Source organism: Marmota flaviventris, chromosome 2, assembly GCF_047511675.1.
Source record: "Marmota flaviventris isolate mMarFla1 chromosome 2, mMarFla1.hap1, whole genome shotgun sequence".
Taxonomy (NCBI): domain Eukaryota; kingdom Metazoa; phylum Chordata; class Mammalia; order Rodentia; family Sciuridae; genus Marmota; species Marmota flaviventris.
In genome coordinates, this window is record NC_092499.1 from 183,770,747 (window position 1) to 183,833,333 (window position 62,587).

The 62,587-nt window shown below is 45.0% G+C and overlaps 2 protein-coding genes across 4 annotated transcripts; both read left to right on the forward strand.

The window, feature by feature from the left end:
• Positions 1–4,219: 4,219 nt before the first annotated feature.
• Positions 4,220–7,987, forward strand: Slc32a1 (solute carrier family 32 member 1). The gene is made up of 2 exons (XM_027945375.3): positions 4,220–4,612; positions 6,800–7,987. The coding sequence occupies exons 1-2, from the start codon at positions 4,220–4,222 to the stop codon at positions 7,985–7,987; spliced, it is 1,581 nt and encodes a 526-aa protein (XP_027801176.1).
• Positions 7,988–16,652: 8,665 nt separating this feature from the next.
• Positions 16,653–38,578, forward strand: Actr5 (actin related protein 5). 3 transcript variants are annotated; one of them, XR_011706766.1, is made up of 11 exons: positions 16,653–17,040; positions 18,324–18,553; positions 20,645–20,814; positions 24,589–24,806; positions 25,950–26,132; positions 32,174–32,290; positions 32,834–32,900; positions 32,992–33,112; positions 34,408–34,540; positions 37,383–37,667; positions 37,894–37,980. XR_011706766.1 is itself a non-coding variant. In XM_071608920.1 (10 exons), exons 1-10 carry the CDS (start codon positions 16,666–16,668, stop codon positions 38,134–38,136), a joined length of 1,857 nt encoding a protein of 618 aa, XP_071465021.1. In that variant the 5' UTR covers positions 16,653–16,665; the 3' UTR covers positions 38,137–38,578. The 3 variants fall into 3 exon arrangements, 2 of the variants coding, with proteins under 2 accessions (XP_071465021.1, XP_027801117.2); XM_071608920.1 differs by lacking the exon at positions 37,383–37,667 and having other exon boundaries at positions 37,894–38,578; XM_027945316.3 differs by lacking the exons at positions 32,834–32,900; positions 37,383–37,667 and having other exon boundaries at positions 32,973–33,112; positions 37,894–38,578.
• Positions 38,579–62,587: the final 24,009 nt, after the last annotated feature.

Consider the following 62,587-nt stretch of genomic DNA (forward strand, 5'->3'; position numbering starts at 1 on the left):
CTCTTTTGTTCCCGCTGGCTGGTGGCTCTGCCTGGCATGGTCTGCTCGCCTCTCACTTGTTCCTTTCTCCCTGCCTCTTTCCCCCTTTGTTCTCTCCTCTTTTCCCCTTCAGCAATCACATGGGGCTCTTCCTGACTATTGGCCTCAGCGTGAGTCCCTGTGTGCCTGCATGTTTTCTTGTGACTGGGAGCCAGTCAGCGTGTGATTCTCCATCTGTGTATTTGTCCTTGTGTATCTAAGTCTGTGATCTGGGTGACTCTGTCCACACAAACGGATCGGCTGGTGACTGTCCTGGTTTCTTTGAGTGGTGAGCAGTCTTGGTACAAATCTTGCATGTGGTCTGTGGTCCAGCCTGTCCTTGTCCTGTGTGTGTCCCTCGGTCAATCTATGTAAGACTACCAATATATCAGAATCTGTATGCTGGTGTTCAAGTCTTTGTGCATCTGTCACTCGGCTTGTCATTCTCTCTGTGTGAGTGTATGTGTGTGCTGTTTCAATCAGAGGACCAGACTGTGTAGATTCCTCTTGTGGGGAAGGGTGCCCCGAGAGAAGCTATGTAGGAGAATTTTTCGGCTGGTGACTTCTCCAGGGCACAGTCCAGCTCACTACCAGCTAGGTAAGTCATCCTGTTCCTCTCCTGAACCACCTGCCCTCTGCCCTACCCAAGACCTCCATTCCCTTCTCTCCAGGTCAACTCAGGACTGGAAAGGGCAGGGACAGAGACAGCCAGGGCAAAAGTGAGGAGCATCACATTTCAACTCACTCAGATTCTCAGACCCTATCACAGGCTTTTCCTTGTACACTCACCCCGCCCCATGAGAAATGGCAATTGGATAAAGTAGCAACAATAATAAAAGAAGTAATTGCTACCATGTATTGGGCACTTAGCACATGCTAAACACTTTATATACAAGATCTCCTTGAATTTTCTCAATAATTGTGAGGCTGATATTATTATTTTCACACTTTTGGGATGAGAAAATGAGGATAAGAGAAGTTAAGTAGTCAATGTCACAGAACCAGTATGTGATAGAGCAGAAATTTCCCATAAGGGAGGGGGCTACTTGGGAGCTTGCCATGGGCACCTTCAGCCTGGGAAAAGGCACTTATTGCAAACAGCAGGAAAATAGAGAAGTTCCTTCCCCAGTTGATGACAGCTAATTGCAGCCAGAGGAACTGAAATCTGATTTTGAATTTCATTTCTTTGGACAGAGAGGTGGCCAAGGACCACACAATCAGGAAGAGAGGGTGGAAAGACGAGATGAGGTTGTGGAGGGGAAGACCCACTGGGGGGAAGGTCAAGATTCCTGAGTTCTCACCAGGCTTTAACCTGAATTCTCTGTGACCTTGAGGAGGACACTTCATGGTGTGGATGTAGATTTTCTTATATGTAAAATTAGGATGAAACGGAGGCTCTGTTGGGATGTTTTAAGCCTAGAAGAAAAGATAATTGATCTGAGTGCTCTCTGAGCTTCCTCCCAGCTCAAGAACTGATGAGTGTAGGCAGAATAGAGTCACATGCACAGTGAGGGTGTGAAAAAGTGCACTGGGTGGATAAATAAAGGATCCCACTTCTCACTGATGAAGGAAACTCAGAGCCTACCTTTGGCCCTACAGCAATGACCATTGTAAGGGGAAAGGAGAGAGAGAGGGTGAGCACTTTGGAGGCACTTGTCAAAGAAAGCATCAGGGGCTGAATTTATGGCTCAGTGTCAGAGCACCTGCTTAGCACATGTGAGGCACTGGGTTCCACCCTCAGCACTACATAAAAAAAAATAAAATAAAATAAAAATAAACAAATGAAATCAAGGTATATAAAAAAAGAAAGCATCAATGACCATTTTAAGTTCTGGGTCTGTACAGGGTGGGGAGAAGTAGTAGAAAATATTACGAAGGAATCTCAGCCCAGATCATGTCATGTGGATTAAAAGAATTCCACCAGGAATTAGGGCGGGGGTGGAGGGTGATAGGAGGTAGAGATCTTTGGCTACAGGAACCTGAAGGACAAAGGCTCTCCTGCATCCAGGGGTTGGGGTAGAGGTAGGTAGGGTCTATATAGGGAAAATCTCTGGGCTGGAGAATCTGTTCTATTTCACAGCCTCATAGGAGGAAGGGATCTCTGTGTTTCAGTAGGAAGACTCTCTGTCCTGTCTTTGCTTTGAGTCCTATCATAAGTAGGAGGGTCTGGTCAACTAGGAGAGGTTGCCTGATCAGAGTGGTTGGAGGTGGGGGAAAAATCTTCAGTCTAGGGGCAGGGTTTCTGTCAAGCAGGAGGTGAGAGTTTTGCAGAGCTCCTGGGAATGTTTTAAGGGATTGATGAGGGGCATCTCTACCAAGTGTGATGGAGGTTCCCTATCAGGAGAGGGGAATTGGAGACTGTGAGGCCCTTGGGATAAGGGTGGGCTGGAAAGCCTCTCTTGTCCTGGCAGCTCCAACTCACTGGTCAAAGCCCTCAGGCCGCCCTACTTGTGCGCTGAGGTGAGCTAATTCAGAAATACTGCAGGGGAAGGGACTGGAGTTCCCAGGGAGAAAGGGCCTCTGGAGAGGGAAGACTGGGGGCCCCTTCCTCTTTCCTTTCCTCCAGCTTCTCCCTTTACCGGCCCAGTCATTTCTCCTCCATCTAGGCTGGGATTACCAGGTGGATCCCTGTGGTTTACGGTTTAGGAGGAGTCTGAAGCCCAGCCGGGACGTACCAGGAGTGAACCCACACACACACAAAGCAGCCGACCCCCACTACCAAGGGACTCACATGCACAAACACCAGCAATCTCATTCGGGAACGCATATACACAAATAATTTAGCACACAAGCTCCTCACGCATACAGACTCCAATGCGCACGAAAACGCACACACGGAATACACACGGTTTCGGAATCTCACCGCAGAGTTCACACAGATCCAATCCACTGCAGTATCTGATAGAGTATGTGTCTTTGTCTCTGGGTCTTTCTTGTACAAACACGCACCCCACTCAACAGAAGCGGCCCACGCTCTGACAGCCCGGGTGGCTGGGGTCTGAGCAGATGCGGAGCGCACTTCGTGCCTCTGCGCGCAGGGCCCGCAGTGCCGCGAGCCCTTTCCTCTGTGCCAGACACCCGCTGCGCCGCTCTCAGCAGGGGCATTCGAAGACCCTCATAGTTACTGAGAGCTGTCCTCTGAGTCCTGCCTTCTTCCAGGTCCCCTAAACGAGAGGAGGGGAAAAAGCGAACCTTTCGCCTCCATTCTGCACACACTTGGAGAGTGGTTAGTAGCGAATAATCTGCCGAATGGCTTCCATCGCGGAGTCCCTGGACGGGAAGAGACAATTCAGGTGACCGAACCCAGGCTGAGCATCCTTGAGAGCAAGCGATCCATGCCCATCACTTCTGCCTTGAAAAGGCATTAGTGGCCAGGTTTAAGTGCGACTGTGCCAGGGAGACACACCGATGCCCGGACGGTCCGCTCAGTCAGAGACCAGTAACTGTCCTGCTGGTGTTCTGGGTGCCCAGATCAGTTCTAAGCGAGGATCTGGGGGCGCCCAGCTCCTGGACTCAAGACGGTTGGTCCGGGGGCGGAGGGACCGGGAGAATCTGTCCACCCTGAACCCCTCCCTCCCTGCGGCGGCTGGGTGGGAAGGGCCAGGATCGGAGCTTAGCACCTCCTCCAGAAATGCAGCACTTCGGCCCCCACCCCTCCTTCCATGCTCCCTTTCGCGGGCTCCCTCCCGCGCCTTCCCAAGGGCGCCTTTCTGTCCCCAACTCACTTCTAAATCCCTTCGTGCCTCCAGTCCCTTCTCCTTGACCCTCTCCTCACGCCCCCTACCTCGGGGTGTTTCCCCTTGCCAACCTCCACCCCCGCACCGCCTGACTCCGAGGGGCGGGAGCGCATTGGGCTGCGCACGGGTGGGGGCGCCGCGCCAGCCTCGCGTAGCTGCTCTGACGCCGCTGCCGCCGCCGCCGCCGCCCTCCACAGCCCAGCCTGCGCCCGGCAGCAGCTCCGCAGTGCACTAGCCGCCGCCGCCGCCGCCGCCGCTCGGCCAGTTCTGCTGCTAGCCTGCAGGGTCTGGCCCCGAGAGAGCCTCAAACGGCAGCTGAGAGGGTCATGAGCCAGAGCGCCCCGGGGCGCAGTGGGGAGAGCAAGAACAGATAGCGGCCTCGCGCCCCCTGGCCCTCGCGGTCTTGACGCGCGCCCACCGCGTTCCCGTCCCTTCTGTCTTTTCCTCCCGGCCCGGCCGCCGCCATGGCCACTCTGCTCCGCAGCAAGCTGTCCAATGTGGCCACATCCGTGTCCAACAAGTCCCAGGCCAAGGTGAGTGGCATGTTTGCCAGGATGGGTTTTCAGGCGGCCACGGACGAGGAGGCCGTGGGCTTCGCGCACTGCGACGACCTAGACTTTGAGCACCGTCAAGGCCTGCAGATGGACATCCTGAAAACCGAAGGCGAGCCCTGTGGGGACGAGGGCGCCGAACCGCCCGTCGAGGGAGACATCCATTACCAACGCGGCGGCGGCGCTCCGCTCCCGCCCTCAGGCTCTAAGGACCAGGCAGTAGGGGCTGGTGGAGAGTTCGGGGGTCATGACAAGCCCAAGATCACGGCGTGGGAAGCGGGCTGGAACGTGACCAACGCCATTCAGGTGAGCGCGGGATTCCCATCTGCGCCTGCCCGCATCCCACTCCCACCCACCTCTGAGTATCAGGCTCTGCTCCCACACAAATCCTGCGGTGATCTAGCTTGCGATACCTTCTCCAGTGCCCGAGAACCTATCTCCCTTTCCCCTAGTCCTCCTAGCCTTGCGCAGAGATGTACGCCCTTAGATGATGTCTCCCACCCTGATTCGCACCCCTTCCCACCGCTTCAGCTGCAGGACAGCTTTGGCTGATGTGGGAGACACATCGAGAGACCAAAGGAAACAGGGGTGGGGGTGGGGGTGGGGTCGGGGAGGGATGAGGTAGAAAGAAAATCAGGATTGGAGGGAAGAGTATTATTGCTTTGGACTCCGGAATGGATTCACAGCTTCATTTTCGGGATGAAAAGAGAGGGGGAAATAGCTGAGCTGGGAGTCTCCTTTTCTGACACACGCCATAAAGATTGCGCGCGATACATAGCCCCTCTCCCCACGAACGAAAGCGCACGCGACACGCATCTATTTATAGATCACAGGACTATCCCAAATAGACCTGCGTACATCTCTACACCCTCCCACACACGGAAGCACATACCTTTACATAGCAACCATACACACATTCGTACAAACATAACACGTGCACACGCCAGCACACGTTCATGCAGACAGGACCCAGTCTACTCCCTCAGTGACAGCCCTATTGGAGACATTAGAGGCAAACACCTAGGAACGCACACAAGTATGCCCACAAGCATATATGGCCCGCGTCACTCCACGCTGCCGGGATGCACATTCACTAGCCCCTCTCGGCCGAAATCCCGGCTGCACCATAAAAGAAGTGGTCAGCCCCTTCGGGCGACCCTAGCGAAGCCTCCTCCAGAGCTTTAGAACAGGCCCTGTCACTCGGCTGCCTACCTGGTCCTCCTACTCTAACCCCTCATCCCCATTCCCCACCAGGTGGCGCTAGTCTCCCTTGAGAGGTTAGGAGTCCTCACAACGACCCCGGGAACTGGCAGGGGCTGGCAGGTCCCTACTTCAGGGACTGAGGAGGCCTCAGTTCCAAGAGCGTCTGGGCTCTGTGGCTTGGCCCCGTGGCGTCCCCGGAGCGAACCTTCGTTGCATTGCAGAACATAGGTTTCCCAGGGGCGAAAGTCCTCTGCTCCCAGTCACAGGCTCAGCGGGACTTCTGGGTGGCCCGAACTGAAGCGCCTCCCTCTCCAAAGCCGGTGGACACAGCTTTGACAGAATAGGGACAGGCTGGGGGGCGGCGCCCGCATTGGTGGTCGCCGGGCGCCCATGCCTTCCTCCGGGGCGTCTTTCAAGGGCCCGTTAGATAAGCCTGGAGAGAGGCCAGGATTGTAGGCTGGAGGTGCGCAGGCCTCCGGGACCCCAGATTTCGTTAGCTGTTCTTCTCCAGGTGGATTCTAAACTACTTCCTCAGCCTGGTTCACCCCACCTCATGGATTCTGGTTCTAGACCCCCAGATTGATTTGGCTTTCCCACTGCGCCCAAGCTTTTAGGGCAGCCAGGCTCCCTGTCCTGCTCTACTACTTCCATTTAGTTCCCCCTGCCCAACCGGCTGCGCTTTGTCCTAAGACTCCCTATTTCCAATCCCACCTCCTTCCTCCCCCAAACACGGACACCTTCTATTTTTGCTTCCCTGTGGCTTCGCCACACTTCCAGTCCCTCTTCATCTGTGCCCCCATATCTTTTCCCACTGCTGCTTTGTTTCCTTCTCTGCTTTGGTCTTCCGTAGACATCCCACTTCCCTGGTTAGCCTGCACCCCATTCCAGCCCCACCTTAAATCCTGTGCTCAGGCCCAGCTTTCTACCTTTTTTAACCTTTTCTCTGACTATGCTCCTTCCAGATTCTGAACTCCTCTTGGCTCTGACCGGTCCCCTGTCCATCCTCAGAACCATACCCATTATCTCTACATTCCTCCTAGCCATTAGTCCATCTTTTCTTCTCGGTTCCATCCTTAAACACCTCCCTGTCCATTTGGATTCAACACCCAGGCTCACCATTAGGCCCCCTTACACCCCGGCGCTGCTCTACCCTCAGTCTCTCAGCAGTTTAGGCATAATTTTCATTCTCCTTAGCGCCCCCCTGCGACAGCTTTAAGCCCACACCCCCAGGGCCCCTCTTCCGAGGCTGACTGTTGAGCATCGGGGTCTGGTTGCCTCTCCATTCCACAGGGCATGTTCGTGCTGGGCCTACCCTACGCCATCCTACACGGCGGTTACCTGGGGTTGTTCCTCATCATCTTCGCCGCGGTGGTGTGCTGTTACACCGGCAAGATCCTCATCGCTTGCCTGTACGAGGAAAACGAGGACGGCGAGGTTGTGCGAGTGCGGGACTCCTACGTGGCCATAGCCAACGCATGCTGTGCGCCGCGCTTCCCCACACTCGGCGGCCGCGTGGTCAACGTGGCGCAGATCATTGAGCTGGTGATGACTTGCATCCTTTATGTGGTGGTGAGCGGCAACCTCATGTACAACAGCTTCCCGGGGCTGCCCGTGTCGCAGAAGTCCTGGTCCATCATTGCCACAGCCGTGCTGCTGCCCTGCGCTTTCCTGAAGAACCTCAAGGCTGTATCCAAATTCAGTCTACTGTGCACTCTGGCCCACTTCGTCATCAATATCCTGGTCATAGCTTATTGCCTATCGCGAGCGCGTGACTGGGCCTGGGAGAAGGTCAAGTTCTACATTGATGTCAAGAAGTTTCCCATCTCCATCGGCATCATCGTGTTCAGCTACACGTCGCAGATTTTCCTGCCTTCGCTCGAGGGCAACATGCAGCAGCCCAGCGAGTTTCACTGCATGATGAACTGGACGCACATCGCCGCCTGCGTGCTCAAGGGCCTCTTCGCGCTGGTCGCCTACCTCACCTGGGCCGACGAGACCAAGGAGGTCATTACGGATAACCTGCCCGGCTCCATCCGCGCTGTGGTCAACATCTTTCTGGTGGCCAAGGCGCTCTTGTCCTACCCGCTGCCCTTCTTCGCTGCTGTCGAGGTGCTGGAGAAGTCGCTCTTCCAAGAAGGCAGCCGTGCCTTCTTCCCCGCCTGCTACGGAGGCGACGGGCGCCTCAAGTCTTGGGGGCTGACGCTGCGCTGCGCGCTTGTCGTCTTCACTCTGCTCATGGCCATCTATGTGCCACACTTCGCTCTGCTCATGGGCCTCACTGGCAGCCTCACGGGCGCCGGCCTCTGCTTCCTGCTGCCCAGCCTCTTCCACCTGCGCCTGCTCTGGCGCAAGCTGCTGTGGCACCAAGTCTTCTTCGACGTCGCCATCTTCGTCATCGGTGGCATCTGCAGTGTGTCTGGCTTCGTGCATTCCCTCGAGGGCCTCATCGAGGCCTACCGAACCAACGCGGAGGACTAGGGCGCGAGAGTGATCGCGGCGCTCCCGCCCCGCCCCCAACCTACTCCCACCAGCCCCGTGCGCCGTGCCGCCGCGCTTGGGAAGCCAAGCTTTAAACATCTCTGGTTCCTAGTTTCTGATTATTCGGGGATGGGGGGTGGGAGGGGATAGGGATCCACGATCCATCGCGTCTGCGTTTCTGTTGTCCTTTCTTTTCCACAACACCCTGGATTGGGGGAAGGCGGGGCGCATTTGTGGGCAGGTTTTCTGTTTCAGCGGAGGGGCCCCGACACTTTAGTTCCTATTACTGAGAGGGGTGGGAAGGGGTGCAGCTCGCAGGCGCAGAAACTTGACCTTGGGGGGGACATTTCATAGCCATCCAGTGCTCAGAATCTACAGCGTCCAGCCATTTCCAGCGAGAGCGCTTCCCATTCCCGAGACATTTCAACATTGCAGCCAGAAAGGCTGGACCGGGAAATTCATTTCGGGTGGGCGATTTCCTTCGGCGCAGCGGGGAGAAGCCGCGGCGGGGCCGGTTTGCCTCCGGTTTTCAGGAATCCAAACCCATCTTGTGCAATTTATCAGGTCGTGGAACTGTTCTACTGTGCGTGTGGTGTGCTCGTGGTGAATAAGATGAAATGTATATCAGAAAAAAAAAATCTATCTCTAATTTAGAGTGCGGTGCATAATTATATCCGCAAATAAAGAAGAAACAAAGGCCCGTGCGGCCGCGTGTTAGTTCAGCTCGTTCTCATCAGCCGGGATCCCGCGCGGTGGGTAGCGGAGTAACCTGCTCCGAGAGTGGGGAAGCAGCTCTGGTTCAAAAGCCTCGGGTTCAGGGAGCTCTGAGGTTGGTTCACGCTTAAAGGAAATTCTCTAGGTGTCGCGCCGGGGCGGGAGGGCGGGGAGTGGAGGTGGAGCGTGCTGTGGTGGCGCCCTCAGCGGTTTGTTCCCACAGGACTGATCCAACAGAGAATTCGATGGGCGCTCTCAACCTCCAATCGAGAGAGAGAGAGAGAGAGAGAGAGAGAGAGAGAGAGAGAGAGAGAGAGAGAGAAAGAAAAGAGGTGGTTGAAGAGGTGGTTGGTGTGTGTCTGTGCGCGCGTGCGTGCTTGTATGGACAAAATACTTACAAATTTATTCAAAATGTATAGACAGCCCACTAGGGCTGGGCTATGCTGGCTGCCCTAGGAAACTGAACTAGCTCTGTCCTGTATTTTGTAGTCTTTTGGCCAGAGCCAAGAAATAAAGAAATCCAGAAATTCACAAGTAGGTTGCAGACACGTAGAGAGCTATAAAGGAGTAGGTTGTGTATTTCCCCAGACCCCCAGGGCCAAGCATCAAATTGGCCTTGCAGGCATCTCTTACCCAGAAGCACCTTGCCCCAAGTCCAAGATCCAATCATTTAGAGTCAACAGTCTTAGTCAGTTTTCCTTATCTTGTGCAGCCTGAGAATGGGTTTGTCTGAATTACTCAAAGGATCCAGTGCTTTTTAGTGTGGATCCTACTCCACGAACAGCACCTGCATTGCCTTTAGGAGCCCATGGTGGGGGACTATTGGGAAGGGTTCAAGATCAGACCTTCCTGATGGGATCTGGGAGTGCAGGATCCATGGAATGTACCAGGGTCCTCTCCATGAGAGAAGTCACCTCAGAGGCCGGGTTGGGGGCAATTTTTCCAGATGCAGTCTGTGCATGGGAAAGAACCCAGAGAATGCATGAATGCCTGAATAGGATGTTTGTTTCTACCTATAACAGGAAAGGGGAGAGGATTGAATGCATATGAACAGAGAGGCTGTACCTTTGTCTTATAAGAGCCACAATCTGTGTTTGTGTGTATGTGTGTGTGTGTCTGTGTATATGCAGACCATTAAGTGTGGGAGTGCTCTGTGATGCACCTGAGACAGAGGTGACCTTACACCACTCTGGTTCTGTAGCCACAGAACCAGAGTGGGGGTGGGGGGTAGGGAGTAGGACCCAGTGCCTTCAGCATTGGTGGTTCTGACTCTTTAGAACAGGTCATAGAGAGCTCCACTATTATTGCCTGTACCCCATGGTCACTATTCTTGTGCATTTGGATTCCAGGACAATCCGTCCTTAGTTTTATATCCCCCACGACCACTGATGTCTCCAGAGCTGGGGAGGAGGTAACTCATTTTTTGTTCCCATGCTCCCTCTCTCTGCTTCTCAGCGAGTCTGCGGATATTTGATGCGCTCTGAGTCAGAGCTCAGCAGTCTGTAGCCTTCAGAAAAAGCCTGACATCTACAGCAGAAGGCAATGTGTGAGCATCACACTGCACCAGCTCTGTCCTTCCTGTCTTGAAAAGGACAAATGAGACACCAGGCAGGCTAGACAATGGCTGCCATATCTGGGACTCGCCTTGATCCTCTCCACTGGGTCCTGGTGGCTCCTGTCTTTGTGCTCAGCTTGCAGGAGCCCAGGTCCCCAAGGGCAAATCACTGATGGTGGCAGGGGTGGGGAGAATCAGTTTCCCTGATGCCCCAAAGGGAACCTTGCACCCTGTTCTGTTGGACACCATCCCCAGACTCATATCCAGGATACTGGGAGAAATGGGGAGCAGGGGTAGATGAAAATTATCTCTGCACCCCTCGCCCCCTCCCAAAGTGCATGCATAGAAGGGCAAAAGAAGAAGTCCTAATTTACCCTCAGCTACAGAGCTCGCTGAAGGCATCTGAGTCACAGGGAGCAAATACGCCTGACAAGGCTCATCCCTAGGTTGAATTGAGAGGAGGAATTGGTATCAACCCCCCTCAAAGTTCCCATCAGTTCTTACAGTTCATGCTGCCTCTACTTGCTGCAGACCCTAATAGCTGTCCCTGCCTGCTGTGGAGATGTGTTGGTGTACCTGCCTGGCCCAGAACCACCAAGACCCTTGTCCACAAGAAGAACCCTGAAGTCTCAGCCAGGCAATCCGCAGACCAAGACGTCCCTGCCTCGCCCTCCAGTGATGAGAGTGAAAACTACAGACCCTCAAAGAGGGTTCTTTACAATTTGGCTAAATCAATCAGTCCTTCCTTCCTTCCTTTTTAATTTCTTTCCCTTCCTTCCTTCCTTCCTCCCTCCTTTCTTCCTTATTTTTTACTTGGGATTGAACCAAGGGGCTCTTTACCTCTGAGCTACCCCCACACTATCCCCCCCACCCCGTTTTCAGAAAAGGATCTCACTAAGTTGCTGAGGCTGGTCTTGAACTTTCGATCCACCTGCCTCAGCCTCCCAAATTCCTGGGATTACAGGCATGTGTCACTGAGCCCAGGTGAGTAAACTCAAGTACACACCAGTGTCCTAAATGCTTCTTACCTCCTCCACTTTATTTCTAGTGCCTTATTTCAGCATATTTTAAAAGTGGGCGTTTGGTCATTGTTTTCTCAAACATGGAAAGATGCTATATTATGGAACATGTTTTGTGATCTGACATGCCCTGTCCCTTGGAGAGAGGGAGGAAGGAGTCCTAGTGACCATTCAGAATGCAGACAGGATCCAGTCCAGTCCTTGTTACTGGGGGGAAGACTTCGGAGGGGCAGATACCTGGAGGACTCAGCTCTGTGAGTAGAGCGTAGGGGAAACACAAACCTGGACATGCAGGCCCCAGATGGAGCAGGTTTGACATCAGGGATCCAGTCTTGGGTGTCTTTTCCACCACTCTTTTATTTTTTCCTTTTCAAATTACACAAAATTTCTAACATACAGAAATGGTGGAAGAGTTTTATACTGAACATAGATATGCCCACCACCTGGACTGAATGATTAACATTTTTACAACACAAAATCTATCCATTTATCTATCCAAAACCCTATCTTTTAAAAAATGCTCTCCAGGGTTACAGACATCAATATATCTCCCTCCCAATTTCATGGGATAAAATTGCAGAACCAGAAACAGTGACATTCTAAATAGCACAGGGTCAGTTGATTGCAGGACTAAGTTGAACCTCACTGGACCCTGAGGCAAAAGGAAATATCAGCAGTAACCAGATTGTCTTTATTTCAATTTTTGGTTTTTGTTCCTCGTAGTATTTTGAACATTGTGGTTCCTTTTTTTAAACTTACCTTAAAATACTATTTATCTTGCTTACTGATTTTTTTTTATATGCTCTTAAATTTTGCTCCTGAGGCAAATTCTTCATTTGGCCTCATGCTAGTCCTAGCCGTGGGTTGAAGCTGGACATGAAAGATGAGCTCTGTTCCATAGAATTTGGTTGGGTCTTTTAAAAAATCAGATGTAAGTGATTCCACTGTGATGCTGTGGGCACCTCCTCTGCCAGCTGTGAGCTCCAGCAGGGGGCATACAAGGGCAGAGGCTCAGAGGATGATTGGCAGTTCTGTGGTTATGCCCCTAAACGTATGGGGCAGAGGGAAGTTCTTGAAGGGGCTGCTGATCTCCCAGACCCTGTGACCCATTTCACTCTCTGGGGCTTTGTCAGTTTACCTGGGATCTCAGCTGGAGCAAAGACCCTGGCCTGGGCTGCTGTGTAGCAACCTAGTGGTATGACTATTACAGGTGACTTGCACAAACAAGTGACAAGCCTCCTAAGAGAAAATGATTCTAAGAGACAATAGAGAAGACAGGCTGGGAGTGGGACAATTCTAAAATCCATGTGGCACCTGAAACTCATCTAGATATTTGCTCTAGAAAATGGAGTTATGGCTAGCCTTCAGAAGAGGGGTTCTCTGAGGCAAAACATAAATCTGCTCAGTAAAAATGTCTGTAATACCCTGGGTGCCGAGTCATCTTCTCTTCAAGTCAAACATAAAAGGGGAGAAAAGCTTCCTGTCCTTATCTACAAGGATATATGAGAAATTATGGGATCTTGAAGTGCTGGTACATTCATGGAAGGACTCAGTGAGAGAAGATAGAGGAACCTCAAAAGTCAGTGAAAAGACTAGTCCCTGAACACATCTGGGAGGTCTCCTGGGACCAAGAAAAACCAAAAGAGTTTTTAGCAGGAAAAGAAATAGCTGAAGGCCTGTGAGAGCTCCTAAGGAAGCAAGCAGAAGCAAAAGTCGGGGAAATTTGAATCAACCATTATATCGTCCCACCTGCAGGCAAAAGTCCAAGTATAAAGGTAATGTGAGCTTCTCATGGAAGGTGGTAGAAGTGAAAAATAACCAAGGTGTGGAATAAACTACTACTTGTGGGTTTAGTAATACCGGAGAATAGGTAACCTGGAAGGCACTTTGCTACTGGTATCTAAAAATGATGGAACAAATATGACATCTTTTTTTTTTCTCTCTTGGTATCAGGGATTGAACCCAGGGGTGCTTAACCACTGAGCCACATCCTCAGCCCATTTTTATTTTGAGACAGAATCTCTCTAAATTGCTTAAGGCATTGCTAAGTAGCTGAGGCTGGCCTTGAACTTTCGATCCTCCTGTCTCACCTCCTGAGCTGCTGAGATTACAAGTGTGTGCCACTGTGTCCAACCTAATATGAAATCCTTTAAAATGTAGGGCTAAGCTTTAAAAAGGGGGTGGGGGAAGGAGGAAATGCTTACATGAAAACAACCAAGAGAGAACTGAAAAACAGAGTGAAATTCACACGAGTGCGTGCCTAGAGTGGCTGATGTCATCAAGAACCTGGAAGTTTCACCTTAATATCTATGGGAGACAGCGATGAGATTTTGACGAGTCAGATCCATACCTCAAATATTCTAGCTAAGGCCTCCTAGGAACCATTTGCTTATGGAGAGGATGACTGAAAACAATCTCTCTAAGGCACAGGAAGATGGCTGGGATGTTTGTTGTCTTTTGTGAAAAAGAACAGTTCCCAGGAGAACTAATAATCATGACCTTCTACCTAACATTGACTTACAATTCAAATTTAACTTTCTTCCTAGTTTAGAAGTGCCAAGCCAGGGAATAATATAAGTTTCTGGCTGTCAATACTTCTAAGATATCTGAAAGAAGCATATATATTAATTCTTTGGTGTATAAAGGTATAAAGTGTCCTTACCCCAAATCACATGGGGTTCTGACAGAAAATATAAGAGGAATCTATCACCAAAAAGCGAGTTAGCAGACAAAAGCAAAGCAAAAACACAATATTACCCTTCCAAACTCTTCAGATAATAGAATACTTTGACTGAGACGATGAAAAATATCTTTAAAATTATTCAGACATAAAAATTGAAACAAGAAAAGATCAAGATTCACACACACAAAACCCCAAGCAGATCTGAAAAACAGCTTCCATAATTAAAAATTGTAATAACCAAAATTTAAAAATCAATAAATAACACTGAAGAGAGGGATAATTAGAAGATATATCTGAATAAATATCAGCATGAGTAGGGATATGTAACTCTACAGGAACCATGGAAAAGAGATAAGAGAAATTCAAAATAGAGAAGGCATAACATATATCTAGTAGGAGTTCCAGAGAGAGAAAAAAAGGAAAGAGGAAAGATAAGACACAAACCATTGATCCGAAGGACATAACAAAATTGAAATCAGGATAAAAAGAGATAAAGATTGATATTCAGACACAGTGTGGGTAAATTTCAATAAATTAAAAGATTTAAAGACAACCGAGAGAGAGAGAGAGAGAGAGGGGGGAAAAGAGCAAAAAAAAAAAAAAAAAAAGAAATTTAGAGAGCTGGACATGGTGGTGCAAGCCTACAATCCCAGTGGCTCCTGAGGCTGAGGTAGGAGGATGGAGAATTCAAAGCCAGCCTCAACAATGGTGAGGCACTAAACACCTTATTGAGACCATGTCTCTAAATAAAATACAAAAAAGGACTGGGGATGTGGCTCAGTGGTTGAGTGCCCTGAGTGCAATCCCTGATACTAAAAATAAAAAAAAAAAAGAGGTACTAAGCAACTCAGTGAGGCCCTGACTCTAAATAAAATAGAAAAAAGGGCTGGGGATGTGGCTTAGTGGTTGAGCATCCCCGGGTTCAATCCCTGGTACCACAAATAAAAAGCAAGATTGAATAGAAAACAGAGATAGAATTATCAGGAATTGAAGGCATCTACATCACTCGACTTGCTGTATTAAGCAGGAACTACTGACTGCCTAGCATGATGGAAGAAAACAGATTCATGAAATTTCAGGATCCTGGAAGCAAAGGGAACATCTAGTGGCTTCCAGAGAAAGAAAATGTTTACATGAAAGGTCAAAGGTCAATTTCACATTTCTCAGCAACGTTGAAAACTAAGGAAAAAATGGAAAGTGCTTTCAATTCTAAAGGAAAATGACTTCCACACCAGAATTCAGCCATACCTTCAACATTATTACCACTGGGTTAGAAGACACTTAAAGACATTCAAGGTCTCAAAAAGTTATCCTTAATACTCTCCCTTATATTCATTCCATAGACTATTGTAGAGTCTACTCCAAAGCAAGAGAGTACACCAAGAAAAAGCACTCAGGAGACAGGAGAGGGGACCACAACACACAAGTAAAAAAAAAATCCTGAGATGATGGAAAAGCAAGACCACAGGATGAGAGCTGTGCTACAGGCACTGGGTAGCTGGCCTAATTGGAAGCAGAAACTGATACCGCATTTTATGAGTTAAATAATTGAGGGATATTTAGACATCTGTTTGAGGGTTTGCGCGGGTTCCATTAGAAAGTACAGTCATGCATCACTTCATGATAGCGATCTATTCTGAGAAACGCACTGTTAGGTGACTTCATCTTGCAAATATCAGAGTGTATTCATACAATTAAGAGGGCTCCAATGTATGCATGACTGTGTGTGAAATAAAGGGCAACTCCTAATATAATGAAAAACTGTACAGAAACTTTAACAGCGATTCTTGAGAAAGGTTCAGGGTCTTCTATCTTGCTCAGAGTGTCTATTCAGAACTTTCTTGTATAATCAACTTGACTTTGTCCCTCAAAACTGAGTGTTCCAGAGCTGGTACATTTAGGGTAGCTGCTCTGATTCTTATTATCTCCTTAGCTAGTGAAGAAGAAAATGAAAGGAGAGTGTGCCCAACGCTTTTAGGGCTAAAAGTGGGAGTGGACCACATCAACTCCACTCACACCCCTATTGGCTAGAACCTGGTGACATTATAAAGTTTTTTTGTTTTTGTATTGTATTGCAACATACACATGCTGAGAAATGCAGCAATCATAAGTGAACCGCTTGAAAATTTTTCACGAAGTGAGCTCATCTGCATTGCGAGCTCTTGTCCCATAAACATTGTCAATACTCCAGAGTTTGAGCTTCCTAGACAGCTTGAGGGAATAGTCACAGGGAAAGGGTCTCCTTTAAGCAAGTTGCAGGGCTAGGGAAAGGTAAGCACTCGAAGGCGGACCCCAAGATGATAAGGAGCTTCTCCTGGCCAAGGGGGCGTGACTAGTCAAAAGCCAAAAAAAAAAAGGCAGTCTAGAGGCCGGAAAGGGCGGAGCCTGGCGGCACTACGCGCTGGAGGCGGGGCTTCCTGGCCTGCAGCCCCGCTTAGAACGAAGGGGCGTGGTCTCTTATGGGCTGGGGACAAGGTTAACCAACGTCAGGATTCGTGGCCAGAATGGGCTTGGCCTAGCGGCCCCGAAAGCTTATAACCTTGATCACCAAGGGCGAGTTAGGGAGAGAGACTGGCCTGGCTTCGAGAGAGGTGGTTGTTCTGAAGCCCTCTCGGGCGCAAGCCGTACGGCCTTACGTAGGGGGCGGGGCTTCGCGGCGGCGGCAGGGCGAACGCTGCGTCGAGGGGCGGGGACGGCGCGCTCTAAGATGGCGGCCAACGTGTTCCCGTTCCGCGACGCCCGAGCCGCGCCGGATCCGGTGCTGGAGGTCGGACCCGTGGCACACGGGCCGCTGCCCCTACCGCTGGTGCTGGACAATGGGTCGTTCCAGGCCCGTGCCGGCTGGGCGTGCCCCGGGCCGGATCCGGGCCCCGAGCCGCGCCTACAGTTCCGCGCGGTGTGCGCCCGCGGGCGCGGCGGGGCGCGAGGCGGAGCGGGCCCGCAGGTGGGCAACGCGCTGGGCAGCCTGGAGCCGCTCCGCTGGATGCTGCGCTCGCCCTTCGACCGCAACGTGCCCGTCAACCTGGAGCTGCAGGAGCTGCTGCTGGACTACAGCTTCCAGCACCTGGGCGTCTCCTCACAGGTGCAAGCGGGGTGGGCTGGGCGTGAGGGAGGGATGAGGTCTTGTGGGCTCACGCAGCTTTTCAGGAGGGAGTCGGGCTTCCAGTGGCTCTGATTATCTTCTGCTTAGTCGATCATGCTAAGTACTTAAAATGTGTGTGCCCTGCTTTAGGGTAGTGATCGAACAATGCCTTTTCTTTTCTTTTCCCATAGAATATACGTTAGGGCATATATGCTCGTGTCTGATTTATTTATGAATACGTACTGTGCACCAGCCCTGTGTCAGGCATTTTATTTTAGGCGTTTGGAATTCAACTGTGAACATCGCACAAAACTTTTAGTGCCAATGGAGCTAGTGTGGAAAAATACTAGTATGAAAAGACAGACGTCAGTGCTGTGATAGAAGAAGATGAGGAGGTTACATTTTTTTCAATGTGTGGTTGGAGTAGGGACTCTTGGGGAAAGTATGTCTGAGCAAGGACTTGAAGGAGATAATTGAGGGAGCATGCCCTGTGAATATATGAAGGAAAAGTATCCCAGTTAGAGAGAATAGACAGTGAAAAGGCACTGAGTCGGAGTATGGTATAATCCTAATCGCAGGACGGCCGGAGTGAGGGGGCAAGTACCTGGAATAGGTACAACCAGGAAGAGGATGTCAGAGAAGTAGTGTGGGGACAAATTGCACACCTTATAGGTTTTTCCTCTCAGTGAATTGGGGAGCAGTTGCAAGGCATTAAGCAGAGGAGGGACACAATTTTTATCTAAAAAGGATCACTATAGCTGACGCAGAATGGACTGTCATGGAAACGGGGAGACCCCTTAGGAGACTTGGAATAAAGCAGATGAGGGATGGTGACAACTTAGATAAGTAGCAGGGGATGTGAAAAGAACCAGTTGGATAGAGGTATTTTGGATATAATCATTTAGTCAACATTATTTACTGACAGTTTGGATGAGTTTTCACTTAATAACCTTAAGTTTCATATTTTCCAAAACTACTTCCAGTAGAGGCAAGAGATACACACACACACACACACACATATATTTAAGTTGGACACAATACCTTTATTTATTTACTTTTATGTGGTGCTGAGGAGCGAACCCAGAACCTTGCACATGCCAGACATTTTACTACTGAGCCACAACCCCAGCCCAAGATTTTTTTTTTTTAATATTTGTTTCTGGTCAGGTTTTTGATTAGGGATCAAAAGTGAATTCTGCCCTGCACTAAGATTTTTTTTTTTTTTAATGTTTTAAAGAGTATTATGTTATCACTCATTTTTTTCCCCTTTTCTTTCAAACTAGGGTTGTGTGGATCATCCCATAGTTTTGACAGAAGCTGTGTGCAATCCTCTATATTCACGCCAAATGATGTCTGAACTCCTTTTTGAGTGCTACAGGATCCCCAAGGTTGCCTATGGAATAGACAGCCTCTTCAGCTTCTACCACAATAAGCCAAAGAACTCAGTTTCCTGTGGGCTCATCATTTCATCTGGATACCAGTGTACACATATTTTACCCATCTTAGAAGGAAGGTGGGTTGTGACTTTTGAGTGGTATTTTAAGAAGCATTCAGGGACCAAGGATGACTCAATGGTAGGGAGCTATGCCTAGCATGTATGAGGCCCTGGGTTTGATCCTCAGCTTTCCCCTGCCCAAAGCAGCTTTCAGTAAACATTTAGTGTTTACTGTAAAGTTGGAGTGGAAAGAGCATGTACTAGACTCTAGTCTATAAACTGAGCTGGGCTTAGCTCTGACCTACATCATTGTATGACCACGTCACTTTGCCTGACCTTTGTGACCTCCTGGAAGGAGTTGGAGGAGATGGTCTCTTAGGTCTAAACATAGTTCTAGAATTTTATAATTCTAATGGGAAGATAGTTAACATAGTATCTGTAGATAATAGGCACTCAATAAAAATGTTTTGAATAAATTATTTGAAAAAATTTTAATTAGACTAACTTTGTGTTATGTAGATACTTTTTAATTTAGACTTAAAAATTTTAAACTCTTTGATCACTACTCATACCTTTCTGTTCGGTTATAGTACCTGATAGAGGCATTTATTAAAAATTTCTGAGTTGAATAAAAGACAAAGATAGTTTGTCTATTCCCACTTGATAGTTTGGCTTTCTTTCACTGTCCTATAAGAGATTAGGCCAGCTTTATGCTTCTCACATTGCGTAAGGAGTTGACACTATAGGGAAAGAGCCTTGGCCTTGGAGTTGAATGCCCGGGTTTGCAACCCTGCTAAGATAAGGTACTTAACATCTTTGTTTCCTCACATGTGAAATTGGAAAAAAAATAACTTTCTAGGCTTGATGAAATGAGTGATATGGGTGGTGGTACTTTATAAATTGTAAAGCAGTCTGAATATTTAAGGCAAACAAATGCCATTGAGTTTATTGAGACCTATAGTGAGACTCTCAAAGTTTCCATGAAAATCTGTAAAACCAGAAGTTAGGCATTATCAAACTTCTCCAAAGTATGGAATTCTATAGTTTATATAAGCAGAATATGCAAAAATTAAAGAAACCATGTATATTCTATTGAGAGAAAATTATTTTATCTGAGAACTAAGGAATTTTCAGATTGGTGCATGGCCTGTTTTGTGCTGCCATCTCCTGGTGAAGTATGATTGAACAGCAGTGTTTGGATATGCAGCAAATTCCCAATGCTCTGCTACTCTCCTTACATTAGGAGCCTAAAGTTGTTGTGTGAGGTGGTACACACCTGTAACATCCCAACTTGGGAGGCTGAGGCAGGAGGATCCCGGGTTTCAGGCCAGCTTAGCAACCCTGTCTCCCCCCAAAAAGGGTTGGGGATGTTGCTCAGTGATAGAGTGCCCCTGGTGTTCAATCCCCAGTACTGCATGAACCTTTGGTTCATGTAAAAGAGATCTGGCCCTTAGAAGATGCCAGTGCCAGTAAGCGTATAGGTGATTTGTTATTTACTCTAATTGCATTAGTAGAAGTGGATTTTGTAGGGGAGGAGTTCTGGAAGGGCTTGTTAAAATATAGATTCCCAGGCCCACCCAAGAACGAATGGGCCTGGGAATCAGCATGTTTAACATTTTCCTAGCTAATTCTAGGATATGGTTCTAGGACCATAGTTTGGGAAATACATGATGAGTCACATAAAGGTCTGATTTTGGAGAGTGTGTTTTTTCTCTTAAACCTGTTTCCTTGTGAGACTGGCCAGAAATTAGATGGCCAGGTGTCTGGATGTGGAAATTTCTGTGTTGGTTAAGAGGTTGGACTAAGAGGACTTGAGTCTCTTGCAGTTGTAGGGGTTTTGTTTTTTTGGTATCAAGGATTAAACCCATGGGCACTAAACCACTGAGCCATATCCCCAGCCTTTTTTATCTTATGTAGAAACAGGGTTTTGCTGAGTTGCTTAGGATCTTGGTAAGTTGCTGCAGCTGGCTTTGAACTTTCTCTCCTCTTGTCTCACCCTCCTGAGCCACTGGGATTACAGGTGTGTGCCACCGTGCCCAGCAGCTGTAAAGTTTTATGCCACCCCCACTTTTCGTCCGTTTCTTTGTCTTCATTAAATTATTCTATTTCCAAGATAGTTCATAGTCTCTTCTCTGTGTTGCCAAAAAATATATATTTTCTTGATTGTAGGCTAGATGCCAAAAACTGCAAACGCATCAATCTTGGAGGAAGCCAGGCAGCAGGTTACCTCCAGCGACTCCTCCAACTGAAGTATCCGGGGCACCTGGCGGCCATCACTCTCAGCCGCATGGAGGAGATCCTGCATGAGCACAGCTACATTGCTGAGGACTACGGGGAAGGTAAAGGAGAGGACTTTGCCCGCTGCAGCTTTTGGATGTTGGTGACCTTTGGAGTGTTCTAAGCTATTAAGATTCTTGCTTTCTTATGTTTTTACTCTTTATTTCTTTTAGCACCCCCTTTTTCTTTTGGTATTCACTTTCTAATTTTTTTTTTTTTTTTTGGCACTGGGTATTAAACACAGGGGCTCTTTACCACTGAACTACATCCACAGCCCTTTTTATTTTTTGAGACAAGGTCTTGCTAAGTTGCTGGGGCTGGCCCTAGTTTGTGAACCTCCCACCTCAGCCTTCCAATTCAGTGGGATTACAGGCATGTACCACCACACCTAGTGTGTGGATGGGTTTTCTCTTTGACATTAAAGATCTTTTCTTCAGTTGACTACTACTACTAAGCTCCAGAAGGGCAAACACTGTCTTTAAAAGAAAACTAATTTTGGTGAAAACCACATAACGTAAAATTTACTATCTTAATCATTTTTAAGTGTAGAGTACAGTAGTGGCTAAGGGCTGTGTCTTCAAGTACCTGTTATTCCTGGGATAAAAGAAATTAGAGAAATACATATAAAAAGAAAGAATCTGTGGGGCTAGGGCTGTAGCTCAATGGTAGAGTGTCTGTTTATCATGTGAGGCCCTGGGTTCAGTCCCAAGCAGCATAAACGCAGTCTGACAAAGAATTTGGGAGCACCCTCAGGCCAGAGAGGTGCTTGTCAGATGACACAGCTCTCTCTGCTTTTCCTTCTTTGTTCTCAAGGTGTTCTGGTATCAGCTTGTTTTGTAATTGACTTTTTTGGGGGGGTGTGTTCTGTGCATTTAACACATCTATAGATCCACTATCACAATTGTGTATACTTTTATCCCAAGAAACTCGCTCGGGCTTTCTCTTTATAAGTCATATTCTGTCCCCATCCCAAGCAGTTGCTCATCTGTTCTTTGTTAATGTAATTTTCATCTGTTCCAAAATGTTATATAAATAGGATATGTAACTTTTTGAAACTTTCATTCAGTGTTATGCCATTGAGATTCATCCAAATTGTTGAGGATCTCAGTGGTTCTTTCCTTTGTATTGTGGAACTGTAGTGTATTATATGGAGGCACTACAGTTTGTTTATCCATTCATCATGAATAGTCATTTGGGTTGTTTCCAGTTTTTGGTGGTTGTGGCTGGAGCTACTGTACATACTAATGTACGGGTACATGGTAAATGTATGTTTAACTTTAGAAGATTCAAAGCTGTTGAATTGTTTCTGCTTTAGACTGTTGATGTGGGGGATTATAATGATTGTGTTTGAATATGGAACATTCTTGTTTTTTTGGACAAACCTTCTTGTTCGTGTGTATTACTCTTTTTGTGTATGTATAGTTGAACTTGATTTGCTACTATTTTGTGAGGGATTTTTTGGTGTCTGTTTCATGGGGGACATTGGTATATGGTTTCTTGTGCTATTTTGGTGTTAAGGTGATGACTGGCCTTGTTCAGTGAGTTGAAAAGTGCTCTGCCTCTTACTACTCTCTGGAAAGATGGTGTAAATAATTGATGTTATGTTTTTTTCTTTAAATGTTTGGTAGACTTCTCTAGGAGAACCATTGAGTCTAAGGATTTCGTTTTACAAAGGCATTTAACTATGAATTCAATTTCTTTAATAGACACAGGACTATTTAGGTAACCTCATTGGTTTCTTCTATTTTTTTTTTTTCTGCTTGATTCATTTTCCTCTTCTTCTTGAAACTTAAGATTGTTATGAGAATGTTCTTTTGAAAACAACCACCACCAAAACAAAAAAGCCTAGCATTTAATTCTGCAGTTTTCCCTCACAGCACTGCTTTTTACCTGTTTCCCAGAAATTTTGATATATTTTCATTTTTATTGAATTATAATGTTTTCCAGTTTTCTTCAAGACTACTTCTTTAAGCAATTGATTAAATTTCTTTAAGCAATTGATTGCTTTATATACAGCATTTGGAGATTTTCCTATTATTTTTCTATGATTTATTTCTAGCTTAATTCTGTTATGATCAAAGTTCTTTGTCTAATATAGGTTAAATTTGCTTGTTTGATAACCCAGGGTCTGGTCAACTTTGGCAGAAGTTACTTTTTTGGGGGCGGGGGTGGTACTGGAAATTGAACCCAGGGGCATTAATCACCATATCCCCAACCCAATTTTTTTTTTTTTTTTTAGTTGTAGATGGACGCAATACCTTTATTATGTGTATTTTTATGTAGTGCTGAGGATTGAACCCAGTGCCTCACATGTGCTAGGTGAGCACTCTACCACTGAGCTACAACCCCAGCCCTTCTTTATAATTTTTTATTTTGAGACAGGGTCTTGTTAAGTTGCTGAGGCTGGCTTTGCATTTGGGATCCTCCTGCCTCAGCCTTCTGAGCTGCTGGGATCATAGACGAGTGCCACAAAGCCCAGCTGGCATAAGTTCCTGAAAAGGATATGCATTCTGGAGAGTGTCCTGTGCTGTCACTTAGCTTCCGTTGGTTGAGGTGTTGCTCTGTTTTTCTGTATCTCTGTTTACTTCCCATTTATTAACTCTACAGATAATAGAGAAAAATGAATTGAAATCTCTGGGTGTACTTGTGGGTATTCCTTTTTCTCCCTTCAGTTCTGTCAAGTTTTGTTTTCAGGTATTTTACTCTTTTTTGGTAGGTGCATATTTAACAAACTTCTTGCCAAATTGACCTTTTATCATTATGTATTGTCCTTCTTTATCCTTGGCAATTGTGTTTGAAGTCTGCTTGAGCATTAATAAAGCCACGCCAGCTTTCTTTTGATTAGGGCTTGCATGGCACGTCTTTTTGTCCTTTAACTTTTAACCTATCAATATTGCTGTATTCAAAATAAAGTTTTTAGTAGTTAGGTCATTTTTTAAAAGTCCATTATAGCCAAGCACAGTGGTGCTTGCCTGTAATCCCAGCAGTTAGGGAGGCTGAGACAGAAGGATTTTGAGTTCATGGCCAACTGCAAGTTAGCCAGTCCCTATCTCAAAATAAGAAGGGTTCGGATGTAGCTTAGTGGTATAGCACCCTGGGTTCAATCCCAGTACCAAAAAGAAAAAAATCTTTGTGTCAGATTTTTTACAATTTTTTTACAATTTATTATTCATATTTGGATTTAGGTTCACCATTTTATATTTTTAATATTGTTCTTCCCTCAATTTATTATTTGTTTCTCTCTCTTGCCTTTTAGGTTATTTGAACATTTTTAAATTCCATTTTAACTTTTCTGTTTTTTTTTCCTTTTTTACTGTATCTGTGTTTTTTTTTTTAAGCAGTTTTTTGAGATTATTGTAAATTTAACTTTTCATGGCCTATTTAGAATTGATATTTGAAATGGAATGTAGAAATGTTAACACTAGATCATTGGTGCTGTCTTACACGTGTCCATCTGTATATGCTGGAAGCCCATCAGACAGTGATGTGATTTTTTTACTTTCAATTATCAAACCTAATTTAAAGAACTCAGGAGGAGATTAGTGTGTTGGGTTTAACCAGATTTTCATAATTTCCATCGCTGTTCTTTCATTCCTGATGTTCTAGGCTTCCTTCTGGTACGATTTCTATTTGAACAACATCACTTAGCAGTTTTTTTAGAACAGGTCTGCTGGCAATATGTCCACATTTTATTGCAGCATGTAATTGATTGAGTGGATTCAGAGATTGGCTGGATGGTGTTTTCTCCGTCTTAACCTGCATCCGAAATCCTTGTGTTTTGATTTTTGTGTTGTTAGTGTTTCCATTTCATGACTTCTAAAATTCTTTTTTTAAAGAATTGCAAAAGTGGCAGTGCCCTGATTATTATGAGAACAATGTCCACAAGATGCAGCTTCCATTTTCCAGCAAGCTCCTGGGCAGCACTCTGACCGCTGAGGAGAAGCAGGAGAGGCGGCAGCAGCAGCTACGGCGGCTGCAGGAGCTCAATGCCCGACGGCGAGAGGAGAAGCTGCAGCTGGATCAGGAGCGACTGGACCGACTACTCTATGTTCAGGTGACAGCAGATGCTGGGATGGGTCTCTGGCCTCACTTAAGAAGGTGGTCCCAAGGAATTTTCTCCTCTGAATTTTTCCTTAGCCATAAGTATGTTGATTAAGCTTGACATGATGATACACGCCTGTAATTTCAGTGACTTGGAAGGCTGAGGTAGGAGGATTACAAGTTTGAGGTCAACCTCAGCAATTTAATGAGGCCCCAAGCGACTTAGTGAGACCCTCAGAATTTAAAAAATAAAATTTAAAAAATAAGTAAAAAGGGCTGGAGATGTGGCTCAGTGGCTAAGTACCTCAGGGGTACAATCACCAGTATTTAAAATAAAAGAAATTGATTATTGTAAGTCACTCTTGGGGTTAAGGAGGAGCCCAAGGGGATCATTAGAACTGAGATCATTAATACAGAGTCTAGTATGGCAATAGGTGTTTCTGAAAGAGTTGTTGACACCAGCTTCATTGATTTTTTTTTTTTTTTGGCCTTATAATCTCCTTTAGTTAGTTAGTTAGTTTGTTTATTTTGGTACCGGAGATTAAACCCAAGGATGTTCTATCACTGAGCTACATCATCAGCTCTTTTTTGTATTTTTTATTTTGAGACAGGGTCTTGCTGATTTGCCCAGGTTGGCCTTAAACTTGTAATCCTCCTACCTCAGACTCCCAAGTCACTGGGATTACAGGCATGTGCCACTGTGCCCAGATAATTTGTTTTTTAACTTTTTAAGTGTAGTATGTATGATGCAATGTGCTCAGATCCTAAGTATGCATCTTGTTGAATTTTCTTGAAGTGATATGTGCCATGTATTTGCCCTCAAGTCAAGAAATAGCATCACCATCCTCCCTCATATCTCCTCTTCACCAATAACTACCCCGTAAAGATGACAACATTTCTGACGTCTGTCACTATAGATTAGTTTAGTCTAGCCAGGCTTTGATCCTAGTCCAGAACAGCAGGGGAGGAGGGCAGCCATCTGAACCTTTTTTGGGGGAGCTGGAAGTGTAAGTCTGTGGAAGGCAGGCTAGGGGGACCTTGGGAACCTCCTCCTGCTGCAGTTCTTTCTACTTTCTACTTTCTTTGGCTTTTAAGCTACTTCTCTTTCCTTCCTTTTTGTGATTGCACTATGTGTATATGACTGTTCTGGTTTCAGGAACTTCTAGAGGATGGACAGATGGATCAGTTTCACAAAGCTCTGATAGAGCTGAACATGGACTCCCCAGAAGAGCTGCAGTCCTACATACAGAAGCTCAGTGCAGCAGTGGAGCAAGCGAAACAGAAAATCCTTCAAGCAGAAGTCAACCTCGAGGTGGATGTGGTGGACAGCAAGCCAGAGGTGACTGAAGGTCTTGAGAGGGAGACCCAGTGGGGTCATTTAGAGAGAGCAGCCCTCCTGAGAGGGAGGAATGCCTTAAGGCTGGTATCAAAGGCGTTGTGACTAGGTGTTGGGGGGGAGAGAGCAGCTGGATGAGGTGCATGGATGGAGGTAACCATGGCAGATTTGTACCAGTGAAGTTCTGACCAGAGGGATCTCACCCCACGACGGGCAACAGAATGTGAACTACGAAGAACATTCACACCAGTTCTGTGTTGCTCCTTGAGCCTGAACCTATTTCTTTGTCATTTAACAGTACATCATGGTTGATTATTCATTTACCTCTTTCCATCTTGATGTCAACTGAGAATAGGGCTCATGCTTTATACACAGTTTATGGATTGTTTTTAAAAAGGTTATAGGCTGACACATCTTTTATTTATTTATTTATTTATTTAATGTGGTGCTAAGGATCGAACCCAGCACCTCACGCATGCTAGGCGAGTGCTTTACCTCAACCCCAGCCCAAGTTTATGGATTTTTTTTTTACAATAACTGGCAGATGTGCTGGATAAAACATTTACAGGTTGATTTAAATATATTTTTAGTTGTAGATGGACACAATGCCTTTATTTTATTCATTTATTTTTATGTGGTGCTGAGGATCAAACTCAGTGTCTCGCATGTGCTAAGCTATAACCCCAGCCAAGATCATTTTTTAATTAGATACTAAAGACTAACTCCTCTGAATAAGCTCTTTAATTTCCTTTTGCTCCTTTCTGTTCTCTGCCAGTGGACTGTTAATAGTAGGTGTTAGTGTGACCACAAGGGCAGGTAGAAGAACTGAGCTGAGGACCTGGGTAGCCCAGACCTGATACCTTGGGGCCTACATAGTGAAGGAACAGATAGCCTATATCAGTTCAGCCCAGCAGTCACTGGCCGGGTCTCCTGTCTGTAGAACTGGAACAGAGTACTATTAAGTATATACAATATAACTGAATTTGTCATCCCTAGAATTCCAAAACAAAGGAACTTACTTATTGTCTTATGACATGTTTGAGCAGGATTAACGAGAGTAGCTGTTGTTTTTTTGTTTTTAAATCAATCAGCTTTTTAAAAACTCTTGATTACTTGTGTTTTTAGAAACAGTACTGAAGAAAGATCTGAGTCAATGCCATTTGATGCCCTGTGTGGTGTGGTGCTCATCAGTGAGGTCACAGCCAACTTTGGCTCAGCAGGAAGCTTACTTTACTATAGTTTCTGCTCTTGGACTTGCATTCTCCCTCTGTTGATAGGCTGCAACTGAGGACTGAGCCAGCCGTGAGCATGCTTGCTTTATAGAGCACATCCTGAGCTAGGCTTCCTGGATCCCCCTCTCTGGTCACTACGATCTAGGGAAGGAAGGGCTTTGGCCTCATTCCTCCACCCGGATCAGCTTCTCTTGAATCACTGTGCCTTTTTGTGGCTTCCCCCAGATTTGACCTGTGGTTTAATGCAACCCAGATCCATGTTGTCTCTGTTAAGTGTTCATCCATATTTAGTCTTCCTCATGCTCAGCATATCAGTGGGACATAAGTGTCTTTTTATTAGAGAGGTGCCACAAAGCCACATGCAGGTGAGGAGTTTCAGATTTAAAAAGTTAAAAACGAACAGCTGTGAAAATGTGATTCCTGAGCAGTTGGGGGAACTGGGTTTTCCTTTTCTTTATTCCTTTTTCTGCATTTGTTACACGCTGTGATTCAGGTGCTCCTCTGTTCATTCACAGGTTCTTCCTATGTGCCCTATATACCTTTGTTCTGTGCTCTGGGGACACACATCAGAATGCTTTGGACTTGGGGAGATTTTGAAATGTTGTATTTCGAAAGAGCCTTCTCTATATAACAGATTTACTGAATTGCTGACACTGAAGCTTTAATGGTCAGTCAGCATTTATTGAGGGTGATTGTTAGTGACTAGAGTCAATTACAGTCAAATTCATGGGATAAATTTAGCTATGATTGGTTAACAAGTTCTACCTTCAAGAAAGTATTTTCCGACAATATAATTCACTTTGAATGAAGTGAATAGGTGGTGGATTGAAGTTCCTGTGAAACTCCACTTATGCAGTAATGGCTTTATATAACTGGGAATTTAAAACTTACACTGTTTCCCAACATCCATTTTTCCTACAGACCAATATGTTCTAGTTGTTTGTATTCTGAAACTATTCCTGTGAGAATGTTGTAAGGAGCAGGCTTTGTTAGCATTCTTAACGCAGTAGTTAAAGTAAAAGATGCTTACTTTTCTCAGCCACAGGCACAGCATTGGGGGGGGTGTGTGTGTGCAGATTTAGAATGTCATCATTTGTTGGAAAACACAGTGGGGCCAATACAGAAAGTTCTCTGGCTTTACTAGCAGGATCAGAGTTGGTCCCTGTTGTTCCGCTGCTCAAGAAAATTCCAGGAAACCCTGCTGCTGCTTCTGAAATCCCTGGCAGACTATTAATCTATCTGGTTCCAAAGGAACAGTTGTGTTAGCCCTCCTGAAATACATAGTACATGTTGAGACCCTGGAGAATCTGAGCGGGGGGTGTAGTCAGCCAACAGGACTCTCCTCTGTGGGGTGCATGTTTGCATTGAAATTACTAGCTTGGTTCCTCTCTGAATTGTATGAATTAGCATAAAGAAATTTTTTAAACCACTTTTAGTGAAGCTAATAAGTTTTATTTGTAAGGTGACGTGCTTTGAATGTAGCTGGAAAAAGGTAAATGATGCTGTTTTTCTTGTAACTGAAGAAGTCTTTTGAAACCCAAAATTTTATAGTCTTTGTTCTGGGGGAATTTGAAGGTGGGCGCTACCACCTAGTGTATGCCAGGCATCAGGAATGCAGAGGTGATTAAGATAAGGTTCCTAAAAAGACAAAAAATATAAGGTTTCTGCCCTTCTGAGTGCCTCAAAGGAAGGGCAGAGAGCCCAGAACAGAGAGCTTTCCAGGACTCAGCTGAGGAGAATACTCTGCTGGGAGGGAGAGAAGAGTGCTGGGAATGCCAGCTCTCTGTTTGAGACAAAACCTGCAGAGAATAGGGAAATCAGAGAGGTTCGTAGAGTTTTAAGATCACAGATGGTCAGCCTGACCTCAGATGGAAGATGGTACCTTTATCCTTTGGTGGAAGGATGAAAGGACAAGAAAAAAGAAAAGGAGGTCAAATGGAGAATAAGTAGGAAGTTCAGTTTTTAAAGCAACAAAAAGGATCTGCTAATAATCTCAGGACTGATACTAGGAAGGGGACTGAAGAGGAGAGTGTTGGAAGGGTCTGGGACAATGGCTGTGAGCACTGCACCAGGAAGCTGGGAGGTAAAGGAGGGTTCCTAGTGGCTGTCTAGGGCTTTCTGTATTCCTGCACCACTGAAGCATGGCTCACTTATCTGTTGCTTTAAACTTAATAGTGTAATACAACTACCATTCATTTGTCCTCGCGGGTTTAATGGGTCAGGGATTCTGGAAGAGTAGATCAGATCTGCTCTGTGATGCCTGGGCTGGGAAGACATGAAAAATTGGGGATAGAGTCACCTGGAGGGTTTTTCACTTAACTGTCTAGCATCTGGCCTGGGGCAACTCCCAAGACAGGGTTCAGAAAAGACTGTTGACCCCAACTCCAGACAGGGCCTCTTGCAGCGAGGGGTGACTGGCTTCCAAGAAGAAGCTTCCATGAGATGTGTTCATGGTGCACACACTTCAGGGAGTGAAGGTGGAAGGAAGCTGCATGCATTCATCACTTCCTGTCATGACTGTGCTGGAGAAGTCACTTGACATTATTTGCATCAGTTTCTGTTGGAGTCCTCCTGAACTCCTGCTGAGACTACCTCTTTTTTGTCGGGGAGGGTCCCCTTTATGGGGCATGGGGAGTAGAGTGGAACCCCCCAGTACTTGCTACTATTGTGGGGGAGGTCTCAAGTTTTGTCTGTCATTATTTTAGATACACAGCATTTGTGTATCTCCATTCTACTAATGCAACTGAATTGTTGAAGGGGCCAGATGAGTGCTTAAAAGAAAGGAAAGAAGGATTTTTCTGAACAGGAGCTTGTTCTTTATATCGTACTGCTTCCTGGTTCCTGGGTGCCTCAAATGGAAGAGAACTTGGGTGATCCACTTTTGATCTTTGTGGGATCCCCTGTGTCTTTTCTCAGAGCTGGGTTAATGCTCCAGAGTAGGCATAGGCACTCCCAGGGCTTGCTCAGCATCTTACAGATTACAAACTATGTAGTCAAATGGAATGTTCCTCTTGCTTGGGCAAAGGAGCATGTCATTTAGGTCAGCTAGACTTGCTGGGCAGGTGAGACTTCTTGCTCATCTCTTTTTTTATTATCCACTCTGGCCTCAAGCTAGGTCTTTTCCTATTCCTAAAGCCTTAGTTGATTTCCTTACACTCAAGACTCCTGATTTATAGAATTTCAGCTGAAGGCAGAACAAAGCTTTGGAGCTGAGCCGTTCTCTCCCCTACCATGTTTCCACCACTTATGTGAGTTAATTCTGCCTGAGCCACAGCTTCCTGACCCATGAGCTGACCCATGACCTCCTTCACTGAGACCCCAGAGGCTTTGTCCATAACCTACCTCCTGTCCTCCCTGAATTACCTCTTTGTAAACTAGGTTTCTCATCTGGTCCTTTGGTCTCCAATGAAGTACTATTTTTCCTTTGTAGGATTTACACTCAAGCCTGGGAAATGCCCCTTATACATGGTCAAATCATTTAAATTGAACAGAATCAGGAACACATTGTTGTGCATTTTGTTTGCCACATATGCCGTGTGATTTTGGGCGTGTGAGTGTGGGGGGCGAGTATTGAGGGACATTGCCAATTTGCTAGTCTACATTTGCAATATATGTGCACAGGACGTAGAGGATTATGTTTAAGTTCTCTGAATTGTGTTGGTAATTCACATATTCCATAGATTCTGAGAAAAAGGAGGGACTTGGAACACAAATTAAGTGTGGAATCTTCTTTCAGGCTCTTGTGGCTGTTGGTTACTGGGTTTGCTAGAGCCCTCCCCAGACACCACCTTGTAAGTCAGCCTGCTCTGCACCCACCAACATCGATAGAGCATTTTTCTCTGGGATGCAACAAGATATTTCTTCCTCTAATTTCTATCCTTTGAGGTTAGAGGAGGAAGACTTACCTGCCTTTCACATGGCAGAATGACAGATGACTGAAGACATCTTGTGGGACCACTACCTCCACCTTTTCTCCAGGTTAAAATGAAAACAAAAGTTCCGTGACCCCTCCTTTGGGAATGGTGTCAGCACACCCAGGCCCCACTCAAGTCATTGTCATTGAAGAGAAAAGCTTGTGCTGCAGGACTTCACAAATAGGAAGGAAGCCTTTGCTCACATCTCCAGTCCAGAGGGACCTGCCGTTAAGGGACTAATTGTTAAGCCCATTAATGTCAGCACATGTATTTATTAATTTGAGCCAGACCTTGTGCATGCTGGTGATCCTAGTGACTTAGGAGGTTGAGGCAGGAGGTTCACAAGTTTTAAGGCCAACCTCAAGCAACTTACTGATACTCTGTCTCAGAATTTAAAAATTGAGAAAAAGGGCTGGGGATGTAACTCAGTGGTAGAGCACTTGCCTAGCTTGTGCACAGCTCCATAGTACCATAGATAGATAGATAGATAGATTGATTACCTTTTGTTGGTAGCCTAGCTGCTTTGGAGGGCACCCCTTATCACACTGTGCTGCCCCATAGCTGTGTGTATGATGGTGTGACTGATGCAAGCAGCATATCTTCAGGGGCGTCAGCCTGAAGCTGGTGCTATTAGAAAGCTTCAGAGAAGGCAGGAGACAAGGCTTGTATAAGTAGGAGAGGCAGACAATGAAAGCAAAGCCCATTGTTGGCTTTGCAATTTGTTCATGTGTATTCTTTTGTTCAAATAGCGTAGAAAAATGTTCATAGTTTTGACATAGGCTTTTGGAACATTGGGCAAGATTCTAGTTCTTTTTTGTGACAGTGAACTCATAGAATGGGCTTGCTGGAGATATTGGTTCTGATTTGTTTTGTTTGTGCTGTTCTGTTTCATCCTCAGACCCCTGACCTGGAGCCACTGGAGCCATCTCTAGAAGATGTGGAAAGCATGAATGATTTTGAGCCCTTGTTTTCAGAGGAAGCACCAGAAGTGGAGAAACCTGTCACCACTGTCCAGGTTTGACACCTGCCTCCATGTCCTTGTGTACACTGAAACTGTTGACACAAAGGCCAGTTTGCTTCTTAGTGATACATGTATTTTGAAGTCCCAATTTTTCTTTTTAGAGAAGGGGACATCGGTGCTTACCACATCAGTCAGGGTTTTTTTCCCCCCAGCACTGACTGAGGTTCCAGCACCAGTCTGTGAGAAAGGATAGGCCAGTAACTGGAGGTCTGGAAACTGGCTTTTGATGGTTTCATCTACATTTAAGCCAGTGTTGGAATAGTGGATCCTCTTTAGGGTGTACATTTCTGTCATTACAGTGACACCTGGATAAACTGGCTCATCTGAGGCCCCCCGGGAGGGAGTGTTCTTTTTGTGCAGGGACTGAAACACATAAGCAGGCCCTGGGTGGAGCTGTGGTTTTCTCTGCTAGGCCTTTCATGCCACCCTCCCTTCACTGCCATGCTCCCTGCAACTCAGGGACCATGGCACAGTGCAGTGTGTAGGAATTGTAGTTCAGAGGTTGAAAGAAAGTAGAAAACTGGACCTTCATGTCAGGAGAGTTGGAGAGCCGCTGCTGTGCCATGCACAGAGGACAGAAACTACACTGGAATAAGAGGTACAGGTGAGGAAACTGGCAACTGGGACGGTTGTCATCATGGCCTAAAAATCTTTCTTAAACCTTGGGTTTTTAAAGCCCGTGTTTAACTTGGCAGCATATCATCAGCTGTTTGTTGGGACAGAAAGAATCCGGGCTCCAGAAATTATTTTCCAGCCCTCGCTCATAGGAGAAGAGCAGGCGGGAATAGCGGAGACGCTTCAGTACATTCTGGACAGGTAAGATGGTGACACTTGTTTTCTTGAGCCATTTTCTTTCTTTTCTTTTTTTTTTTTTCAATTATCATTTATTTATTTTTATGTGGTGTTAAAGACCGAACCCAGTGCCTCACACGTGCTAGGCAAGCACTCTGCCACTGAGCTACAGCCGTAGCCCTCCTTGGGTTTTGAGTTGGAGAGATGGTGGTTGAGCCCTGGGAAATGCGCTTGTTCTTGGTGTTGTTCACTTGCTGTGCTGTCACTAGGCCTGTGACTGGCCTGTCACATGCCTGTGCCTGCGTGGGCTCTATGATTGTGTTCTGAACATGTAAATGCTCAGCTCATGTGAGGAGCGAGAAGAACTCCTTTAGATCAGCACAGTGTGGTAACATGCACTGGCTTTCATATGAAACTTCACAATCCTGAAGACTGGAGATTTTAAATCACCCCAAAAATATTGCAGTGCCTATGAAGGATTTTTTTTCCTCCCTGTGGACATTGCATTTATACCAGAGTTTACATTTCCAAAGTGGGCCTCCCTCCACCCACTTCCAAAGGCGTTTTCCTGCAGTATGAGTTTCCATGACTCAAGTTGCACAAGTAGGGAATGTAATTTGTAGTTTGCGGGCTGTTTTTGGTATAACAGGATGGAAAAGTGCACCCGCAATGAAAAAATGGAAAAGCACTTCTGCCGTTACTCTTAGTGGCTTTGAGCTATATGTCTTAATGATGGGTGGGAAAGTAATCAAAAGTGAATAACAAAAAGAGGTTATTAAAAAACAAAAACACCCCACACCTCCCAAAAAAACAGGTGTCGGGGTGCTTGCCTGTAGTCCCGGCTGCTCATTTGGCTGAGGCCTGGGCTGCATAGCAAGACCGTGCCTCAAAAAGAAAACAAAATGAACCAACGAAAAAAGGGACCGATGGAGAGATGAGTCCTCAACCCCAGGGAGAGGAGCTTTGGGGATGACAAAATGTTCCATGTCTTAATTGGAGTGATGGCTACGGGAGTACATAAATTTGTTAGCCTTTATAAAAGAATATGTAAATTAATCTTCAGTAAAGTTGATTTTTAGAAAAACGTATTACAAAAGCACAAAAGATTTAATCATGTTAAAGATATGAGTGGAACATTCAAAGTAAGGTTTTGGAAACATTGGGCTGACATTATAGAGTGACATGAATGAAAAATAACAGTTTTGGTTTTATATATCTTAACTTTTCAAGCAGCTGTTTTCTGTTTCTCACCAAGAGCTTGCATTTCCACATTTCTAGTCTCTTGGAACATTTAAATTGGAGGGTCGTTTCTCTCCTAGGTACCCAAAGGAAGTTCAGGAGAGACTGGTCCAGAACATTTTTCTCACTGGTGGGAATGTGATGTATCCTGGGATGAAAGCCAGAATGGAGAAGGAACTGCTGGAGATGAGACCCTTTCAGTCTTCTTTCCAGGTACTATTTGTTTAAGCTGTTTGGAAAAATAGCATTAATTATTTTCTGATTGCAAAAGTAAAAGTTAAGGGAGAAAAATGGCTGTATAATTCTGTCATCAGCAGTATCCACTATTGACATTTTTGTGACTTTTATTCTGGTCTTTAATCTATGTTTAATTTTTAAAGCAGAATGAGAAACAATTCTCTGTATACTGTTTTGTTTTTTTTTTTTAAATTGAAAAAGGAAGACATGCACATAATTAAATTCAAAGATGTCAGAACACAGGTGAGAATAAGTCATTCTCCCTGCCTGAAGGAGATTGCCTTTCATAAATTTCCTGCACTTATGTGTATTGCTTTGTTACTTGAATTTCCCTAACCTATCATAAACATTTTCCCATGTCATTATTCTTCTAAAGTACTATATTTTATGGCTGTCATATAAATGAGTGCCCCACAATTGTCCTACCAAATCCTTGATCATCAAGTAACATAGTCTGAGCCCCCATCCTGGACCAGGCACTGTAGGGATGCTGAGATATCCTGGACACAGCCTGCAGTTGCAAGGAATTCACTATCTGAGGGTGGCAGTCAAGTAAATGAGCCATAATAACCTGGAGTGGAATGGACAGACAAGTATGGGCACCTAGAAGTTTCCATTGGTGTTCAGGGAAGGCTCCATGGAACTGAATCTTTTAAGGATGTAAATGTGTTTGCTGTCTATGTAACGTGGTGTGGGGTAGCTTGGTAAGATCATTCCCAAGAGAAGGACTAGCATGCCCAAAGGTGCAGGGGCAAAAGTTTATTGAGGGAAGGAGAAGTAACAGTGTGGCTGGAGCATATGGCTGCTAAAAAGGAATGCAGGCAGAGAGGAAGAGAAGTCAGCAGGCCCACAGGATGCAGGACCTGTGCATCCTACTAAGAAGGTCGGCCTTCATCTGTGATGCAGGTAGTTTGTTCTTCAGATAAGCCTTGTTTTCCTGCCTTGGACCCTTTGCATCTAATGGTTCCCTTTACATTCAACACTCTCCAGCTCATTGCTATTCTCTCTTGGTTGCTGGTTTATATGTCATTTCCTCCAGGGAGCCTTCCCTGTCAATAGCCCTTGCCAAACTCACCTCCAACAGGGAAGGGACAGTGTCTGCCTTTTGATAGGTGTTTCCAGCCCTTGACAGACTGTTGCTTGGTAGCTTCACAGAAAATAAGAAGGCATTGCCAGAGGGAGAGGAAAGGGGATTGACTTGAGAGAGATAAGGGGATGAAGTGATCAGAACTGATTGTGGATTTGGGGGAGAAGTGGGATTTAAGACAACTCCCCAAGTTTTATATGGAGCCACTAGTTTGATAAATAGGACGTTCATTGGACTAGGAACTATGGGAGGAAGAAGAGGCTTGAAAGGGAGGAAACTGCATTCTGTTTCCAGGGTGGGTCAAGCTTCCAGTGGGACACACAGAAAGAGCTGGCCATAGCTAGTGCGTGAGTGCTCAGGAGAAAGATAGCAGGGTACACTCAGGGAGCCCAGGGCACTGTTGGGGAGAGGAGGTGAAGTCAAGGATCAAGTGTTAAATCACAGCAGCCTTTGAGGGCAGTAGAACACAACAGACACTTAGGAAAGACATCCCAAGAGGCAGGAGGACAGAAGGGGCAACATCACTGAAGATAAGGGCAGCATTCTGAAATGTGATCAGGGGCTTGACTCAGTGCTGGCTTCCCATCTGTGGTAAAGTGATTGAGAAAAACCTCATGGGATTTTAAAGATCTCTTGCTTGGCAAGCCCAGAGCCTTTCCTATGGTTACTTTGTAAGCACTGGTTGTAGGAATGTGGCTGCCAGCTCTCCCCCAGCCTTATATAGAGCTGTTCTGGTGTCATGGTCCACCCCCTCTCCTCTGCCCACCTCCGCCACTCCCTTTTGCATTGCTAATGTAGCCAGTGTGTGTCATGCTGTCACTAGCCCATCAATTCTAAGTGCAGATGATGTGTACAGCAGTGCCCCGAATATAAGTACTGTTAGACCCTGCGTGATTTTTAGAAGATGGAGGACTTCAAAATGTGTATTTACTTATTTCCTTAAAAAAATAATTTCTGGATCTGGGGGGTGTAGCTCAGTATTAGGGCACTTGCCTGTAAGGCCCTGGGGTTCCATCCCCAGCACTATAAAAAAAGAGAGAAAGAGAAAGGATTCTTACATAGCAAAATATTTTAAAACATTACTGAGATATCAGACTTTTTCATAAGACAAAATAAAAGCAGAGAAAAAGGTTTTTTTAGATACAGTTTCTCTGAACAAAATTACTTATATGTATATTTTCAGATCATTTGTATTATTTTATTTAAAAAAAACACCACTAATAGCTTGTTTTGTAACTCATATAGTGTTTTTCACTTTCAAACTATTATGATAGTTTTTCCTTTATCAAAGTATCCCTTTTATGGCTGTAATATTCTATTAACGGTAGATCTTGCTACATTTCTTACTAGTGATAATGATAGCTACCCTTAATTCAGTATTCTACAAGACAGAATACCAAGCACCCTGTACTCATTCTCACCAGCTTTTCCTAAGCCAGAGCAGCAGAGGCTCTTGTCCAATCTTACAAAAATGTTACTTTTCACAAGTCCCTTGCCTCTGTGGCAGCCTGGGCAGTCAGACTCTGAGCCCAAACGTCTCTTGTCCCATCCTTCTGTCTCTGTGCATGCTGATCCTGCTTCATGTGGCCTGGCCTGGCCCTCCAGAAGTTCTAAAACACTGCCACATCATGGAACTCCTGGGGTTGGGGAGAGAGGAGGAGAGAGGATGGTGGGAAAGGAGGCAGACAGTTCCAGAAATTTACTTCCCAATTTATTTCCCTAAATGGTCAGGTCAGGCTAGCTGAGGACCCTCACAGAGCTGCCGACCCCCAGCCGCACTCTGACACGAACAATCGGAACTGAGCATTGGCAGCATCACAAAGAACACCCTGGTTACCTGCTCAGCAGTCATTTTTCCCACGACTCTCTCACTGCTGTGGCCAGCCTTGTACCAGCCTCCACCTCACCTCTGTCCTGGCAGCTTGTGATTGACAACAGTGTGAAGCAGGAGGCTGGCCAGCTGATCCCTCTGACCCAGAGTGTCAGGCTTTGCCTTGGTAAAGGACTGCCTGTTCTGTGAGTTGGGCCCCATGCCCTGTGTCATCTTGTGCACTCTTGGAGAATCTGGGTGCTTCAGTTCAGCTTTGCTTGGAAGGTGCAGAGGTAGGGGGAGTTGGGGCCTCCTGTACATGTTTCTGAGGACACACAGGACTGTGGGACTGTAGCTGAGCCTACTGCAGTCACACTGGGAGCCTGAGCCTGCTGGAGGCATCTTTCTAGTGAGCATTATGTCTCATTTCAGGTTCAGCTTGCCTCGAACCCCGTGCTGGATGCCTGGTATGGTGCTCGTGACTGGGCTTTGGACCACATGGACGACGATGAAGCCTGGATCACCAGGAAGGACTATGAAGAAAAGGGAGGAGAGTACTTCAAGGAGCACTGTGCCTCCAACATCTATGTCCCCATTCGCCTGCCCAAGCAGGCCTCACGTACCTCAGAATCCCAGGCAGCAGGCAAAGGCTCAGGAGCCAACGAGCAGGCCTAGCAGAGGGCCCTCCAGAGAGAGAGCTCCGCACACATGGCCTTTGGCAGTGTGATGGGACAAGGACTGTGCTAGATGTATTTGGCTGCAAACTGAATTTCTCCCGGGGAGAACAGACATAAGAGCAGCAGGATCATCTTGTACAGAGTTTCGTTTACTGGGGGCTGCTGCAGCGTGAAAAGTCTGAGTGGCCATGTGGCATCTGGAAGCTGGTACCAAGTTTTGTCGGCAGCTTCCAGCGAGCAATGAATGAAGACATGGAGGCCAGGGTGTACAAAGAGCACTAGACTTATTTCTTACTGCATTTTCAAGCCTTTTTTGTTTTAAAAAAAAGTTATGAAGTTTTATCAGTGTATTTTTTCCTACCGTATTTATTCAGAAATTGTGTGATTGCCCAGAGGGGAAGGTCCTTCATATATTAAAAGCTGATATTTATATTAAAGAAGCAAGTGGTCACTTTGAAATCTCAGGAGCTGGAAATATTTGCCGCCTCCTATTATTTCCCCTTTAAATAAGAAACAGAGGAAAGGAGAGGGTCACCACCGCCTTGTGCAAAGTCACTCTGCTAGCTAAGGACCTGCTTGGTGCCCTCTTGTGAGTGAACGGAAATAGAGCTAGTGGCTCAACTTTTATTCATACTTTGTTTGTTGGAGACTTTTCTACTACATGAGACCTTTCTACAAAAATTTTATTTCTATCCCTGTGAGTTTGTTGGCTCCTTAATGTTTTTAAGTCTCTCTGAAAGAAATCGACTGAAAAAGGTAGATCCTGTAGCCTTTATCCTGCCACAATCTCACTTTCCCTGAGCTTTGGTGAGTCTTGTAGTAGGAGAATCTGAGACATCTCATTTGTTACATAGTGAATGGACAAATAACCCCTCTTTTATGGAGATTGCTTGTTGGGAGTTCTAACTCATCAAGAATTAAGCCCAGAAAAGCTCCTGAGCTGCTAATATCGTTGTCACAGAACCTGTGCATTTGGATCCCATGGTGCCTCAGCCTGCCTGCTGATGAGGCTGCTTTAGAACCTGGATCCAGCTCTCGAGGGTTTAGAAACTCAGACCAGGAGGGAGCTGTGGTGGTGGAGGAGGAGGTAGGAGACTCAAGCGGACCCAATAACTTCCAAGGCATGGTCCAGTGAGCCACTGGCCATTGTGGCTGGGCCCAAGGACTGATGAGATGGCAGGAAACATGAATTTTGAGTGGGCTTGGGATAGATGTGAAGAAAGCAGGACTGATCTTAGCTGGGCAAGAGGGGCTGGGGCTGGGGTTCAGTAGAAGAGCTCTTGCCTAGAATGTTTAAGGCCTGGTTGGATCCCCGCACCACAGGCACAATGCAACAGTAACAAAACCCCAGTCTGAAAGGCAGTGGTGGGGTCAAAGGACTGCCTTGGAGGTCATGTCCTCATGGAGAAAGACCCTGGGCAGGTCTTTCTCAATTAGGCACTTTGTGACCAAACAAGCTAGCAAGCTGGATGTGCTCATTCTCGCAGGTGATACACTGATATACACAGGAAAGTCGGGGGCCGTGGTGAGGGTCAGGCCAAGGGGCTGAGCCTTGAGCTGTCCGGTTTCTTCTTTCTTTGAGCATGCCGGGCTTTCTGTGACCAGCTTTGCACATGCAGCCTTCCTCATTCTTTCCCAGCACACTAGGTTTTGGTACCCCAGGGGTTTCCTCAGCCCCTTGCACAAGCCACCAGCCAGACGTTCACCACCTAGCTGTGCTTTAGGCCCAGGTGGGTTTTTTTACACTGTTATGTGTTCCTCAAGAGAAGGGGTTGTGTTTGATTAAGCTTGAAGTGTCCAGAGCCCAGAGTTGCATCTGAAGGGTACTGGGGACTGCTGGGAATCTGGCCATGGTGACGCCTTGATTTGGGGCCTTGGCCTCCAAAACTGTGCAAGTATAAATAAATATCTGTTGTTTTGAGCCCCAAGTCTGTGGTAGCTAGAACAGCAGTCCTTGGAAACAAGTACAGGTGGCCAGGTTCAGTCCAGGAGTGAGTCTGAGACAGGTAGGAAGTAGTTAGCCACAGGGGAAGGAGCAACTTGCCCATGAGTTGGAGGAATCCCAGCATAGCAGAACTCGGAACATCAGCAGAGGTTTCCCCCAGGAAAGCGGAGAAGCAGAGGGGAAGGGGCTTGGAACAGTTCCCCTCTTCCCCATCTCTCCAGCCCCAGCAGTCACGGTCTACTCTCTGCTTCTATGAGCTAGACTCAGATACCTCGTAAGAGTGGAGTGAACCATGCAGATTTGTCCTGTGGATGGCTTGTTTCACTAAATGTCCTCCAAGTCCTTCCCTGTTGTCACCAGTGGCAAGATTTCCTTTTCTATAACTGTAAAGTGTTAGTATGTTTTTACCTGTTCGTCTGTTAGACATTTAAGTTGCTTCTGTGTCTTGGCTGTTGTGACCAATGCTGCACTGAACACGGAAGTTCAGATTCTTCTGAAATCCTGATTTCATTCTTTTGGATTTATACCAAGAAGTGGGGTTGCTGGGTCCTGTGGGTTCTATTTTTAATTTTTTCAAGGAAATGCCATACTGTCTTTCATAGCAGTTGCACCATTTTACGTTCCTACCAACAGTACACAGGGTTCCAATTTCTCCACAACCTCACCAGTTCTTGCTATTTCATGGCTTCATTTGTTTTATGTAGTAGCCAGACTAATGGATTTTGATAAGAATTGCCCTGATGATTAGTGATATGTATCTGTTGGCCATTTGTAGGTCTTCTTCAGAAAAAGGTATTCAAGTCCTTTGTCCATCTTTTAATTGGGTTTTTGTTTTTGTTATTGGAGTTTTTATGTATTTGGGGCATTAATTCCTTATCAAATACATCAGTTCATAGATTACCCTTTCATTCTCTTTATTCCCTTTTACTAGGCAGAGTTTTTTTCTGTTTGATGTAGTCTATTTCTGTTTTTGCCTTTGTTGCCTATGCTTTCTTTGAGTCTTAGCCAAGGAATCACTGCCATATCTGATGTCACAAATGTTTTTCTTCATGTTTTCTTCTAGGCATTTTATGCTTTCAGTTCATAGGTTTAGGTCTTAACATAAATAAATTTATATTATTATACAATATATACTGTGTGACTTTATGTTATATATGCATATATGACTGTGTATGTGTGTTTGGTACTGGGGATTGAACCTGGGGTGCTTTACCACTGAGCTACATTTGCAGTCCTTTTGATTCTGAGATGGGTTCTTACTAAGTAACTGAGGCTGGCCTTGAACTTGGACTTCTCCTGTTCCAGCCTCCTGAGTTGCTGGGATTACAGATATGCTCACTATACCCAGCTGAATTTTATGTTGAAGAAAAAAAAGGAACAAAATTAATATTTAAAGCAACACCTCAGAACATCCCCCTTCCCCTCATAAAAGAAAACCCCCTGATCATAATAAGTATCATAAAGACACTGATTGGGAAAGTCAATTCAGAAGTGTCAAGTCCTTCTAAAACTATTAGACTTTAGAAACAAAGAAGGCTGGGAATGTGGCTTAATGCTCGCCTAGCATGTGCGAGGTCCTGGGTTTGATCCCCAGTGCTGCCCAAAGAAAGAAAGAAAGAAAAGATCTCTGGGCCTAGGCCTAGGCAAATGAGATGGGTTACACCCAAAAGAAAAAAGTCACTTTTTATTGGTTGGGTTTTTTTTTGTTTGTTTGTTTTTGCATCAGACTTTGTCCCCCATTAAGAGAATGGATATCAGACTTTCTAACAACAATATCCATTACAAGAAACTGAATAGAATAATTAGAACACAAAAATGGTGAAATAAATACATTTTTAAAAAAGATAAAACTTAAAAATCACTAGAAAACCTAATTAAGAGTAGAGGAAGTATAAATATATAGTAAATAAGAAAATACTCATCAAAAGAAGAAATAAATCATCTCCTTTATATAATTCTTTGTAAATTAGACTATATAGATCAAATGCTCAATTTTCTAGGAAAATATAATTTACCAAAACTGACATTCACAGAGATAAAGTCAAGCAGACCTATTCCATGAAAGAACTCAAGAAAATTGTGACAGAACTACCTCCTTTTCCCCAAAAAGATACTCCAGTTTCAGTTGAGCTGATGGGATTTTATTAACCTTAAGGACCAGACACCTCTGGTGTTCCTTAAGCTTTTCCAGAGCATAGGAAACAAATTACAAACTATTATAAAGTGATGAATGTAAAAGCTACAAAAAGTTCTTACATTTACTATCAAAAATCCAGTAGATAGCATATATGTGAATGAGAAAATGATAGACCAATTTCTAAAAAATACCAAGGCCTGGTGAAGTTGCACAGGCGTGTAATTCCAGTTACTCAGGAGGCTGAGGCAGGATGATTGCCAATTTCAAGGACAGCCTGAGCAACTTAGCTGAGGCCCTGTCTCAAAATAAGGAGGGCTGGAGATGTAGCTCAGTGGTAGAGCACAATCCTAGCATTCATGAGGCCCTGGGTTCATTCCCCAGTGCCCAAACAGAAGAATATACCAGTCAATTATTTGTAAACTATTACTTATACATTAAACACACACACACACACAGTGACCAAATGGATTTTTATCCCAAAAAAGCAAGTATATTTCCCAAATATCCAAAATCTCAAGCTTAACACCATGTTTATTTCTCATGCTGTGTCTAGTCAGTGTCACATGGTGGACAGGGATAGAGGTGCTGCAGTCAGTGCACACCCCCTGCCACCTTATGATCCTGACATTTCAACACAAAGCAATAAAGAACATCAGTTGGCAAGTCCTGGCACCCGAATGTTACACCCATAAGTGATGCACATCACACCTACTTGTATTTCACTGGCCAGAGCAAATCACTTTAACCCCATTTAATTTCTTAGAATTCCATTTTACTTCCTCTATTTTTTTATACCTCTTATTTTTTGGTGGTTGTTCTAGGGTTGATAATATGCGTCCTTGGGCTGGGGCTTGGGCTGGGGCTCAGTGGTAGAGCGCTTGCCTAGCATATGTGACGCACTGGGTTCGATTCTCAGCACCACATACAAATAAGTAAAGGTCCATCAACAATTCAAAAATCTTTTTTTAAAAAAATATTTATTTTTTAGTTGTAGTTGGACACAATACCTTTATTTTATTTTTTTTTAATGTGGCGCTGATGATCGAACCCAGGGCCTCAAATATGGTAAGCGAGCGCTCTACCGCTGAGCCACAACCCCAGTCCCAGACTTTTTTTTTGAAACAGGGTCTCACTAAGTTGCTGAGGCTAGCCTCCAACTTTTGATTCTTCTGCCTCAGCCTCCAGGTTGGCTAGGATTACAGTTGTGTACTACCACCCGGCTGGTGGTACCATTCTTAAACTGTACATGAAATGTTATGGAATTACTTCAAGGCTGATTATGTTAAGGATGCATTTAAAAAAAAAAAAAAAAAGGTCTGGAGATGTAGGTGGGTGATGAAGTCCTCCTAGGCTCCCTCCCCATTCACCCCACTAGTCCCGCACGCTGCTGTCATTCATGTGCTTTACTGTTACTTCTGTATAACCCCATCATACAGTGTGAATATTTTTGTTTAGTCAGCAGTCTTCTAGAGAAATCTAAAGAGCATCTTTTGTTTACCTACATGTTGACTTTCTACACGGGAGAGTGGGGGAGGGAGAACATTCCTTGGCTGGTCTTCACTCATGGATTCTCCTCAGGAATGCTTAATGGGATGAGGGCCTTGCCTTCTGGCTAGTGCTCAGCTTAAAAACTCCTTTGGAAATGTTCCAGAGGAAGGGGTGAGATTCTCCTGGGAGCCGCTCCTCAGCCTGGACCACCTTCTGGTTCAGCAAAATTGAGAGATGAATTTGGCTGCCTGGCACTTTCCAGCATGTGCGGTTTCTGATGAGCACCTGGCAGGCAGGGAATATTCTTTTCTTAGCAGTTTCCCGGTCCAGCGACCACCTCGGCATTGCTGGGGCTGGAGGATGATGGGCATTTGTTGAGAGCCACAGCCGAAGGGGCCCCAGCAAACTTCCAGCTGCCGGCTGATGATTGGCTCACAGCGCCCCAGCAACATCTAGCTGATTGGCTTCTCTGCGGTGATGCTCATTGGGCTGTTTCCCTGCCCTTTCAGACCACGGAGCTGCTCATTGGGGGACTTTTTTGTCTCCGCCCACATGACCCAGCCAATTGGCCTCAAGAGCAGGAGGATTGTGGGAGGTGGAGAGAAGCTTGGGGGGAGAGAGAGGCTTGTGGAAAGCCGGTGGTGGCAGTTGAGGCTCAGAGGGTTTTTCCTGAGAGGCTGTTTTGTTTGGCGTGTGTGGTTCTAAAAATAAAGTTAGTTTCTTTTGACAAGTGGCTCCTGATTGTGCCCAGCCAGACTGCGGCAGGCATTCCCCAGCCTGGACAAACTGCTGGCAACTTGAGCTTTTGGCTCCGGAGGTGGGGAAGCTTGACCTGCTGACCACTCCCCGGCTTGGGACCCTTCAGCAATATCTTGCACTGAGCTTTATCACAGTGTTACATGCTTGAGACTTTACACCTGGACTGGAATATCCATGCTGTGATGATCATCAACAGAACAGTCCCAGTGTATGAACGAAGTCCTTTTGTTGATAGTGATTTTGTCTGCCTCTGTCGTAGGCATTCCTGTTGCCATTCTGAGAAAGTATTCTCAAGTGCTAGAGTATACATACTCCTGAAAACAAGAGCACAATTGACCAGAATATTTGCAAAGGCTCCCAAGGGGAAGGATGACCTGCCTTGTGTTCTGACCGTAGCTCTTAAAATATTGCTGAGATCCACGGGTAATCCTAGCCCAGCTCCTGAGGGCCAATCCTCGGGTAGTGGGAACAAGATGAGTGAACAGATGCTCTGGTGCCACCTGGTGGCTATCCAGGGTGTACCACAATGACAGATGCAAAATCCCTGAAAGCTCTGGAGGACCAAAGTAAACAAGGGCCAGAGGATCAGGGCCAAGCAGTGATGGTGAGACCAGACGTGGAGCTTGGAACATGGAGTATTTGGGGTTTGGGGGAGTTGCAGAAACAATCTTGAAACTTCTGTTGTGTTTTTCCATATCTGACTTTGGGTTTTCAGCCTGCTGTCCAGTGGGACTCCAGTGGGTGGCCTCCAGAATGTAGATCCTCCTGGTTGACAAGGAAGAGATGTTGCCCCCTTCCCCGGCAAGTCTGGAAAAGCACAACTCCCTAGAGCATTACAGAGAGGCAGGAGGTAGAGAGCACTTGCCCCACTTTACCCTCCAGCCCCAGCAGAGGCTCTTGTGTGGAAATGTGGGCTCTCTAATTCAGTTCTGATTTCGGCTGCAAATTGTATATGAAACGGTGATCTTAAGCTGCCTGGGTTTCAGAGAAAACTGTGCTGTTAAAAACATGTATGTTTTGAGTTGGTAGCTTTGCTTAATTGTATATTGCCATGGTAATACAGACATTTCTGTTTTTAAACAGCTGGCCATGGTGGTACATGCCTATAATCCCAGCAACTTGGGAGGCTAAAGCAGGAGGATCACAAGATCAAGGCCAGCCTCTGCAGCTTGGTGAGATCTGTTTCAAAAATCAAAATGGTTGGCATGTAGGTCAGTGGTTGAACATCCCTGTGTTCGATCCCCAGTACCTAAAAAAAATAATCAAGAACAAGTTCATCAAATTCATTTGTTTTTCCTTATTCTGTGACCATGATTCCTTAAAACAGAGTTTAAAAGTCTTTGTCTCATTTAACAATATGTGCGTTGTGGCTGGGGTGTGGTTCAGTGGTAGAACACTTGCCTAGCATATACCAGGCTCTGAGTTTCATCTCCAGCACTGCAAAAAACAAACAGAAACAAAACAAAGCAAAAGAACAATACATGCTTTGTATATTTGACTTGGGAAACATGTACATGCTATACATGATTGTAACAAGCCAATTTTAGTCCAAAAAAGAACACAATCGTTAAAAACAAAGAGAGGCAAGCTGGAAGCTTACACAGAGAGGACTTATTTTAAGTAGATGACTTTATTTTAAGTGCCTTTTTTCATAGTTGTTGAGAAAAATAGTAGTTGAATGTACATCTTTAGTGAGACACGTTGTAAAAAAGGAACTGCAAAAAAATCTTACTGTTTTCAGTAACAATGTTGTTAGTAATAGCATTGGTATGGTATTCTAAAAGACAAATTCTTGTGTCTGTAGATTAAAATAGTTACGTTAATACCAGAAGCCGAGATTTCAGTGTGATAAGATGTAGAAATATAAAATCAGATCTTAAGTTTGAATTGTAAATATCAATTTGAAAGCAAGATATGTTTTTCTTTGATTATTACTTTCTTAGCTGAAATATAATCTAGAAATAATGGAGAACTCATAACAGGGGATGCCCCTAGTACCCACATTATAGTTTCTCAACACTGTTTCCTGTTTAAAGGAACCAGTGTTCCTTGGGGAAGTGACTGTTTCTAGTCCTGAAAGTGCATAAAATGAGCCTGGATATCTTTTTTTTTTTTTTTTTTGGCACAGGGTATTGAACCCCCTGAGCTACATTCCCATCCCCAGCCCTCTATTTTTTATTTTGAGACTGGGTCTTGTCCAGGCTGGCCTTGAATTGTGATCTTCTGCCTCAGCCTTCTGAGTTTCTGGGATTACAGATATGTGCCACAAGCCCGGCAGGCCTGGCTATCTTGTTGCATCAGAAAGCAAGGAAACTATGGGAGACTCCTGAAGACTCTGGGAATCCTATCAAAAGGGCTTGGGAGCCAACTTGAAGAGGCTCCCATTGGTCAAGGAATGGACAATCTAAGCACCAGCAAGAATAATAATGAAGGGTTGGGACGCAATAAAATCCATGCCTTCATCAATGGTTCCCTCATAATTCTGCAACTAATTAACAAAGGAAAAAAAGCTGGCATTGGTCCCACCTTTCCTAGGAAAACTATTCCATAGTAACCAAATAGATGATGAAGTTTCAGAGAATCTCTGGACTGATAAGGGAGGGAATGGTGCAATACCACAATTTTCTTAATTCCTAATGAAATAATGGCAAGAGACAATGACAATTGATGACAGCTAAAAGCCATTTGATGAAAAGATGAAGGGATCTTTATAGTGAATGGGTATTATGTGGTACAGTATGGTGTACTGAATGTCATCCTTAAGATATTCTTGCAAGAAAATTCGAACTTGAATCTGACCAAGCCTCAGATTCAACTAGTATTTAACTAGTTAAGATTTCGTTAGGGGCTGGCTCCGTGGGTAGAATGCTTGCCTTGCATACACAAGGTCCTGGGTTCAATCCCCAGCACCAACAACAAAAAAAGACTTAGCTAGTATTTCCCAGTAGTAGATTTCATCAGCATCTCCAATTTGCTGGAAATACTGGGAACAGAGGAACAATGTAGAAATTAGGATCCTGACAGGAGGCAGATGGTGTGTTTAGATCAGGATGATTCCAGGAGGGTTTACTTACAACAGTAAAGGCACCAGTAAACGACAGTGCAGAATCCAGGGATGATGAGAAACCTTTACCAGCTGGAGGGAGACCTTCCCCAAAGCTGGAAGGAGAAGAGGTTTTGTAGAGTAGCCATCATGAGAGGAACAGTCCTTTGGTCAAGGAGCCAGCCAAACTTGAGGTGGGTGACTTTGTGGGGTGGCTCCACTTGACCTCGTTCTGCACCCTCTCTCCTTCCCATTCCTGCCAGGACTCCCTATTTTCCAAACCCAGCTGAAGTCAGAGGACAAGAGGGCCCCACATGTAGTTCACTTAGGTTAGCCTCCTAGGTGCAAAGGCCAGGGCAAGAAGGGTGGAAAGGTGATCTAAATGGAGCAAACCAGTCAAATTCTGTTGCAAACATGATAGACAACATCATTTTGGGATGCAATCAGCAAAATCCAGAATGTTCTGGGACAAATAATCTTTAATTCTCATCAAATGAATGGCCACTGGGGAAAATAGCACACAAATCAAAATAAATTTAAGAAGCACAACAAAGAAACAAAGTGTGGGCCTTCTTGGGATCCTAATTCTAATAAATTAACTGGTTTTGTTATTATAGTTATTGTTTTAAAAAAGCTTCAGAGGGAATCTGGGAAATGCAAACGCTGTCTGCATATTTGTTTGTTTTTGCCATGCTGGGGATTGAGCCCAGAACCTTGCCCATATTAGGCAAGCACTCTACCACTGAGCCACATCCCCTCACTATCTGGACATTTGTTGACATGAAATAATTATTGGCAGTTTTTAAAACGTCATTGTGATTTTTGTGGTTATGGGGGGAGGGAGAAATAGAGAAGAGTGGGTGAGCTTATCTTGTAGAGATGCATAATGAAATATTTGCAGATGAAATGATGTTTGGGATTTGCTCTGAAATAATTTGGTGGGATGAGAGGGGAGTGGGGAAGGGGCTATAAAGGGAATATGGGGAATCAGGCACAGAGGCTCATTGCACTTCTTTCTGCTTTTGTATGTGTTTAAAGTTTTCCATTGCAAAATAGTAGCACTCTTGTCTAGTCTTGCTTTGTTTATCAAATCGTAACATGTCTTGGACCTTATTCAGCATCAGTATATGTAAAGTTGCAGCTTCTTCTTCTTTTAAAAAAATTTTTTTTTGTGTGTGTAGTTGTGGATAGACTGAATACCTTTATTTTATTTGTTTATTTTTATGTGGTGCTGAGGGTCAAACCCAGTGCTTCACACATACTAGGCAAGCTCTTTGCCACTGAGCTATAGCCCCAGCCTGGAGCTGCTTCTTTCTTGTCTCTTTTTTAATGTGCAAGATGAGCATCTCTAATCTGAAAATCCAAGATCCAAAACATTCCAAAATCTGATGCTTTTTGAGCACCAACATGATGCTGCAAGTGGAAAGAAAGTTCTACCCTTGACCTCATGTGATGGGTCACAGTCAAAATGCAAGAGCATTAAAAGTATCACACAGAATTACCTTCCAACTATGTGGATGAGGTATATATGAAATATAAGTGAATTTCATGTTTAGATTTGGGTCCCTTCCTCAAGGTAGCTCATTAGGGATATGCAAATATTCCAAAATCCCATTCCAAGAAGGGATGCTCAACCTGTGCGTGCATGGCACATGATAAACACCAGAGGGATGCAGTCAGCACATCCATGGCTCATGTGATAGTTTCTGCTCAAATAGTGGCATACATAGAATACCAATGTACCTTGGTGGTCTCTCTATATCAATACAAAAAGAGTCTCCACATTTTTTATTTTAATAAGTTACCTAATGGACAATGCAAGTTTCTGAAAAATCACTTTTTTTTTTCTTTTTTTCAGTACTGGGAATTGAAGCCAGGGCCTCAGGCATGCCAGGCAAGTGCTCTGTCACTGAACTACATCCTCACCCCTTTTCATTTGTTTATTTTTGAGATAGGGGCTCCATAAGTTGCTGAGGCTTGAACTGTGATCCTCCCGCTTTAGCCTCCTGAGTAGTTGGGATTATATGGTGAGTCAACTGGCTCAGCTCCACACAGAATCTTTCATGGGCTCAAATCAAGCAAACTTTAAAATTGTTTTTTATTTTTTAATTTTTTTAAAATTTTAGGTCATATTTAGAAAGGCCTTGCCCTGAAATCATGAAAAAAGTTTTATTTTTTGGTTATTTTATGTCCTTTTATTGTAAACACACCCAATAACACAAAACACAAATGTACAGTCAAACCACCACCACACCCTGGGGTCAAGAAACTGATGATTGCTGCCACCAGAAGGTCCCTGGTATGATCCATCCTTCCTGACCAAATCCCTTCCTTCTCCTTAGGGGGAAAAAAAACAACAACACTGTACCAACATCTGTAGTATCCTTTCTGTGCTCTTTATTGTGCTATCATTTGTGTTAGTTTTCTGTCACTGTAAAAACTGCCTGAGATCATCAACTTTTTATAAAGAGGAAGGTTTTTTTCTGCTTCACAGTTTTGGAAGTTTCATTCCATCGTTGGTTGACTCTGTTGCTTTGGGGCCTGTGGCGAGGCAGCACATCAGGGCAAGGAGCTCGTGGGGTGGGGGTCAGTGTGGGCTGCTCATCTCATGGCTAGGAAATGAGAAAGAGGGGGGCTGGAGTCCATGACCTTTAAGATCCAAACTGTAGCACCACCTCATTATCATCCCTGAATGTTATTGGGCTGGGGACATGGCCCAGTGGTAGAGCACTAATCTAACAAGCATTGAGGCCCTGGGTTAGATCCCCACCACTGTGCATGAGTGTAGGTGCACGCGCGCACACACACAAACACACACACACACAATCATCCACATTGCATGTAGCAGTGGTTCATTCATTTTCATTGCTGTATAATATTTTGGACTCTTTCTTTCTTTCTTTTTTTCTTTTTTTTGCTGGGTAGTATTTTATTGCAGGCACAGACCATAATTTACTTATCTAATTGGAATTTATTTTGCTGTAGGTTTGCCATCGGGCTCTAACTGAATTTCTTTTCAGATGACTAGCCAGTTGAACCAACAATATTTATTGAGTAATGCATCTTTGCCCGATTTGAATGCTATGTTATTATTTATTAAATGACTTTATATATTTTGGCTTCCTTCCAGACTCACTCCTCAGCTGTCCTCCTCTCTTTGCCTGTTTCTGAGTTCATCACGAGCTGTTTATTGCAGTCACTTCATCATCACACACTTTAGCATCTGACAGATTTGTCCTCCCAGATCTCTTTCTCTCCCACTTGTTGTTCTTTTTTTTTTTTAATTTCAGGACTTTTCTTGATTTTCCTGCGTGATTTTTAGAATCAGTTTTTCAAGGTCCCAAATAATCCTGTATATATATATATATATATATATATATATATATATATATATATATATATTGCTTCCCATTAAAATTATAGATTAAAAAGATAGAAAGATTGTATCTTTTCTTTATTGAATCTTCTAGCCAAAAATGGGATGTGCCTTTTCCTTTATTCAGGCTGTTATGTCACATAATACACTCTGAAGGGATTATTCATATAGTTCCTGAACATTTCTTGAGAAGTAACTGATTCATTTTAACATTTGAATAGTATTTCATTATGTTTCATTTCATGGTTTATTTAATCTTTCCACCTTTGATATTTGAATAAATGTTTCCAAATGTATTCTATTATAAATAATGCTGCAACAAAATATCCTTGCACAAACACATATTTGGGTATGTAATTGGGAATGATATTGCTGCAAATGAAGTTGCTTGACCAAAACACTTTTTAGATTAAAAAACAATAAGATAATAAGGGTCATGCTAATTTAAAGAGAGAAACCAAGATTAAAGAATATCATGCTATTGTTAAAAGAATGAGGATAGGGCTGTGGTTGTAGCTCAGAGGTAGAGCACTCACCTAGAACGCATGAGACCCTGGGTTTGATCCTCAGCACCACATAAAAATAAAAGAAAGATAATGTGTCCACCTACAACTAAAAAATAGACATTTTTAAAAAGAATAGGATAAGCTTATAGAATACACCAAAATAAGGTTGAAATAGGCAACTGCCTTGATATTAAATAGAGGATCATAGCAAAAAAGTAAAATGGTTATTACACAGGACACAAGTGCAAAATCATTGGCAGTCTGTCTCCACTTTGAATACCAGAAATGACAAGGTCACTAAGGCTTTTCACACTGCTGGTGACACTTGGAAACCCCCTGCTGCAGGCACAGAATGGAGCAAGGCAATGGAGGCCCCAAAGGCTCCTGCTATGCACTGAGTCAACAGGTGGGGTGTGGGGAGCTCCTCTCCGCAGAACGAATCCCAGCAGAACCAAATGGAACCAAGAGCTGAGAGACACGGAGCCCTGAGGTGTCATCTGAGGCCCTGGATCCAGCTCTGCCTGAAGATGTTTCCAACTGAGTGCTCGACCTGAGCTTCAAGTGAGTGTCACTGGATCCTCAGTGAGACCAGAACTGGGGACAGGAAATTGGTACCTGGTACATCAACCACCTTTGGGAACTTCAGGAACACTCTTATGGTGGACACCAGGGGCAACAGTAAAACCTTTCTAAAAGCTTACAGAAGGGACCCAGTGCAGAAGGGAACAAACACCAGGGGGTCGGTTATCTGTTGCTGCAGAGCAATCCCCTGAAACCCACTGACTTAAGGAGAGACTGTTGCATTTGCTCAGGATTCTTGGGTCTGCAGGGCAGGCCGGAGTCATCCGCAGATCTGTACTCATCGGACAGCGCGATTGGGACAGTGGTCCAAAGTGGCCTCACAGGGGTTCCTGGGATAGTGGGGCGACTGGATCATTGTCTGCATGGGGGCTCTCATCCTGGGAGTCCTCCGGTCTTATCCACAAGGTGGCATGTTCCAAGACAGCCAGGCCCAGGAAGAGATTTTTAAGCTCCTTTCGGTCAGATTGACTGAAAGTCAATATATATATATATATATAAAATATATAGTATATTTAATATATAGTGACTGGCCAAAGTCACAAGGACAAGGCCTGAGTCAATGTGAGGGGGTGCACAACCTGTGGATACACTGGGCACCATTGATATCATAGTGACACGGTGCAAGGTGCAAGGCCTGCTGACCCCCTGCCTGTTCATGAGCTCAGGGGAACCTCTCCCCACAGGCAGCCCATGCAGAAGCAGAGCAGGTGCTGTGAGTTATTGTGGAAGATGATGCTCCGAGGTGAGGACTGAATTCGGGGCTAGGGCAGAAGAAGGGAATAACCAGTGCCAGACTCTCAGAGGCCCAGAGGCTAGAGGTTTACAAACAGGCTTCTGGAAGACAGGCCAACCTGAGTTTGGTCTTCGCTCAGCTACCTACTCGCTCTATGACCCTATACTAGTAACTTCCCCACTCTGACCTCTGGTCTCTTCATCTGTGACACTTACCTCGTAAGGATGTTGTGGACATTAAGTGAGCCTGGCCCAAGGAAGCAGTCTACAGAGGCAGTGGTCATGGTCAGTGAGACAAGAGTGGTGGTAAAGATGATGGCAGATGATGACTGGGACAGGGGTCAGCCATGCTCTGGCTGAACAGAGAGTTCTGGTGTGATCCATTAGAGGAGGGCAGGCGGGGGATCCCAGGCAGAGATGGCCTCTTCCTTCTACTCAGTGATCTCCTGCTCCCTTTGGAAGGGTCCCTCCCTTTGGCTAAGGAAGCATGTTCAAGGGCATGGAGATAGGAGTGAGGATGATGTGCTCAACGGACAGTAAAGCCATGGACACATAGCTGGAAGGGGGTACCATAGCTGATGGCATTTTTCCAAGACGAATGCACTGCTCCCATCCCACCTGATCTTCCAACAGTGTTCTGTTGTGGGCTGAACTGTGTTCCCCTCAAAAAACCATGTTGGAGTCCTGAGCCGCAGGACCACAGAATGTGACTGTATTTGGAGGTAAAACCTTTTTTTTTTAAAAAAAAATACATATATACTTTTTTAGTTGTAGATGGACACAAATACCTTTATTTTATTTTTAATGTGGCACTGGGTTCGATTCCCAGTGCCTCACACATGCTAGGCAAGTGTTCTACCACTGAGCCAAACCCCAGTGCCCTGGAGATAGGACCTTTAAAGAGGTGATTAAAAGTAGGCTGTTAGGGTGAGCCCTAATCCAATCTGACTGATAAACTCTGAGAAATACATTTCTGTTGTTGAAGTCACCCTGTCTGTGACGCTCAGAGCAGCCTTAACAAATGCTAAGCATTTAACACAGTGGCTTTCCTGTGCCTCCCATCCAGGGGTGGTCTGTGTCCTCTCCCCTTGAAGTCCACCTTTAAACCCAGGTGCCACATCATGAGGACGCCCAAGCCAGGCCATCCTGAGGGATCATGCAGAACTGAGGTAGGTGTTCCACTGACAGCCAGTGTTAGGCCCAGCATGCTGAGAGAAGACCCCTCCAGACGTTCCAGATCCCAGTCATGGAAACTTTTCTGCGGATGTCCTAGATGTGGAATAGAGGAAAGCTGTCTCAGCTGTGTCCTTTCTAAGTTGTGGATCCACGGAACTCATGAGCATAATAAAATGGTTGCTTTACCCCACTGAGTTTTGGAGTAGTTGATTACATAGCATTGTTCACTTCCAAGTGCTCTTGCTGAGGAAGCCACCACCAGCCGAGCTCTTTAACCCAAAACACCCTCCAGATTTCTCCAGGTTTGGACACAGAGTGGGTGCTGCCACCTGGTGGCCAATATGACCATTGCACAATCTGCATTGGGTTTTAAGAGCTATTCACATTCATTTTCGTTCCATAAACTTTCACAATCCTTGATGGTGGTGAGTCCAGTTAGTTTTAAAACTATATTATAGCTGAGCATGTTGGCACATGCCTGTAATGCCAGATACTTGGGAGGCTGAAGCAGAGGATTGCAAGTGTGAGGCCAGCCTGGACAACATAGCAAGACCCTGTCTCAAAATAAAATGAAAAAGGAGTTGGGTGCAGCTCAGTGGTAGAGCATTTGCCCAGCATGCACAGGGCCCTGGATTTGACCCCCAGAGCTCCCCCCAAAAGCAAGCATAATATCACTGTTTTTTAAAAAATGTTTTTATCTTTGCTCATGATTCAGTTTACAAATCTAGTCTCTTACATTCTCTTCCAAAATCCAAAATTCTTTGAAAACTGAAAGTTTTTCCATTAGTTTACACAAGCTCACTCAGTATTGAACCCTAATCTGAACTGACATAAGGCTATCTATAATCTTCCATGAACATTTCACAGGGAAATACTAATATTTGGTCATGGGGCAGTGGCTCCAGACCTCCTAGGGAGGTCACATCTCAAGACAGCAGCAGTCCTCCTGTGGTCTTCATCCCAGCAGCATCTGCATCACCTGGGAACCTGTGAGCAGTGGAAATTCTCAGGCCCTCCCCGCAGGTATCCATGACAGTTCCACCCACCTGTGCTCTCGCAGTGATACTGCCTCACCAGCCCCTGGCCCAAGCTTGGGCACTAGGTTCCATTTACACAATCCCGAAACTTCAGAATTTAAAAAGCACATTTGGTCCCTATGGTTTAAGATAAGAGATGACTTTCAGACCTGTATTCTGAAGTTGTAAGTGACATTGAAGGAAGTCATGCAATTTTTGTATTTCAAAACATGGTGCAGAGGTCCCTTGCAAAAATGGAGACAGGGTGTGATTAGTAACAACAGAAGCTTTTTCAGTGTTTATAACCCACCAGACACTGTGCCAAGTACACACATCGACTAAGAGGTAGATGCTTTTCTCATTCCCATTTTATGACTGGGGAAACTGAGGTAAGAGGAGCCAGCAATGACCAAAGCCCCGCGCGGTCTCCCCAACAGGAAATGGAGCCTGACACAGAGGGACACCACCTAGTCACATGACCTCATTCCTCAGCCTGGTGATCTCCTGCTGCTACTTCCTTTGGTTAAATCCTAGGAAGTCTGAGGACAAAGGAATCCCTACAGGTAAAACTGCACTGAGGGAGGGGTGGGGGAGGATGGCTCTGTGGGGACCAGGGAGGACAGCCAGCCACCCTGTTGTTTATACTTCTACTTCTGCAGATGTGCATATCACAAATGGATGCCATTGAGTTTATTTCCTTTTCTCCTTTTGGTACTGAGGATTGAACCCAGGGGTACTTTACCACTGAGATACATCCTCAGCCTTTTTTATTTTGAGACAGGATCTTACTAAGTTGCTTAGGGCCTTGCTAAGTTGCTAAGACTGGCTTCAAACATGCGATCTTCCTGCTGCTGGATTACAGGCATGCACCACTGGGCCCAGCATAGCTATTGTATTTCGAAAATATGAAAGTCTTGTACTGCAAATTTTCCATTTGTAATTTTCTTTTATTTTTTTTCTTTTTTCAACCCATACTTCGTGTTCCAGATCTGCCTGTGTTATAGGTAGCTTTATTTCAGTTTGTTTTCTGCTGTTTAGAATTCCATTATATTAAAATGCTTCTTAATTAATTTTTGCATTCCCCTATTGGCAGGCATTTAGGATGTTGCAATTATTGCTCTTATAGGTAAAGCCATGATGAGAATCCTTAGATGTCACTCCTCCTACATGAGGTGAGATGTTTTTCTCTAGCAGGCATTCCTAAATGTGGGCCTTCTGGGCCACAGGACACGCACATCTAACTTTCTTAAATAGTGCCAGATTTGTCTCCTAAGTGGCTGTACCAGCATTTGGTTCTTCCCACCCTGAGGGGTTCTGGTTCCATGGTCCTAGCCCGCCCAAATAGGGACAGAGCTTTTTTGTTGATCAGACGGCTGTGAACTTTAGCCTCCTGGTGTTTAACTGACATCTTCCTGATAATTCAGAAGTGGAGCATCTCTTCAATCAGCTACTACCTGGGAATAAACATCTGGCCTTCCTACTTCAGCTTTGCCTGTATGTTGTCCCAGCCTGGATTTCCAGAACCCCAAAGACCTTGCTTCCCCGTCCCAGGCAGGAACACACCAACCGTGCTTTGGCTTTCAGGCCACTTCCTGTGCTACAGATGTTTCCGACTCAATTTTGCCCCTCAGGACTGGGGAATGACTTCTGTTCGCTGTAGGTGGCATCTAAGCCCCACCAGGTGACAAGGGCTGAACGGGTGGAGGGCTGAGGGCAAGGGCAGCAGCAGCAACTAGTCAAAGAAGGAAAAAGGGAAACTTGAGCCTCAGATTGTGATTTCCACAGTGTCTTCCTGCGCTGTGTCTGGAGCCCAGTGTATGAGAGATAGAGTGTCCCTCTAAACACTTCCGATGGCATCACAAAGCCAGTCACTTCGTTCCCTCTGCAGATCCCCTCTGTGCTCCTCACTCTGCCAAGTGTCACAAGGCACTGGATGCTGGTGGTAAATAAGAACAGACCTAGTCCCTAATTGGTGGCACACTCTGTTTTAGTGTCCCTGGCCACCAGACTGGGGACCTACACAGCGGACATCTATTTTCTCATGATTCTGGAGGTTGGAACTTTGATATCAAGGTGTTGGCAGGTTAGGTCTTCCAGGGACTTTCTTCTTGGTGTGGAGATGGCTGTCTTCCCCCTGTCTTCATGGGGTCTTTTCTCTGTCTCTTAATCTCTTCTTATAAGTCCTACTGGTTTGGGGCCACCCACATGAGCTCATTTTACCTTGGTCACCTTCTTAAAGACGTGTTAGGCAGTTTTGTTTGTCATCGTGGTAATGGAATATTTTAGACAATTAACTTATGAAGAGAAAAGCTTTTCACAGTTCTGTGGGTTCCAATTGTGGTCAGGTGGTCCCCTGGCAAGGACATCATGCCATGGTGGAGCAAAACCATTTGTATTGTGCACCAGGAAGGAGAAGGGAAGCAGGAGAGGGCAGGTTCCCACAAGCCCCTTCAAGGACATGCCTACAGGACATGTCCACAAAGATCTAGGACCTCCCACATTGCCCTCTCACAAGGTCCCACATCCAGAAGAAGTTCCTCCCCATAGCTCTGCCCTGGGGACCAAGCCTTTAACACTTGGACACATGCCTATGTTTAAGTCAGAGAAGACCTTATCTCCAAACATCTCACATTCTTAGGTACCGAGGGTTAGGACTTCGACATTGGAGTCAGGGACACATCCAGCCAAGGCGCTAATGAAAGTAGTCACAGTTGGACATAAGATCACAGCCATAGTCCCTAGAGGCTCTGACTGAGGGGCTCCCGGAGACCTTCCCTGAGGGAATGACGTTTGATCTGAGACTTGAAAGAAGGGCAGAGCTGAACAGGGAAAGAGGGAACAAACAGCAGGTTGGGCAGGGGAACAGAATGTGCCATGACATTGGTAATGCCCACCTGGGCGTTTGAGTGAGTGGTCCCTGCACTGAGCGGGACATCTGTGGATCATGCTGGAGATGGTAGAACTAACGTCAGACACAAATCATCTGAGAACTGCCCTCTTTCTTTTGTTTTGTCTTTTCATTTTTTCCTTTTTATTTGTGCATTAAAATCATGCACAATAGTGAAATTCATTTTTTCCTTCTTTCTTTGGTGCTAAGGATTGAAAAAAAATTTTTTTAAAAATTTTTTTGGTACTGGGGATTGAACCCTGGGGCACTTTACCATTGAGTGCATCCCCAGTCCTTTTATTTTTTATTTTGAGACAGGGTCTTGCTAACTTGTTGTCTTGGTAAGTAGCTGAGGCGGACCTTAAACTTGAGATCCTCCTACCTCAGCCACCCCAGTCACTGGGATTACAAGCAGGTGCCATGGTACCCAGCTCTGAGCACTTCTTTAAAGATACAGATTCCATGAGGTATAGCGGTGCGCACCTGTAATCCCGGTGACTGTGGAGGCTGAGGCAGCAACTTAGAGATACCCTCAACGACTTGGCGACAGCTTGTCCAAAATAAAAAAATAGGGCTGGAGATAGAGTTCAGTTGTAAAATGCTCCTGGATTCAATCCCCCGTACCAACAAAAAAAAAAAAAAAAAAAAAAAAAAAAAAAAAAAAAAAAAAACAGATCCCAGTCCACTGGATCAGAATGTCCAAGGGGAAGGACTCAGGAGTCTGCATTTCTGCCCCTCCCCCCAACTTTTTCACCTTGAAAAATCAAATTGCCCTCACCCAGATTCAGCAGTTGTTAACATCTGGCTTATTTTCACTTTCTCTCTCCCCCTCCCTCACCTTCTTCTCAGCATGCATTTCCTAAACATAAGGACCTGTGCTTCTATAACCACTATGTCACGGTCATACCCAAGAACATTAACATCAATTCAGCAATATCTTCCACTATGCAGACAGCATTTAAATTCCTAGCTGTCCACAACATTTCTTTATAGCTGTTTACTTTTTCTATCAAGGATCCCGTCAAGGGGCCCACCTTCATTATCTCCCTTTAGTCCCATTTAATCGAGAAACTTCCTGTCTATTTTCAAAAAGTTATATTAACTCCAGGCTTGTAGAATGTCCCACATTCTAGATTGGTCTAAATTTTCCTCATGATTAAAATCAGGTTAAGTATTTTTGGCAAGAATATGACATAGAAGGTGCTGGGTACATCTTATTGCATCACATAAGGGGGAGAATGTTGTCAGGTTGTCCCCATCTGGGTGATGCTGCGTTTGATTCTTCAGTTAAGGAGGAGACTGCTAGAGCTCTCCACAGTAAAGGTACATGCCCCCCCTTTATAGTTACTAAGTACTCTGTGGCATGATAATTTGCTATGAAGTTACCCAATGACTCTTCACTCGTGGCTTTAGTATCCAATGCTGACTCCTTTTTCTCCAAGCAATTACAGTATTGGTGACTGCAAAATGGAACCCCATTTTTAAATAAGTACCCTAGATGGCTCTTCACTGCAGGGAATTTGGGGAACCCTGTTTAAAAAAAAGTAAGCAGGAGGATGAGGTTTTGCTCTAAAACTTTGAAGGCATTAGCTATTCATTAGACTTGGTTGAAATGCACATTCCATTCTGGGGCCAAAGAGGACAAGCATAGAAAGCAACATTCTAAACAACCTTGTGTCCACTTCTTTTTTTTTTTAAATATTTATTTTTTAGTTTTCGGTGGACACAACATCTTTGTTTGTATGTGGTGTTGAGGATCGAACCCGGGCCGCACGCATGCCAGGCGAGCGCGCTACCGCCTGAGCCACATCCCCAGACCCTTTGTGTCCACTTCTTCTTCTCCAAACATTTCTGTGCTCCCCCTAATTTGACAAACAGGAACTTAGACAGTGATCTTGACCCCTGAATATGTTGGCAAGTTGTATTTGCCATACTCGTGGGGAGTGTTTTGCTTTGCTTTGTTGACGTGTGTGTGTGTGTGTGTGTGTTTCAAATTAAACCTTCAGTGATTTCGATTCAAATGGTTTGGGGTAGAGTCTAGGTATAAAAAACTTTGAGAGGTTCTGTAGTGAGTCTAGCGCTCTGCCAAGACTGAGAGCAACAGAGTAGGGTTTCCCATAAATTGAACATGAAAATGAAAATCTATAAAATTTAAAAGGAAAAGAAAACCAGTCCACCCCTACTCCTAGTTACTGCATTCTAATAGAATCCCAGGACAGGGGTCACCTGCTAGGCCCAAACATCTGCTGATCCCTCCATGCTATATGTGGGGCTCCCACTGTGCAGACAGTTATGTGGAGCGCACAAAAGAGGTGGAGAAAAGGTCACTTCCCTCAAAAGCATGTGGGACGTGGGAAAAAACCACACATACAAACACACAGAGTATTGTACAATTGGAGATTACAGAGCAGGAAACCGACACTGTGGAAGAGGAAATGACCGCCCAGCGAGCTCAGGCCAGGCCAGAGTGGGACTCTTCCCCAGAATGCCTTTCTCCCCACTTGGCTCAGTTTTATGCCAGACCACATGGCACCCTCTGCACTTCCTGCGCTGCTGTTGCCGGGATCTGGCCTGGAGCCAACACCATTGCTAGTGGCATCAGCAAGGAGTCAAGAGTCACCTAGCAAGGTATATGCAACTACGAGTTGGTTAAGTTGTAGTTGATGAGTAGGCCTAAAGCCATGTAGTTCATTCTGTATTTATAAAACCAGTGTTTCAGATTTATTTTCAGGTCCACAGATATTTGCATAGCCTCTTAGAACTTTCTTTGGCCTTGAAATTGTATTATTATATTGTGTGTATATCTGAACATATAACAACAATCCCACCGCTATGTACCACTATGATACCAATAAAAAATACGGGGGGAAAAAGAACATTCTTTGGTCTTGAACGATTCCTTAAATATCTTATTATAGATGGCACCATAGATGGCACCCCACCTGTATACACCCACAGTCCATTCAAATTATTAATTCATCAAGTGGAAATAAAGGGTGGGACTTTCTTGTCTGGGGACAGAAGAGAGAGGGATTTGGAGGACACTGAAAATGTTGCTTTCAAGGATTGGAGTATAGATTAACTTTTTTTTGGGGGGGAGGGCAAAATTTGTTGATAATTCACACACCATACAATTCACTCATTTAAAGTATTCAGTGCAGCTGGGTGTCGTGGCACACACCTGTAATCCCAGGAGCTTGGGAGACCGAGGCAGGAGGATCCAGAGTTCAAAGCCAGCCTCAGCAAAAGCAAGGCCCTAAGCAACTCAGTGAGACCCTGTCTCTAAATAAAATACAAAAGAAAGCTGGGGGTGTGGCTCAGTGGCCCCTGAGTTCACTCCCCCCCACCAAAAAAGTATACAATTCAATGGGTTTTTTTTTTTTTTTTGTACACTCATGGTTGTGAGGCCATCCAAAATTAACTTTAGGACATTTCAACATCCCAAAAAGAAACACCCCTTTACCAGTCATCTCCCAGTTGCCCCCCCAAATACTCTCCCAGCTCCAGACAAATACTAATCTGCTTTCTGTCTCTGTGCATTTGTCCGTTCTGGACTTTTCAAACAGAATCATACAACATGTGGCTTGCAGCTGCTTCTTTCACATTGCAATTTACTTTCAAAGCTCATCCATGTTGCAACATGTGTCAGTGCTTCATCCCTTTCAATTGCCAAGTAATACTGCATTGTATAGATAGATTATGTCTTATTTATCATTTATTGCTTGGTAGACATTGGGTTGTTTCTTCTTTTTGGCTATTCTGAACATTTGTGAACAAGTTTTTGTGTGTCTGCATATTATTATTTCTTATGAGAACATACCTAGGGGTGGAGTTGCTGGGTCATCTGGTAACTTTATGTTTAACATTTTGAGGAAAGTTCAGTTTTTCAAAGCAGTGGTATCATTCTACGTTTCCATTAGTGATGTATGACAGTTCCACTTTCTCCGTATCTTCACCAACATTTGTTAATGATTGATTTTTTTTTTTTAATCAGTGTTTGGGCTGCAGCTATAAGGGAAGACTCTCAGACCTAATCTTAGCTGTCAAAATTCCAGCTCCCGGCTCTGAAGGGCACCAGAGTCCTGCCCTGTCCCCACTGTCCCTGAACACACTGAACTCCAACCTAGTAGGTGCAGAATGGTATTTTATTTTGGTTTTGGTTTACATTTCCCTTGCAGTTAATGATGTTATCTTTTTGTGTGCTTATTGTCCAATTATGTATCCTCTTTGGAGAAATGACTATTCAAATACCACACCAGTATGGAGGAATGAACCCAGGAGCTCTCTATACCATGGAGCTATACCTCCAGCCCTTTTTATTTCTTATTTTGAAACAGGGTCTTGTTAAGTTTCCCAGGATGGACTTGAACTTGTGATTATCCTGTATCAGCCTCCTGAATTGCTGGGATTACAGGTGTGCCCCACCATATCTGGCATCATTGCTTAATTCAAGGACACAAAGATTATGCTTATGTTTTCTGAGAGTTTTATAATTTTAGTTCCAATATTTGAGTCTGGTCCATTTGGGGTTCATTGTTATATGGTGTGAGGTAGGGGTCCAATTCGTCCTTTTGCACCTGTCTATCCAGTTGTCCCAGCTCTATTCAGTTGAAAAGATTATTCCTTCTTCATTAAGTTGCCTTAGTGCTCTTGTTAAAAACTGATTGACCATAAACATCACTTCTGTCTGGATTCTCAGTTGTATTCCATTGATCCATGTGTCGATCCTTTCACCCTTACCACACTATCTTGATTATGGTAGCTTTAGTTTGAAATCAGGAAGTGTGAGCCCTTCAATTTAC

What these genes read in the sequence shown, in the direction of transcription:
- Slc32a1 (XM_027945375.3), top strand. Translation starts at nt 4,220, where the DNA reads ATGGCCACTCTGCTCCGCAGCAAGCTGTCCAATGTGGCCACATCCGTG. An exon ending in ACGTGACCAACGCCATTCAG is followed by an intron (nt 4,613 to 6,799) that starts GTGAGCGCGGGA and finishes TCCATTCCACAG; the next exon opens with GGCATGTTCGTGCTGGGCCT.
- Actr5 (XM_071608920.1), top strand. Translation starts at nt 16,666, where the DNA reads ATGGCGGCCAACGTGTTCCCGTTCCGCGACGCCCGAGCCGCGCCGGAT. An exon ending in TGCTGAGGACTACGGGGAAG is followed by an intron (nt 20,815 to 24,588) that starts GTAAAGGAGAGG and finishes CTTTTTTTAAAG; the next exon opens with AATTGCAAAAGTGGCAGTGC. An exon ending in AACCTGTCACCACTGTCCAG is followed by an intron (nt 32,291 to 32,833) that starts GTTTGACACCTG and finishes CCTTCATGTCAG; the next exon opens with GAGAGTTGGAGAGCCGCTGC.